The sequence below is a fragment of the Lissotriton helveticus genome, chromosome 2_1 (assembly GCF_964261635.1).
Source record: "Lissotriton helveticus chromosome 2_1, aLisHel1.1, whole genome shotgun sequence".
Classification (NCBI taxonomy): Eukaryota; Metazoa; Chordata; class Amphibia; order Caudata; family Salamandridae; genus Lissotriton; species Lissotriton helveticus.
Genome location: NC_136059.1, coordinates 232,754,514 through 232,826,602, shown reverse-complemented (window position 1 = coordinate 232,826,602; position 72,089 = coordinate 232,754,514). Strand labels below are relative to the sequence as shown.

Genomic DNA, 72,089 nt, shown 5'->3' with positions numbered 1-72,089 from the left:
GTGGTGTGTTGTTTTAAAAGCACCATCCTTCATCTGAATATTATGATTCTTAAGAGTTACTAGATTGTGAGCTGTTGCAAATATTAATATTTTTTGAGATTGTAGATTAGGAAAGGTTAATGGGGTGGGTTGGGTGCAAGGTTTCTTGTATGAAAGTTTCTTTAGGATGAGGTAGTAGTAGTATGTCGGAGTAACTTTTATGTTGAGCAGAAAAGGATTTATGCACCTGTCATTTACGATGTATCATTCTTTTTAAATTTGAAAGAATTGGTCAGTTTCCAACAACATTTGAAGGAATATTTGTAGGCAACTCTCTTTTTATTGAACCAGAGCTCACACTAGAGGTGCTTGTTAATATTTTCAGCTATTGAGCTGTGTCTCTTACCACTACATCTATTGCAGAGGCAGATTTATTATGCTCTGTATATTTTTGAATTTGTTCACCAACTGTAATTGCTCTGCCTAAGCACGTTTTGTGGTAATTATCTCCAGTGAGTCCTTGGTTCCGTATTCCTTCCCTTACCAACAATTTACCCATTGTACTTTAACAACATGTTTCCATGTTTGATTGAACTTGTGTGGCCAATAACATATTCTCCATTTCCTTCTTCATGTGATAAATTACTGAAAAAATAAAAACAGTTTTTTATATATTGTTTGTTAAATTAAATTTGTAGGTTGTATTTTCTACTTGTACCTTGTGAAAAGTCATACAGTATGTGGCTTTATTGTTTTTAAAGCTTTCCATGTTTGGAAATTGATTTTTTTTATTCTAAACAGAAACATATGCATTAATGTTTTTTTACTTTTCAAATATAACTTTATATATAGCTTTTAATATTATTTGATTTTTACCTTTTATTGCTGTTGGTGTTTAGTGTGATGTCTCTTCTGAAGGCTGTTAAATGTAGTTTTTTAACTTAAAATAAAAAAAAATATTCGATGTTCTTTTGAGGTTTGCTGCATCTTGTTTCTATCGGCTATGGAAATAAATATTTTTTGGGGGGAAAGGACATACAAAATGTTAGTTGATTTTTCATTATTTTTGCTCTCTTTTGGCACTTTTTTTTAGCTGAGTATATGTTGGTCTTTTTGTTGACAGTGTCTTTATCTGGTTATTACGGTGAATGTTTTCAGTATGATAATTTTTAAAATAGGAAAAAAGGTTAACATTTTTTAAGAAATATATTTAACTTAATGCAAAGTAGAGGGAATATGAATTGCACTTCTTACCGAAATGCATGGCCAATTTGTTCTAAATCTAAAGACAAATCATTTAAATAGTGTTTAGTTGTTTTTACAAACATAAGTGCCTTCAACATAGTCACATATGAGACATTTTGATACAAGAAATGTCCCCTTTCAAAATATTTAAAATGTGAAGCTGTTAATTTTTAAAAACTGTCTTTAATATTTGTTGAATTAAAACTGTAATCCCCGTTAAAAAAATGTGTTATTTAAATATGTTTTGCCTTAATATATTGACCCAAAATTTTAATAACCATAATTAAAAAAAAATATTTGTTACTTAAACACTTACTGTGTACTAATTATAATTTGTGTTTTCAATGTTAGTGTCCTCACCTTCATTAGCAGGTGCATGGCACAGTTCATGTGAACTCTTAGAAAGTCATCTGGTCTGCTCAGTAGAGCGCATGACTGAGCACAAAATGGTGGACAGGCCAGCTCATTATATTACTATTTTGAAGGTTAAGCCTTATGTGAATAATAAAATATCTTTTAGAATTTATATTTTGAAAACCTATATTAAAGAAAAACCATTTACTATTGTAAAGAGAGAACTGTGTCCTTTTGAGCCAGGTAAACTCGAAAAGTACACCACCAATCGCAACACACAATACAGCGTTGGAAAGGGGGGGCCCTGTAGATGGACATAGGCTATAAAAAAAATAAAAATAAACAATAAAAAAAAGTAGTCCCCGAGAAGTAGCGTCGGCCGTGTGCGCTAACAACGTGGACGTGCGTGCTGACATCATCTAGCGCGGGGAGGAGCGGCGGACAGCAGCGGTGAAGTCGGGCTGAGATACATGAAGCGCGGGGAGGAGCGGAACGTGTGCGGCTGAGAAAAGCGATGGGAGGAGGCGGAACGAGGAGCGGTGAAGTTGGGCTGATGGGAGGAGGCGGAACGAGGAGCGGTGAAGTCGGGCTGATGGGAGGAGGCGGAACGAGTAACGGTGAAGTCGGGCTGATGTGAGGAGGCGGAACGAGTTGCGGTGAAGTCGGGCTGAGGTAGGTGAAGCGCAGGAGCGTTGGGAGGAGGCGGAACGTGTGCGGCTGAGGGAAGGGCGGGGAGGAGTGGAAATGTCGTGGCGGGCGGGGGCCGGGCGGGAGTGCACGCAAGCCTGAAATGCTGCCCCTAGCCCCCTTCTGCCCCGGGCAACGCTGGGGCGGGCTGGTAGTTAAATATATAGTGGAAAAAAAGATTTGTTGATCAAATGGAAACGCAGAATAAAGGTTTGTGGGATAAAATCCGCAGAATAAGTGCAGATGGAATAAAATGTTGTGGACTAAGGTCTGACATTGGGCTCTTGTTTCGAAAACTCAGAGCCACAACTTCTAATCAGCCAGATAAGGTTAGGTAACATTGCTTTGTCATACAGAAGACTGGAGGTCGTTTGCGAGAAACTATGGCCATGTCTCCCGTACTGCTGTGTGCATTGTACAGAGAGCTATATATTGTATATGTTGCTTAACAGACAAACCACTGGAGCTGCATCAACACATCATCTTCATGTGATCATCACAGTCGCTCCTAGTTTATCAGTCTCGATGCCCCTTTCTCAGGTTTGTGGATTTCCAAGAGATAAATCATTACAATAAATCAGAATACCATACCTCCAGCAAGAGAATGACAAGCTCCTGGAACAAAAATTGTGATGTAAAATGTTTAGCTGAAAATAGTAGGGTTCATAGTTTATAGATCTCACCGACTCCAGGATCGCTAGCTGGAAGCAGTCACCTCACAAAATGCATAGCTTAATCAAACACCACACCACTGCATACTGCTTCCCTAAATTGATTTTAAGATCCATTGTATAAAATGCCACTGAGGGGTCATGCAAGATTACTGTGAAAAAAACCCCAATGTTAAAGACCTGACATCGGTTATTCATGAGTTTCAATTCAATTGTATTTCTGTACCTTATATTCTTTATCTTATCCTGTCTGAGTGTGTCTTAGATGTGGGTGCCAAACATGTTGCTTTTAGGGAAATATTGTAGTTGCTTTAGCACCATTGCTCAAGCTTACTGTGTCAGGGTAGCTCAAGCTGTCTTGTGTGTTATAAGTTAAACTGTTTATAAGTTATTCTGTGAATTGAGTGTTATTTTTATATCAACAGAAATAAATAGTAAAATATCAACTTATATTGTTCTCTTTAGTATGATAACTTTAAGGTAGCGTAACAAGAATATCAAATGTTATCAGGGACATCATAATACATCCGTTCTTTTTTCTTTTTAAAACCATGTATATTTAGAACATGAATTCAATTGATTCAATTGAGCTGAACCAACACTACTTCTCCCAGAAGACATTGGGTTATTTATTTAATGCTCAGGGCTGGAATATTGTGTCCCTGGTGACATAGATACCTTAGCTTAACTATTTTAGCAACAGACCACATGGATAATAATTCATTTAATGTTTGAAAATAAGTTTGAAGTTTTGAGCACAGAGAACCGAATGGCTGCCAGTCAGTTACACTTCTGAATGCATTACATAAGCCCAGCGATAGGTTTGTCTTCCACTGATTGGCAATTAGACAAACTGGGCAAAACAAATGCACGCAGAAATGGTACAACACACAGGTGGAGATGGAAAAGTGTGTGGTAGGTGCATCACTATATTTCATGAATAAACAATGGTGTTGAGAAGGAAACAAGGACAGCTGCAAAGGAAAATTAGCAGAGCACTGATTCACACTGATGTTTCCTGTTATTGTATGCTAGGTGTAAAAAAAGGGTACAACTTTCACTCAGCACGGTGCTACCATTCAATATAAAGACAGCAAGAAGTCAGCTATCCATTCAATTTCAAATTCCCTTTACATTACTGCTAAACATATAAAAATAGCACTTATTTAACATTTAATTATAAAATGCTTATTAGTCTACTTTTTAAATTCATTATACAATATTTTATAGTTACCTAATACATATGCACTCTGCTTGTATATTTCTAACATAAATGTATATTTATTTATAGTTTAAACTATTTGAAATAATTTGATTATCCTATCCTGTATCCTGGTGGTTTCCTGTTTAAAGAGTGGCAGTAGACCCAGGAGACATAGTGGAGCTCAGCAGTTCTCGGTGCTCAGCATTTGGCAGTCTGAGGAGACTTACAGAGGATGCCTTGGGCCACACTTTACCCACTTGGTGGTCCAGCCACCCAGGTGTCTCCTGGGGTGCCCCGTAGGTGGCTACAATGGCTGCTGCTGCTGTGACCATTCGAGGACTCAGAAACTTGGAGGCTTATTTACAAGCCTCTTGAGCCACCGTCACGTCACTTTTTCCCACATTAAAGGTGACGCACCAGCAGCGCAAGGGGCTTGTAAATAAGCCCCTTGGAGTCTTAGCCAAATGAGGAAGAGGCGTGGCAGCATGGTGGTGAGGAAGCAGTGCCACCGATGCTTGGAGCCTAACATTCTCTGCCCTATTCTAGCAGCACTGCCTCAGTTTGGCTCCTCAGAGGTCTTATCAAACCAACGGCCTGCTGACTGCTGTTCCAGGCTGGGAGTTGTGGGTTTTGGACACGAGCAAGTGGTGAGTTGTCCATATAAGGGATGCTGTAGCCTAGAACATCTAGTTTTTTTATGAACCATGTTTCTGTGATAAAGCGGGTGTCAAGCTTTCGATAGGTGATGAGGAGGTCTAAGATGTCTGGTACATACAGCACTTAGAGTGAGTGTTGGAGAGTGTGAATTAGAATGTATGTTGTAAATTTGGAAGGATATTTAAATGGTTGGATCGTTCTAGGAATGCTATGTGAGTCTCTGGGTCAGATATATCCGGGTATGATTGTGGGGATTGACACTATGGGGTCCTGGTGATGTACATGAATTTCTATTATCTGGTGCCCTTTGCTGGGGACACCTAGGTGATGGACGGAGCTGATTGAAGTAGGGAGAAGGCAGGAAGTCATGTCACTTCCTGTGCAAATGGATGATGGACAATCCAGTGATCTTACTTACTATGTAGATAGCTTATGGGGAATGCAGTGGTGCCACTTCCTGTACAGGAGGATGATGGAAAATGAAGTTAACTTGGTTGGCTTCTTCCTTTCAAGATGGTTTTGGTGGAAAATAAGTGATGTTACTTCCAATGCAAATGGATGGTGTAAAATCCAGTGTTGTCACTTCCTGTGCAGCTTCACTGGTGAGACGTGTGGAGTTGCACCACAAAATATTAGTGGTTTAGGACTTGAAATACAGTGTCTGAGGTGGAGGCCTCTTAGGCTACCCTGGCTGAATTAGTGACATCAGCAGGAGACATGAGGATACGTTATGTTTAAGAGATTGAATTCATATTAGGTAAAGACTAAATCTGATTGATGCACAACTTTAAGTGCCCTGACGAAGTTCGCATGTTTTGAACGAAACGCGTTGACTATTTTTTTCATATCATCAAAGAGAATTGAAAATAAAGTTGTATTTGATTATATGGAACTTGGATGCGACTTTTATTTAAATGGACTCTAACCTTGAGTTGTGTTGTATATTTATACTTACTTCAATGTGGCTACTTGATGTCTGTAGTCCTTTCTTAGTGTTCTTATCTTACCAGTCTCCCATACTACCTAAGAGTGTTCTATCTGTGATGTGAAGATTCCAGCCTTGGCAGTTGATGGTCTGGTCAGCTGTGAGGTTTACTTCTCTGCTATCTAACTTAATAAATATATCTTAATAACCTGAAGACGTGTCCTGCTGCCTACCTAACCTACCTACAACATTTTGGCGACGAGGATGGGATAGTGAACAAAGGTTCAAAGTGGTGACAAAGGTCCCAGTGAGAGAAAAGAAAAGTGAACAAAGGTTCAACGTGGGGACAAAGGTCCCAGAGAGCATTAAAAAAAAAGTGAACAAAGGTTCCATAAGGAGTCAAGGGTCTCAGGAAAAAAAAGTGAACAGAGGTTCTAACCTATCTAGAAACTGACAATGGATGTTCCAGAATTACTACCAGTAGTGGACAAAGAGTGTCACAGGACAAAATTTAAAAGTAACTTTGAGGGCCGAAGCACATCCAGAGGTCCTCAACCCGAGGAAATGAACCAAAACCAAGACACCAGGTCCAGAATTTTATTTTGGACCGCAAGACTGCAAGAGAACTGGCTCTAAATTTATCTTGGCGAGCATTCATCCAGAACTGTTCTATCTTCTTCAATTAGCGAGAAGCCGCGATGGACAAACACTGATTGATGAAAGTGAACTCTCTATTTCCGTTTTTGGTGGACACAATGACGGATTGTAGAGAGTGGACTGGCTCTTCATGTTTTGTCAATCAATAGGGGAGAAGGTGGTGATCATGATCTTCATCATTCTCATCTTGTTCCTGATTCTCTGATGCTCTTCCGTCGTGTTCTGGAAGTTCATGAGGTCGTTGACCTCCTACGTGTTATATGTTTTCTTCTTCGTGTTTCTCCATGCTTTATATCTTACTATGTGTTTGAGTCTTTCATTTGGGTTTTATCTGTTATGAGAGAAGATGTGTTGTATATTTATACTTACTTCAATGTGGCTACTTGATGTCTGTAGTCCTTTCTTAGTGTTCTTATCTTACCAGTCTCCCATACTACCTAAGAGTGTTCTATCTGTGATGTGAAGATTACAACCTTGGCAGTTGATGGTCTGGTCAGCTGTGAGGTTGACTGCTCTGCTGTCTAACTCAATAAATATATCTTAATAACCTGAAGACGTGTCCTGCTGCCTACCTAACCTACCTCCAACAAGGCGCATCACCACTGTGTGTTGGAATATTTCCAGGAAAGTGTCAGAATAAATTTAGAGATCGTGGTTCAGCACGGAAAGAATTCCATTGTACAGTTGCTCATTTGTGATATTTTTTATGCAGTGGCTTTGCTCTGAGACTTTTTCACAGGTGAATAGAGAATAGTGACAGCCAACATGTGTTTTGCCTCCTTTACATGGCCATCCTACCTGGGGCTTCCTCAGGGTGTGGTTATTTAGGATCAGGACAGGATGTTGTCCCGTTTGGTCCAGTTGTCGTTTCATACTTCCAATAAATCAAGGGTGGAAAGCCAGGGATATGTCCGTCATTGCAGTTTGAATATTGGCCGACTGTCTGGTCATATCTTTGAAGTGGCAGGTGCTTGGTTAGTTGCATGCACTAAAATACCAAACTCTGAAAAATTGGAACAAGGGGGAGGTGTAATGCCAGGAGTGGCTCGCTGCTCTGTTGTGTGTATGGTACTTTCTGTGTAGATGAATGATGGCAAATATAGCGCTTACAATTCTTTTAAAATGGATGACAGAAAATGAAGTCCTCTTGATTGGGTTCTTCTTCTTTAAAAGACAGTTTTGGTGAGAAACCAGTTATACCACTTACCATGCAGATAGATGATGGGAAATCTTTGCGTTTATAGCACTTATTCTGTCCCTAATCAATGTGGCTGTCTGAGTAAGTCCTGATTATGAGCTGGGGGTTTAATTGGGATTCCTGTTCAAACAAAAGTTTGCAAAGGTATATGAACTCTGCGCAATGTAACAATTATTGAACAGCCACTGTTTTGTTCCTGACAGACTGTAAATGTACCAAAGGAGCAAGCCTGGAGAATGGCCCTTTAATGTTGATTCAACTTGTTGCCTCATTTCCAAGTGACAAACTTAGATTAAGAGTTGTTTACCACATACATTGAATATCTAACTCCCATCTGGCCCACTTGTCATCATTGTCTAAGAGTTACAATTTGAAAGGGGCTGTTCACTGACACTGCCGTTCTCAAGGCAATTCAAACACCAGAATTAGCAATAAATAAAATTGTTCATTTTTGCATCATTCATTTTTTTCTCCAGTCAGTTGATTTAAAGCAACTATTTCTTCATTGATTTTCTAAAGCTTTTTTTATGAATATTCATCTTAATTTGAACTTTTCTAACTTTGTCTATGTAAAATATTGTCTTACTCCTGAGTGACCTGATGGGGCTAATCTGCCTGGCCGGAGATTTCTAGTGCTTAAACTGGAGGGGTTTAAGTTCAGCTGATTATTAAACAGATTGCCCAGGTATGAGAAATTGGCAACCTTGTCTACCTTCTTACCCTGGACACAAAGGGGCCTATTTAAAAGCCCCTTGCACTGCCATATTAAAAGTGACGCACTGGCGACACAATGGGCTTGTAAATAAGCCCCTAAAAGTTTTAGATTTACTGGTTTTAGGACCACAAACCATTATGTATGATCTGAGAAAATGTACTTTTAAGGCGAGAGAGGTCAGAAAATCAGTCAAAGCATCAAGAGATCTCTGCAAACTCATGGCTGCCTTTGCTAATAAAACTGTATCATCTGCTTAAGATAAAAGAGTAACGAGAGTGTTGCCTACTTTGGGGAAATCAAGTTCCCTATTTAATAAGAAAGCTTCCAGCCCATTTGTGTAAATTAAGAATTAAAAAAATGGGATAAAACACATCCTTGTCTAACTCCTTCCGTTGAAATGATTGGTTGAGTTTTCTCCCCTTTACTGCCATAACTTATGTTGACTGTTGGGCTGGAATGAAGCCGATGGAGTAGGGTTACTAAGGCTTTTTCAACACCCATGCCTTCCAACATGGCCCATAGTTTATCTCGGTTGACAGTATTGAAGGTGCTAGTTAAGTCCATGAAGGCCACATGAATAGAGCTCTTCATGGACCTAACATGCTTATTAATGATTAAGGATAGGTTAAGGAAGTGTTCATTTGTACCCCTCCCCCTACTAAAACCATATTGTGTATTGGCTATAATCTGCTTAGTGGTTGCCCATTCTTCCAGGCGTGCAAAAAGGACCCTGTCCAAAACTGTTACTTTGTGTCAATGAGATGGGCCTGCAGCATGCTGGGTCACTTCTGTCACCATTTTTGAAGACCAGGACCACAATTGCTTCCTTCCATGATGCTGGCAATGGGTCAGTAATGGCTGCTTAAAAACATTTGTTAGCAATAGTGCCCACAGCTTAAGATTAATTTTAAAAGGGCCAAGGGGCACCCCCATCTGGGCCTGGGGCTTTCATGCATATGTCCTGTGTTAAGGCCACCTCCACCTCCTCAATTGTGAATGATAAACTAAGTTGTGGCTAAGGTTAGATCAATTGGTATTACCCCTGTTTCCTCCTCTAGCACCTTGTGTAAGGGATTAAAAATACATGAAAAATGTGCTTCCTATGACTCACCTAGGATCAAAAAGTCCATCTGCCTCACTTTTTCAGTAAACGATGGGTGATTTATGATTTCCCAGAATTTTTGGGAATCTTTGAGAGAGGCTGCTTTTTTTCACGTCCTCCCATGCCCTCCTCCTCAAGCTCTTCTTTCTATCTTCAATCACCATTTTACATTTGTTCCTCATGATTTTATTAAGCTCTCTATCAATGGGGATAGAGCGTACAGCATCATTTAATTCCTTATGAGCTTTGGAGCATTCAGAATTGAACCATCGCCCCTCTGGCAGTTGCTGTTGGGTAGCCTTCCTGGTCAACCTCTGGGTTACATCACAACACAGTAGCTTGAATGCCCGAACCAGTTCTACTGAGGATGAATCAGGCTGCAAGCATACATCTATTAAGTTATAGTTGCTTATAATAATTGTTAGTTGACAGAGGTAGGTACCTTTGTCAAAATTTGGACCATTGCTCCTGTCAGGGTAAAGTGGATACACACTGTAGATAAGCCCTGCTCACCCCCTTAGTAGCTCGGCACAAGCAGACAGGCTTATCCTAAAGCCAATGTGTAAACGTATTTGTACCATCATTCACAGTAACACAGTGAAAACACCACAAAAGGACACCACATCAGTTTAGAAAAATTAAATATCTTTATCTAAACTACACAAGAACAAAACTAAAAAAATCTAACAAACACAGTTCAAAATATGACTTTAAAAAGGTTTCAAGAACTTGTACCATAGAAAACTATGGATGGATGACTTTTAACCAAAGTACCTGCAGATGCGTCAAAATTCCAAAGTCAACCAGCAACAGAGTCGGAAACCAAAGAGATGGGACACTCCTGAGACCTTGGGGAGGTGATGCGACAGCCCTGCTACACACAGAGGGTGAGTGGCATCGAATCCGGTCTTTTATGGGGAGTGATGCGTCTAGTCTTTGCGACGGCTCCGGTTCTCAGGTGATGTGTCAGGAAAGCGTGTCGCACAGGTACGATGCATGGAAATCTGTGATGTGTAGGCAATCGATGCAGCGGTGTCGAGCGGCACTGCGTAGGTCCTCTTCAGCTGCGATTCCTCGATACATTGATCTTAACTGTTCTTCACATTCCTTCTTTCTTCCAGCTCCCAAACAGCAGCAACAACCTCCAGAGGCTCAAAACTGGCATAGGCACCTCTTGGCCCTCGGAGATCTCCTTCAAGCAGTGGACATAGCACACAACAAAGTCATTCTCCTTTCCTTGGCAGAAGCACCAACTGCAGGCCAACCCCAGACACACAGCAAGGGCAGTACTTCTCCTCGGTCTCTGAAGCTCTTCTCCTCTGCCATGGTTCCTCTTGAATTCCAGAAATGATCTAAAGTCTGGGGGTTGGGTCTGATACTTATATCCCAAAATGTCTTTGTTCTCTTTATGCAAGGGGCTCTGAGCGCAGTTCAAACCAATACTGGAGGCACTCTGCATGTGCACAACAACATCCATTGTCAGTGTGAGCCTTAGCTCCAGACATACCACAGGGGAGCAGAGCCAGCATTGTGGAAGGCAGGCACAGCCTTATTCGGGTACAGGTGCTACTCCTCCCACCACTCCAAAGGCAGACCAGGTCTATTCAGCCTTGTGCTGACTCATCCAGACTCCTGGAGCCACTGCACCTCCCCAGCCCCTTGTACTCCAAAGTAAGACAGTCAATCCACAAACAGGCAGAGGCACACATGATGGTTGAACATAAAACAGCCACTTTCTAAAAGTGGTATTTTCAAACACACAATTTAAAAACCATCTTTACTAAAAGATGTGTTAAATTCTGAGTTTAGGGATACCACACTTCAATTTTCAATCTTATCTCTATGGGAAGATATGCTTGTAAAATGTCACAAAGCATTCCCCATTCTGTCCAATGGGGCAAAATAGCCTTTCAATTGTGAAAAATTAAAATAGGGAGTATTTCACTATCAGGACATGTTATACACACCAGTATGTGTCCTACCTTTCACATACACTGCACCCTGCCCCGAGGGGTACCTTGGGCCAACCATAGGGGTGCTTTATATGTAAGAAAAGAGAAAGTTAGGGCTGGGCAAGTGGGTGCACTTGCCAAGTCCACATGGCAGTTACCAAACTGAGCGAAGGCACCGCAGTGGCAGGCCTGCTACATCTTTTCAGGCCTACTCATGTGGGTGGCACAATCAGTGCTGCAAGCCCACGAGTAGGATTTGATTTACCAGCCCTGGCACAATCAGTGCACTCTACTAGGGACCTACTGGTAAATCAAATATGTCAATCATGGATAACCAATCACAATAACAATTTACACAGAGAGCATATGCACTTTAACACTGATCAGCAGTGGTAAAGTGCCCAGAGTCCTATAGCCAACAACAACAGGTAAAGACAAAATAGGAGGAAGAAGCAAAAAGTTTGGGAATAATCCTGCAAAAAGGGCCATTTCCAGCAATAATATTTTTCTCAAATTTTAACAGTTTGACCTGTCCCCAATTCAGTCCAATTCCTTTGTTAGGGTGTAAAATGGATAGGGCGTTCATCTCTATGCCCCATTTTTGGTTACAAGTAAAACGTGGCAATAAGGGGATGATGCTTGCTTGCACAATTTGGTTTTTTGAGTTTAAAACGTTTATTGAGTAGATTAAAACAATGTAAAACATGAGTACAATAGCAAAGAAGAAAACAGCAAAAAATAGATAAAAAATGATCGGAAACATTGCAAATGGAAAAGTAAACCCCAATAAGGGGTAAAAAAAAATACCAATGAGAAATGCTTTTATAACTTTTCAATTTTTTGAGGGGGAAAAAGAAAAACAAAAAGAAAAGAGGGAAAAAGGGGGAGGGGAAGAGAGAAAGGGAAAGAGAAGGGAGAGAGGGGCATAAGGGAAAACAACATCTCATAGCAACATTAGGCGAGAACAGTAGCAAAAAAATAACAACAGTAGATGATCATGAGGAGTGTCTAGACAAAAATTCTGTTAAAGGGGACCATATTAAATCACGTTTTATCATTAGAGGAACTGACGAAGCACATGCACGGTCCAATCTATGATGGTGACAGAGTAGATTCCACCAAGCATTATAAGCAACTTTAGTAGTATCTTTCCAAAATTCAAAAGCTTTATTCAACAGCATTGTCATAAAAGCATTGACGCCCTAACCTATACATCAGTAAATACTATTCTAGAATACAATCACATTTTTTAAAACACACATTAAATTCAAAACGCTGACGAATCATGACTAAAAGGAACGCATTTACTGCTAAAAACTCAAGTTCACTACACATGATTAATTATAGTCTACATAAAATCACGTTACATTTCCTCTAACTCCACTGGCTAAAGTGCGAGTGCGAATGATCCATGCCCATCCCAGGTATTTTGCTACTGCAATTGCTAAAGGAGGGGAGCTGTTTGATTCCAAAATTCTAAGTGCTTCCTGGAACCTACGTGTCCCTAAATTCTGACACGCTGGTTTTAACCACCTCCTTCTTGGAGAAGCATAAAGAGGACAGACAAACAGAAAGTGCGAGATGTCCTCAACCAAGTCTTTGCAATGGTTGCATATATTAACATTGCTAGGCGACCACTTTTGTATGAAAGCGTTAAGGGGCAAACTACCAGCTCTAAATTGGAAGTACAACTTTCTATCCATAGGTTTTGTAATAAAATCCCAGTATGGTTCACAAAATGGAGTAAATTTGATTTCCAAATACCGGGATGTTAACATGGAATGTGGGTTAGAGGTCAAGACAGATTGCAAAGTCATATCCAGTACATTTTTTTCACAATCTCCTTTGATGGGAAGGCAGTTGGGTCAGTGTTAGTCCATAAATGGTCTAGATGGAGTTTTGTTAATAGGTTCCGGATCTCATTGAGCCATGTTATTGTATGGAACCGGTCCTTCTTAATAATGTCCATGAGGGCGGAGGCATAATGACCTAGCTCCGGCGTTGACATTATTCGTCTCCAGAATAGTAATGGGCGCAGTCGAGCCAGGTCCTCAATCTTTTTCCTCCCCAGGTCATACAACAGGGGGATTGTTGGTGTGCTCTGTGGAACGCCAACCAGACGTCGCAAAAACTTGTTCTCAGCAGTAGACAAAGTGTTCAAGTTGGCAAAACCCCACAACTCTGAGCCATACAAACAGGCACTTAGCACCTTCATACTATAAATCTCTAACACAGGATGGATAGGTTTGGTTAATGAAGATTTATGTTTAAGTGCTAGGGTCCCTGCTAGTTGATGGAACTTTAAAACTGCTAGGTCAATATGGGACTTCCATTTCATATTGCCCTGTAGGGAGATACCAAGATAAGTAAAAGCCTCCACCTGTTCTAAGGCAGCCCCATTAAAAGTTATTGTGCCCCTAAATGGCTTTGCTGGATTCATACTCATAAACTTAGTCTTTGAAGTGTTTAACTCCAAGCCCCGGATCTGACAGAAATCCCCGAAAGCATTAATTGCCTTCTGGAGGCCACTAGGAGTTCGTGATACCAGCAACGTGTCATCAGCAAACATTAATACTGGTACACGAACCCCGTCCAGTATTGGGGCATCAGTAGGGTATTTCTTCAGGTAGTCCAATATGCCATTGATATATAATGAAAATAAGGTGGGAGCCAGGACGCATCCCTGTCTAACCCCACGCTCTACAGGGAAAGAATCAGTTACCTCGCCCTGGGCCCCCCAACTGATCCTAGCGTAGTTATTTTCATGCATGCGGACTAACAATGTCAATAGTTCGGGGCTGATACCAATTTCCGCGAGGACACTCCACAATTTTTGTCGCGGGACTAAGTCGAATGCTGACTTTAGGTCAACAAATACGGCATACAATGGACCATTGATCAAGGTCACGTTTCTCCAGTATAAAGTTAGAAAATAAAAGACCTGATCAATAGAACTTGTTAGGGGGCGGAAACCGGCTTGGAAGGGGGAGAGAACATCCTTCTCATCTATCCAAGCTTGTAGTTTGTTTTGTATCAGTCGACCCATCAATTTTTGTGCAGAATCGATAAGACTGATAGGTCTGTAGTTGCTTGGTAGTGTCTTATCACCTTTTTAGGTCTCGGAACTGCGAACTGATCGCGAAGCGATCTGTCGTTCCGAGACTGTATTGTAATCATTCTCGGTTTCAAGGAGTCAAGGGAGACAGGAGACAAGTGAGGTGCACGCGCAACCTTGGAACTGGGATCAGGTCACGCGCGCTTCCTGTCTCCCATGGCTCCTTGGAAGCAGACTCACACGCACACACACGCACACACATACAGCCCCCCCCCGCCGTGCATACACACACATACAGACTCCCCCCCCGCCGCGCATACACACACAGAACCCCCCCTTACACACACACATCTCCTACCTCGTCTCGGCGTGTCATCGCGCTCCCTTGCCCCCGCTCCTCTGGTGCGCGCGCACCACTGGTTTCGATTCCCGCGTAGGCCGGTTTTGATTCCGTAGCTTTCGATCCCGTTCAGGTTTGCCCCCGATGGTCTTTTGTTAAATAATGTTTTTATTAGCCCAGACGTTGCACTTTGAGGTCCGAGCACCTCTCTGGAGGATGAACTTTTTATTAGACACGTTTTAATTTATTGACTTACTGGTTCTTATGTAAGTCAACAATTTGCAAATTCTTTTTGTACGGTCAGTCCTTATGTTTGAAACTGGGTCCTATGTAAAGCGCTCTGACACCTTCGGGTAAAGTTCGCGCTATATAAAATCGCATAAATAAATAAATAACGTTAGCCTTTACGTGGGGTATATAATGGCATTCTCTTGAGCCCGTCCGGCCTCTACTGGGCCTGGTTTGTTGGGGAATGATGAGGGGTAGGGGCTCGTTAACGTCTAGCTTTATTTCAGGCAGACAGAGGAGGACGTCGTGGCACATCAGGACAGGTTAAGGTGGTGCATTATACTAAGCGTTGGACTTTGAGACTGGGGACCCGGGTTCGATCCTTGGGGTCAACATTCCCCGATTGAAGCAGTTAAATGTTAATTCAAGTTTAACAAGCACTGGAATGCTAGCAAGTCTACTGTGGGGAGGAGCGCTGGAGTGAGTCGCCTGCTATTTTAATATTATGCGCGGTGGCTATTAATTGTGTAGTTACACGCTCGGGCCACCAAATTAGTAGGTGGTGGGCTCTTCCCACTGATTAATGCAGGTCATATAGCGCGAACTTTACCCGTGGTGCCAGAGTGCTTTACATGTGATCCAGTTGTGAACATAGGGAGTTAGGCTAACATGCGTTGCATGCGAGATACGAACAGAATTTATTGATTATGTCCATGATGTTAGAGCATTACCTTACCTTAGGAATTAGACAGGTTGTCAGATGTCATGCTCAATTTAAGATAACACGTTGGGAACGGAGCTGATACATGAGAGCTAGTGCGGGTGTACTTGCTGGAGCGTTATGTTTAAATCGGGGGAATACAGCGCGAATATCACCCAGGTGTGCGAGCGATTCACAAGAGAGAAGCGCATTTTATGTAAGCCATGTACTGTGTCCCTCCCGCCGTTGCCGTGAGCTGTGCCTATGTTATTTATTTGTGAGTTAGTGGCGTGAACATTATCAAAGGTGTCAGAGCGCTTTAAAAAGAATTCCAGGGGTCTCCACCTCTCTTGTGTTTGGAATAAAGGCTTCAGCTCCTCCCTCTCCGCCATTGTGTTGTGCTTCTTGGCCCGTCCCTGGACCCCGCCCCTCGTTCTCTCCCCCTCCTTGCTTCGGACGGAGGGTTCACTAACTCGACCCCTCTTGTTGGTGCTGTGTTCGGGGCCCACGTCACGGTATGTACAGCATGATCGTTCTGGATGTCTCCTCCTTTCACTCAGAGGGGGCTGGGCTGTGTTGCATGAGTGTATGGAGACCGCAGACTGTGCTGCCAACACCATCCGATCCTTGAGGCTCAGGCAACTATGGCCCCATCCGCCTCCTGACTCCGAGGGCTGCGTTTCTGTGGCGGGTGTCCTCCTGTCGCTGCCAGCACTCAGTAAGCGTGGGCATCACCTACAGGGGGAGAAGGGACGCCAGAGAGGGCTACCACTCCCTGCAGCACACACACCCTCCAGCACTCACTAAACCCCTCACTGGAACACACTCCCACTCCAGAACTCACTACTGCCCTCACTGCAAGCACACTCGCCCTCCAGCACTCCCCTCTGCACTGGTGCACTCGCGCCAGCCTTCACTGTCCCTTTCCCACCCTCACGGCACCATCCGAGACGCTGCCTGCTTCTCACACTCACGCGCACTAAACACGCCTTCATCCGCATTAAAACTTTTAAACTCTGCAATTAAAATAACTACGTACCCCCACCCTCTCCGACCCTCGGTGCATCAAGCCAGCCCTCAGTGAACCCTTCCCCCTGCCCTCACTACCCGTAACCGTATCTCTCTCACTTCGGCATTTGTTGGGGACGTTGCGGGTGACCGGGGTGAGCTTCCTGCTCCATTTTACCCAATGAGGCCTCTACCGCCCCCTCTGCCTGGTGAAAGAGCTGCCTCCACCCCTGCCCTGGTGCACGTGTGCAGAGTAGTGAGTTGTGAGTGCAGAGTAGTGAGTAGTGAGTGCAGAGTAGTGAGTAGTGAGTGCAGAGTAGTGAGTAGTGATTGCAGAGTAGTGAGTGCAGAGTAGTGAGTAGTGAGTAGTGAGTGCAGAGTAGTGAGTGCAGAGTAGTGAGTGCAGAGTAGTGAGTAGTGAGTGCAGAGTAGTGAGTAGTGAGTGCAGAGTAGTGAGTGCAGAGTAGTGAGTGCAGAGTAGTGAGTAGTGAGTGCAGATTAGTGAGTAGTGAGTGCAGAGTAGTGAGTAGTGAGTGCAGAGTACTGAGTAGTGAGTGCAGAGTAGTGAGTAGTGAGTGCAGAGTAGTGAGTAGTAAGTAGTGAGTGCAGAGTAGTAATTCTATTACACACCACATGCATACACTCCATAACACATGGCTAAAAGACATTGCCATTTACAATGCCGTTAGCTCGAACTCAAATAAATCCGAGACCTATTGCATTTCCAATGCTTGTTTGAAGACTGGGATGATCTCCGCACCCTTCCATGAATTGGGTATGGAAGCTCCATGAGCGATGGAATTTGCTAGCCAGACAAAATATTGGCACCATGAAGCCCGGTCGCTTAAAAATACATCGGCCGGAATTCCGTCCATTCCTGGCGCTCTCCCCACAGACACCCCATCCAACGCTATGTTTCCATCACCCAGGGTAAACACTTCGCCTTTGAAGGGGACCATCGGGGGAGGTAGGTAATGGCCTGGGTCCAGATTACATGCATATTGTGGCTTAAAGAAGTCTATCCATAAGTTCTTTGCAACGTTGTTTTGTGGACGCTCTGCTACCCCCCCCGTCCCATTTTACGATTGCCCAAAACTCTTTTTGCTTCATAGCTGCACATGCTCATTTGAGGTCAAGCCAGTGATTTTCATCCCAGAGCTTTTTCGCTTTGGTTTGTGCTTTTCTGTAGACATCCCTGGCCTTCCTCACTCCTTCACTGTTTTGACTCCTTAACTCAAGACTAAGTTTCTGACGTGCTCCTCTGCATGTTTGATCATACCACCCCTGTTTAGTGGGTGATTTTACCACCTTTTTTTGGCCTACTGGTTTTAGAAAGAAGCCCTGAATTTTAGAAAGAAACTCAGTGTGTGCCTCCTCCATAAATCTGGAGAAGTTGGGTTCGGTACAATGTTCTTTCATAATGTTAATCTCAAAGACAACTAACTTCCTTAGATCTTCTAACATCTCTGGCTTCTCTATCAGTCTGCCCCACCTTACATGGCGTTGGTTATTTGTGGAGATAATATCCAAAGTCACTGTGCCCCTTCCCGGGCTTGAAGCTGGCACCTCCTGGTTAAATTGTATGCTCAAGCATAGTGGGTTATGGTCACTCTGTAATCTAGATGCGATGCTCATATCTACCAGCCTGTGCCAATCCCTCACATCCACTAGGATATAATCTATTTGGCTTTTTGCCCTTCCATTATCAAATGTATGGACACCCCGTCGGTCAGACAGGGTGCGCCCATTCGCTGCTCTTAAGCCCCTTGCTAAGCACAAGCTCTTGATTTGAATTGCTACCTCAGACCATCTCTTGACAAATGGCAGGTCCAACTGGGGGATTCCCCATTTATTATCCTCTTCAAAGGACATTTCACCATCCTCCGAGCCCAAAGGTTCGAATGTCGTATTCATGTCTCCACCCACCAAGATAGAAAATGAGATGGAAGGAGGTCAAGATCATTATCAAGTGCTGTTATTACCTCTGAGGTTTTTCCCCCTGCAACTCCCCTAGCATATATGTTATAAATGGCCATCTCTTGGCCATTGGCAGGTGATCGTAATTGACAATATGTCACTATTATTGAGCGATCTTTCCTGGATATTACAATGCGAAGATTGGCGCACCCAGATAATCAATCCCCCTGATGGCCGCCCTTTGGGGTTCTTTTTTGCTGGGACATAAAAATTTAGGAAACCATGCCAATAGACTGGGTTCACTGCCCAGGTTTCCTGAAACATAATTATGTCGTGGTGCTCTATGAATTCACACCATTCTGGGGAAATCATTTTGTTAGAAATACCAGCAAGGTTCCATGATAGGAGGTTTAGACTTCTATTGTCTGGTATAGCTATATCCTGAGACGGCACTACATTTTGCCTATTGGATACTAGGCCAAAATTAGATAATAAACTGCGTGTCCTGATGCTACTGGGATTATTAGAAGTAGATTCGAGGATCCCATCAACGTTTTCCGGAACTCGATGCACAGAATGTACATCCGCGTGACGTTTCTCTTTGCTACCAAGCAAGACAGGCTCATTGGCCCTTTTCTCGACACTACTTGACCTAGTATTTGTGAGGCTGACTGAATTGTAATGAGCTGCAGCTTCTGTCCCATGAAGTCAGTCGCACTCATTGAGATCTGATAGAGCTGAGAATCTATTTTCAAGGGACACACCCCAACTATTTTTTGGACCTATCGTATTTCCCTTTTTTGCCACAGTGTTCCATTTGGTTCTTAGGATTGTAGGATTCAAGATGTTACCTCGTCTGGCATAGAAAAAATCTAATGTTAAAGGGATGATCTCAGCGGTTCGGCGTTGGGGAGGATATATATTCGACAGAATGTTTGGCAGAACTTCGGGATCTGTAAAGTGCAACACCACGCAATCCCCCCTGAATTTTTTATGGCCACCCCCAATCCATTCCACTTGCCTTGCCTTCACTATCTCTTCTGCCAACTGATGCATACCCCCGGGTGAGAATGCCATGTTTTTAGATAGCCAGTGCAGGGCCTTACTCATTAGGGAGGGTGTATTTTCTATTTGCCCAGGTTTCAAATGGGGGACATTGGCCAAGACCAACACTAAGGGGGAAGCCTCCACAATTAGCTCTACTGGGCCCTTCTCTGCCCTGAAATCTCCTTTCTTGTCCCTTGGGCCTGGTCCTGGGGGTACCCTATTATCTAAATCCTGACCCCCCCCCAAATGAGTAGTCATGGTTGGGAGGGGAGATACATTCTCAGTTGACCCCGGACAGGAAACTGTTGGGACCTTTTCGGTCTCTACTCTAGATGCTACTTGAGTAGGGGTATTTGCCACCTATTCTAATGTCTTCTGTAAGAGCCCCCCTAATCTATGCACCTCCTCTGTAAGATGGTAAATTTTTGCCAGGAGAGGTTTTGTAATGGTCTTAATCTTAGTATCTAGGATATTTACTAATTTCTTGAGCTGGTCATCATCCAGGAGTATTTTCCCCCATTTAGACCCCTTTCATCTTCTACATCCCTATTGGGGGGTGGGGTATCTAGTCTTTTCTTGCTTGAGCGTAACCCACCACGTTTGGGGAGGCCCTTGTCCCCCCCTCTAGCGCCTCTAGGAGCTGGGACCGGCACCGGGGGCTCATCCTCTAATAACACTAACTCTTCTTCATGTGTATTCTCTGTGTCCGACTCTGCTAAGGCCACTGTTAACTGTGTTAATGTATTATTATCGTGCTGATCCTGCAAGAAAACCTCATTGCTATCATCTGGCTCGGGTGTTTCAACAGGCATATTTTCTACCATAGACAATGAAGGGGATGAGCTCAAGCCCAGTGAAGATCTTCTATCATTGTTAATTTTGGCAACCACCTGAACTAGATAGTTGTCCAGGGTGTTTACTGCTAGGGGGGTTTTTGACTTTGACATGCTACACAAACACAGTAGGTGACCTTTTCCCCAAGAGACACACTAGATAGTAAGCAAAAGAGAATATGGGACAATGTGCCGCGCTAATGTTAGAGAGCAATACTCCAAGGGTTCCACAATAATAACTAATAACAACAACGACAACTCACGGCTAGTATTTTGGGCAGCGTTCTTGGCCCAGTCCAGTCTCTGCCGGTCTCGGACTGTCGCAGACTGTCCCGCCCTTGTCCCGGGCTTCTCCCGGGCTTCTCCCGCGTGCTCCCGCGCACCGGGGTACAGCAGATCCTAATAACGGAAGGAGGTGGTTGGGGGGCGGGGCAAACAGGGAGAGCGTCCAGGTGCAGGTGATGAGCATGCAGGGACTCCTGGGAAATGTAGTCCCTGTCCTGGCGCTCGCAGCCCTGCTGCTCTACTCTATGCCCTTAGTCGCCTGGTGATGTAGCCTCGGTCCAATGATCAATGCCCCAGCAAGAAGAGCGATGCGGGACCCGCGCAGCGGGTACTGCGAGGTTCTGAGGTTCTGAGGTTGTGGAAACGGAAAAGCAGCAGCCAAATGGAACTCTCCACAGCGTCTTTCAGCACAAACGGTAAGGCATCTCCCAATTAGCAGTGATAATTTGAAGAGAAATAGCAATAGAAAGGTCGATGAATTTGCGTGTGTGCTGCGGAACATTCCAAACTGGGGCTAAGCCACCCAAGAAAAAAGTAACAATATCGAAAGAAACACCAGTGGAAAAAACTTTGTTAAGTGTGGACCAAACCCTGGACCATAGTAATTTAACTCTAGGGCAGAGAAAAAAACATGTGAAACAAGTCACTAGTAGAACAAGAACAAGACCAGCACTTTCTGGAGTCAATTAATTGAAATGTATACAGGTCATTGGGGGTGTAATAGAGTCGATTGTAAAAAAAGTAAAAGGTCTGCATGGTGCTAGCAGAGCGAGATACAGAGTGGATTTTAGACCAAATAGAGTCCCAGGTGAGCGGGGAAAAGGTGTGGCCGGGGTCTGATTTCCACCTAAGTTCAAGGTTGGTTTTGGGCCTATCTGTGGGAAAGGGAGATAGTAACTTGTAGATAGCTGAGGCTTTAAAGGGGATATGGAAGATTGGTGGAGAGGTAATTAAAGGGGGAGAAGGGAAGGAAGGGACATCCTGAAAAATGAGAGAGGATAATGTAGGGAGAAGTGTGTGAAAGAACGAGAAATATTTAGTGGAAATACCAAAGGAGTCCTGAAGTTCCTGAAAGGTTAGTAAAGAGCCATTAGAAAGGAGATGCCTATAAGTAAGAATTCCTTTATCGATCCATTCCTTCCAGAAAAATGCCCGATTGCGGAGTTTGAGAGATTTGTTATACCAGAGTGGAGTGTTGAAATGAAGGTCAGAAGACGAAGAGAAAGAATGGAAAAGAGCATGTGTCAAAGCTTTAGAGTGTTTAAAGATAGGAGAGAGAGACTTCTGAGGTGGCTGGGTAAGGTTGGTAGCAGTCAAAAACGAGAAGGGTAGAAGTTGAGCCAATTCCAAAGGGCTCCAAGCTGTGGTAGGTTGGGAAGAAGAGTCCTGGAGAAAGGGCCAAATCTGTTTGAGGGAAAAGGCAGAGTGAAAGCGGGAGATATTGGGGAAGTTAACACCACCAAGATGTTTAGGTTGTTGGAGGCGAAGTAGAGATACCCTGGCTTTACGTTTGTTCCAGAGGAATTTAGAGAAGAGGCCATTCATAGATTTAAAGAATAAATGGGGGAGGGAGACAGGAAGCATGGAAAGGCAGAAGTTAACAATAGGAAGGAGCATCATTTTGATGATGGAAAGACGACCCCACCAGGAAAGGAAAAGAGGGGACCAATGGTCTATGAGTGAGGAGAGTTTCTTAAGGATGTCAGAATGATTAATTTTAATAGTTTCTCTAATGGTGCTAGCGTATAAGACACCAAGACATTTAATATAGCCGGGATTCCACTCAAAGCCTGAGCCATGAAACATGTGAGGAAGACAGTATTTGTTGAGAGGAAGGACCTCTGACTTATCGATATTCAACTTATAACCGGAGACAGAAGAGTAATCCCGTAGTAAAGAAAAAAAAGCAGGAAGGGCAACAGCAGGATTTGAGATATAAAGCAAAATAGCATCTGCGTACGCCGTGAATTTGATTTCTACATCCTTATAAATAAAACCGGAATAGGCGGGGGATTGTCCAATTTTCTCCAAAAAAGGTTCCAATGCCAAAATAAAAAGGAGAGGGGATAGCGGACAACCTTGCCTGGTGCCTCTGTGAAGGGGAAAATAAGGAGATTGAGAACCGTTAACCCAAATGGAAGTAGTGGGACCAGAATAGAGTAATTTAATATATTTGAGGATAGTGGGGCTAAAACCGTGCCAGCGGAGTGCACCAAACATAAAATCCCAATTAACACGATCGAAAGCTTTCTCAGCGTCTAGGGTAATAGCCGCTATTGGAGTATCCATTTTGGCAGAAAGGTGAATAATATTGAGAAGGGTCCTCGAGTTATCAGTGATAGGCCTACCTTTGTCAAAACCGGACTGATAAATATTGACTAAGTCAGGAACAATGGAGTTGATGCGTAGAGCTAATAGTTTGGCATATATCTTACAATCGGTGTTGATGAGGGAGATGGGCCTATAGTTTTTACACAGGGAAGGATCTTTATCTTTTTTGGGGAGAAGGACAAGCATTGCTTGTGTAAAAGAGCCTTTAGATTCACCGGTAGTAAGAAAATGATTAATTAATTTGAGCAAATAAGGAACCAAAACGGTTTTGAAGTAGAGAAAGAACCGTACCGTAAAGACATCTGGGCCAGGCGTCTTATCTTTAGGGGGAAGAGAAAGAGCCGCAAGAATTTTTGTTTCTGAGATCGGGGCATCGAGGGAAGAGAAATCTACAAGAGGGGCAGAAGGTTTGGGGATAGAGTGAAAGAAAGAATCAATTTGTGAAGCAGAAGGATTGGACTCAGGCGTGTAGAGGGTAGAATATTATTGGACAAAACAGTCAAGAATTTTGGCGTCTGAGGAATAAAGGGAGCCTTGCGAATCCTTGATCGTAACAATTTTAGATTTATTTATTTTGATTTTGAGATAATTCGCTAAAGCCCTACCAGCCTTATTACGACCACCATAGATTTTAGCGTTAAGTTGAGAAGCTGATTAGAGGCGGAATCCCAAGAATGTTTGTTGAATTCAATTTTCGCTTTAATAAGGGAGGATAGAGAATCAGGAGAGTTGGTGGTAAAATAAAGATGTTCAAGCTCTTTAATGCAGTTAAGAAAAGAGGATGCTTGATCACGCGCCTTCTTCTTTTTGCGAGCAACAAAATCAATAATACAACCATGAGCAGCAGCCTTGAAGGCATCCCAAATAAAGTGGATATCAGAGGAGGTGTTCAAGTTGTTAGTAAAGAAATCATCCATAAAGTGTGTGAAATGATCAGTGAAGGAGGGAGTCAGTAAAAGTTAATTGTTAAAGCGCCATCTGCGGGTCTGGGGAGTAGGGGAGGGATAGTCCATATCCAGGACAATAGGGGCATGAACGGAGATCAGGATGGAGCCTATTTCAGAGTTAGTCATGAATTGGAAAGCATGGTGGGAAAGAAAAATATAATAAATACGGGAATGGGAGGCATGCACAGGAGAAAAAAAAGAAAATTCCAGAGAGTCGGGGTGAGAGATTCTCCAGGAATCTATTAAGCCTCTAGAAGAGATGGATCTATGGAAGGATTTTTGCATCTTGTTAGGAACATAACGTGCTTGGGATTTACGATCTAGGAAAGGGTCCATCAATTGATTACAATCCCCCCCTACAATCAAATCTTCAAAGGCAATGGAGGAAAGAAGGGAAGAAAAAACATTCCAGAAAGACTTGTCAACACCATTGGGACCATAAACATTACAAAGGGAAAGATGAACATCATTAAGAGTGCAATCCAAGAGCAACCACCTACCATTAGAATCAGCAGTTTCTTTGTGTATTTGAACAGATAGACATTTATGAAATAAAATAACAACACCATTTTTACGATTTTCAGCCGGAGAACAGAAAACGTCCCCAACCCATTGTCTGCGTAACTTAGACAACTCTTCTGCAGTAAGATGTGTCTCCTGCAAAAAGGCAATTTGGCATTGTAAACGAGCAAGGTGAGACACAATACGTTGTTTCTTAATAGGGTTGCGGAGACCCTTAACATTCCAACAAATGAGTCTGAAACCTTTCATAGGAAGAGAGTAGAGAAGAAGAGAAAAAAAAATACAGCAGCTATGAAGAGATAGAGGAGAGAAGATAAATGAAGGCATCTAGTAACAAGCCCAGTGAAATAAAAAGAGAGAAGAAATAAACAGCTAGGGGAATGAATGAGAGAGAGTAGTGAGAAACAATGCATTACTGCCACTTTAAGTTGCAGAGGGAGAGAGAAATTGGAAGAAGAGAGAAGAGAAAAGGAGCCAAAACCATCGTACAAAATGAAAAAGGAATAATGACAGGGAAAGGATGAAGGAAACGGGAAAGCATGAGAAAAACCAAAAAGGAAAAGAAAAGGAAATGAGAGGGTAGTGAGAAAAAAGGAAGTGGGAGCTGAACGCTACCCGAAAAAAGACAGTAGAAAAAAGGATGGCAAAGGAAACCAAAACGGTTCCAGCCATACAGAACAATTAACGGAGAAAGAAGACAATAAAGTGAGAGCGGGAGCAACAAGAAAAGACAACCACACAGAAGGGTAAATGTCAGAAAACCCGGTCCGAGAAACATGAAAGAAGAGAGACAAGTATAAGAACAGGGAATAAAGGAAATAGAACCCAAGACCGAGCACGACAATATAAACAAATGGAGGAGACTTACCGAACAGTTAAGCAAGGACAACAGCGAACTGGAATAATGGAGACAAAGATAGCACAGTACGATGGAGGGGCATACAACCAAAACATAGGGCAACAAACCTAGAAAACAGCGGAGACAAAAACCAATTAGATCATATGAAAGAAAACAAATAAACAGCACAAGTATGGACAATAAGCGAAGTACAGAGAGGAAGACATGAGGAAATTAAGAGTCGCTCTGTTCCATGGAGTCTTCTCTGTGGGAGTGGACGAATCTGCGGAGATCTGCCAGATCCTCGAAGCTATAAGACCTTTCTTTGTCTGTGACCTTGAAGAAACAGGGATGAAAAAGTCTGTATCTAGCGTTCATGGAGCGTAGTGTAGGCCGCATATCCAGAAATTCCTTTCGACGCGTCGCAGTCTGTTTGGAGACATCCTGAGAGAAAAAAAGTTTATGGCCTGACCAGGGTAGTTGCTTGTGTTGTTTGGCTGAATGTAAAACAGACATGAGGTCAGAATACAGAAGAAAATAAGCAATGATGCCTCTGGGTTTTGAAGAAGAAGAGGAATTTTTTGGGCCAAGACGATGCGCCCTTTGAATATTCAGGTCCACATTTTTAGGCAACCCGACTATTGGTAGGACTTGTGACTTTAAAAAGAGGATGATGTCGGATCCCTCCGAATTCTCCGGAACGCCGTAAATACGCAGGTTATTGCGTCTATTCCTATTTTCCAAGTCCTCTGTCGTTTTCTTGAGTACTTGAACTTCCTTGGTGAGGCTATCCACCATGGCGACAACATCTTGAGCGTCGCTGATTTTTTGTTCAACGTCCGTGACTCTTTGATCTAGGCTGGACCACTTGTCGTCTAACCTCTGCAGGGTAGCAGTAGTATTCGCAATAAAGGGACGAATTAGGCAAAGTTCCTCCATGAGGTCCTCCAGGGTAACTGGAGACCGAGATTTAGAAGGAGATGGAGGATCCGTCTTGAGACGCTTGCCTGTTGATACAGGATCCTTGCATGAGGAAGAAGCTGCGGTGGAGGCTTTAGCGCCGTGCGCCTGCTGCATGGTGACGGAGTCAGGAAAGCAGCGTGAGTTAAAGAGCAAGGCAGCTTACCAGGCAGTGGGGGTGAATGAAAGCAAGGCGAACTGCAGAAGTGGAGACAGAAACACCCCCAGTAGAGAACAATGCGCCTCTATGGCAGAGAGTAGCGTGCAAAAGTGAAGTAGTGACGCACCAAGCAGGCAAGCTCTAAGGTAGATGTGAGAGGCAGGAAACAACGCCAAAAATAGTACAAGAATACCTCAAGGTGCCTCAAGGTAAATCAAATGTCACCTGGAACAGTAAAGTAGGACATAAGTCCATCAAGAAGTCATATGCAGCAGAAAAAGCAGTGGAAGGATGTTTGAGGGAAAAACGAAAAAATAAAAAAACAAAATGGCGGCCGGATCTGAGGCAGCGACATCTATGCGAAATTCGGCCCCAAAGGATGCATTGTCGCATTCAGGAACATACCCATGTGCTGGGGGGCAGTTCCGACATCAAAATCCGCCGTTTCTGACCAGAAACGCTGTCGGGAAGCGGGACCTCCGTGAATGAAGCGCCGCCAAAATCACGGAGCTCAGGGAGGGGCGGCCATCTTGTCCGCCGCGTCGCGCACTCTGCACAATTTGGTTTGACCTTGAAATCCTGGAGAAGAGTGGTAAAATTCTTAGTCAGTAATATGAAGTCAATAGAGCTAGCCCTACCACCCCGGTAAATGTTGGGTACTGTGCGAGAGAAACTTAAATCATTTGCATCAAGAATGGAGTTTAAAGCTTCGCCCTGAGGAGAGTGAATGAGATGAGTCAGGGGTCGACCCTCGTTATTCTCTAGCTCACACACCCAATGAGATCAGACTCCCCCCACTTCCTCTTCGTCCCCACTAACATCATCTGCGGAGTACCTCAGGGATCCTCACTAAGCCTGACACTCTTCAACATCTACATGGCCCCCATCGCCGCCATCGTCAGACAGCACGGGCTCAGCATCGTATCCTACGCCGACGACACATAATTCATCGTCTCCCTCCGCAAGAACCTGGAATTCACCAGACTCGTCTTCCAGGCAGGAATGAGAAATGCCAGGATGAAGGACAGCTGCCTAAAGCTCAACTCTGTGAAGACCGTGGTCCTTATCCTCAAACCCTGCACCTCCGTCTGGTACAACACATGGTGGCCCTCCGCCCTTGGGAGCCCACCCACCCCGACAGACAATACCTGGAACCTCAGCATAATCCTCGACTCCTCCCTCTCCATGAAGCGCCAGATAAACGCAGTCGCATCCACCAGCTTCATCTGTCTCCGCATCCTCCGCAAGACCTTCAAATGGATCCCACCCAACTGCAGAAAGACCGTCAACCACGCACTCATAAGCAGCAGACTAGACTACGGCAATACCCTCTATGCCTGAATCAACAAAACTCTTCTACACAAACTCCAAACCATCCAGAAAGCCGCAGCCAGGCTCATCCTGGGGACACCACGCCAAGAACATATGACCCAACACCTTCGAAGCCTCCACTGGCTCCCCGTCGAGAAGAGGATCATCTTCAAACTCTTCACCCACGCATACAAATTGCTCAACAACATCACACCCAAATACCTCAACGACTGAGTCCATTTCCACGTACCCAAGAGGAACCTTCGATCCACTGACCTCGCCCTGGCAGAGGTCCCCCGCATTCGCAGAAACAAAACCGGTGGTAGAGCTTTGTCATACATCGCAGCCAAATCCTGGAACGAGCTCCCTGTCAACATCAGAGGCTTCCCAACCCTCCATTCATTCAGGAAGGACCTCAAGACCTGGCTCTTTAACTGACCCCCCCCCCCAGAGCCTTGAGACCCTCACAGGTGAGAGCTGAACTTACAGATTGTACAATTAAAATACCCAACCCATAAAATACATAGTGGTTGCCACTTCAAACTGGTTTGGCTAATTTCCATTTGCAGAGCCTCTATTACTTTTTGGTCTCCTTTGTTAAAAATGTTATGGTACCAATTTAGCCAGACCTGAGATCACTATCAATTGGTACCAAGGGGATACACTTACACATTTAACTACTGTAGGTCTATATTTTACAACAATTAGCACCACAATGCCACCCTTAGCTCTCCCCGATGGGGATGGAGTTGCAGGAACAAAGAAAGAGCAGTTACCAGCAATAAAATGTATGAGTGGCAGTGTGAAGGTCCAATGCATGCCCCATGTCTATAAGTTGTACGTCATACCCACTTTAAACATCTGATGTTGTTACAAAACACCCTTTGAATAAACATATATTCCTACATCGCACCAGAACTACCACATTTGAGCAAAATATCTATAGGATGGAGACGTTGAAGATAAATGCCTTTCGCAATAAGATGTTAGGATATGACTTTCACTGGCCTGTTGCACTGCTCGTGTATCTTCACATACCTGGTATTTGAATGATTGACTCTGACCTTACATGTAACTTTCTATGGCCCAACTCTTTGGCCTCTGTTGTATTTAGCTGGGTCCCAGCCTCACTGACCTGGCATATAAATGGCTCTGCACCAGCATCTTTGAAGTTGCCTATGACATGCTGTGATTTAAGCCAATGTGATTTTCCCCAAAACAGCAAGCACGGGTTGTGGCTGGCTCTGCACCAGTCCCGGGCCTTTCCACATAACCGGCTTTGCTGAAACCCCCTGGCATAGAATGCAAATGGTTCTACCTCAGACCTACTGACCATTCTGTTAATTTGTTTTGTTGCAACCTACTCTACAGCTGTGTCACATAATCTGCCTTAACCATACAGGCATGCTCTGAGTTGGCTGTTCCACAGCCTGTCGGCTGAGGCATTTGATTGCCTTTTGATTCGCTTTCACCCACCCACTAAGCCACCATGTGACTGTCTTTGTCAGTGTCTCACTGAACTGCCATGTCATTGGTTCTACTCCATCCCAACCAATAAGGCATCTGAATGGCTCTTCTCATTCCAGACTGATTTGGATGGGCAATCTTGGGTGGAAGCAACGTTTTCTATGGACACGGCATTCAGATAATCAGGATTAGATTGCTGAATCTTCTTTTAAGGAAGTTTTCTTTAGTGTTGTTTGCATTACCATGAGCAACTGCTTAGCTGTACAGTTATCTGTGCATTTTTTTTCTAGTGCAATCTGTTATTTCTTCACTAGCTCGCACTAAGAAGTGGAATCACAAGATGATAAATATAAACTGTGGTTTATTTCATCATTTTCCATTTTCTCTTGAGCTAAACCTCTCACTTGATAGAATGTATATTTTGGTGTAAGTATGTTCTGTAGGTCTGTTTTGTAGGTATGTTGTGTTGCAAATCATGTAAACAATTACTTAGGACCTCATTTTGAGATGCCGAAGCAGCATCTCTTTGTGTACACGACTCCGGGCAACCCCAGGTTACCCCATGTTTCCGGAGCTGGGAAACCTGGGTCCAGAAACACCAGATACAGTTTCCAGTCAAACCATGAAGGATGCTGGTCAGGAGCTGTAGGCAGAGGCTCTTGCCTACCCCTTAACCATATGATTTTATTTAACATTCCAAAAGCCCACGGCTCAATGTCACTAACGGTAAAACAAGTTAGTTACAGTTATGAAACTATTTCTTTAAAACAATTAAATTAGCTATTCATAAGGTAAAAGATACTGCTATAAAAAGTAATTTCCCATTTTTCTGAATGTTTCTGAAAAATGCCCAGGTGGATGGAGGAAGGGACCACTTTCAGAGGACCATAAGACCACTTTTAGACAGAAGAGAAGCGACAGAGTTAATAAAGTAGCGGAGGACAGAATGTTTCATTCTGCACACGGAACTGGCAACATTTTGGTCACTCCTCGTTACTCTATATTGCGGATTTCCAGCCAAATTCTTCCAATCGTTACATGGTGGAAATTATGTCCCGGGAGGCTCCAGAAAAGGAGAGTAAGATATGCAGTCCCCTAGCACGAGTTTCTAACATAGGCGGCCTCGGTCAGAGGGCTGCAGCTCGAGTGGATTTGTACACTTGAGTGGTAGTAAAATCAATTTGAATGGCAACACACTCTTGCGCAATGCATGCTGTCTTTCGTGCTGATTTTTCAATACTGCTCATGTTACTGGCACTAAATTACAGCGTGAGCTACAGGGAGTGGTAGAACTCGCAAAGTTTCACTCTGTGGAATTTCCGCTGAATTACATGAAAACTCTGCAAGAGTCTGCAAAGTTCTGCAAATGGACAGAACTGGTACGTTGTGCTATTCTCACTGATTTTAAGCATCAGGAGCTTGTTTCGTGCTGCAAAATAAGCACAAATACCACCATGCAGAGCACCAATGGGTGCGGCTTCTTTGCTGCCACTCGAGTCGATTTTCTATTCAAATGGCAGCTTTTATTCCGCGAATGGTTGCGACCACCTGCCACTGTCCACACTGAGAAAATCTTGCTAGGAGATGCCAATTCTCGATCGCACTCGCTAACTTACCGTTGGCAAGCCATGAGAGAAAAAACTCCACCACGCGACGAATGACATGTTACAAGCATCACGCGGGGTGGGCAAAACATTTGTTAACTCTGCTGGCAGAGTGGTATTTGTCTCCCACCACAAATAAAATAAATTCTTGCTACCATAATCAGTCACTGCCAGAACTGTCAGTCCTCTAAATCCTAGTATGCTGTCAGTAATCATACTGAATAAAGGAGAGCTGCATATGATGGGCTCCACTAAACCACAAATCCTAGCTCTTGGTTGTAATTCCCTTCTCAGTAATGTCATAAAGAAGATTACATTTTTAAATCTTTCTGACGGGCAGCAGCCCCAAAGAAGCAGTGATAAAATCTTCAGCCTGGTTTGAAATTGATAACTTGTTTTACAGTAAATAATAGATTATCGTATACCCGCCTATGATACTTTATTCACCAAGCTTGGAAGGTGGGTTTGGAACCTTCAGGTGACTGCATATTGAGCAGGTGCTCAATCAACTTAAAGATCCATCCAGCCAGCTGAAGTTTGGAATGTAGCAGGACAGAAACCTGCTAATATGTGGGCAAATTCATTGTTAGGATGCTCTTACCCACATACTGCTTCCACTGGAAAGTGAAGGAACAGCACATACTTTTTCAGGTTCAATACAAGAAAGTGTTATTGCACACCAGGAGAGCCTAATTTTGCAATCTAGAAACTGTAAGAAATGCTGCAGGGTATCAATGAGTCAAGGGGAAAGTACTCATTTGCAAACTGCAGCAGGTACAGTGGCACAGGAGCAGAGGGGTGTGAGAGGCCTTCTTTAGCCCAAATTTGTTATTATTGTTTTAAAACATATAATAGCAAAGCTATAGAAAGGGGGTGGTCTCCATGTAATACGTCAAAACTCAGGGGAGCATATCTTTTTCTGTTTACCTGCAGGACTCACTATTTGTGGTATCCAGACTGGTCTACATTATATCCTCAAAGAGTAAAGGGTAGGTGAGGACAAAACATTGAATGCTCTACATAAGAGCGATTTTTGTGTGCTGCGATTTTATGGTGATGGGGTTACCAAACCTAATGTCACCACTCTGGACCCAGCTGCATACACATAAGTTGGTGTCTGTGGTTATCTAAGAATATTTGTTTATAGAAGTAACTTAACCAAACATGTGTGGTCCAAAAACAAACAGCATGGAATTACATTTGTTCTATTACAGTGTTCAGGCAGCAAGAGCATAGACTACAGGTATCGTGGATACAATTGTTAAACCTTAAGCAGGCAAGAATAAAATAATGGTACCACAACACAGCTTTAATTGTTTGACCCTTGAGTTGATATGACAGATACTATTAGGCTCAAATTTTCTAGGTAGGGGAAATTCACTGAAAAATGTCCATCTTGGATTTGTGTCGTGGTTGAGGGAAAACATGATAATAAAGCCTGCCACCATGTGTGGGTCTGTGCCCTTTTTTATCTACATTAGGAACCCGACAGTCTGGTTCTGGTCATGTAAATGGTAATTACACCTGACAAGCTAAACTTACAGTTAATACGTTTGGTTTTCTTACGTAAACAAATTTAATAGGGCTTGCCACTTCTTGTCCAACAATGTGGCTGGCTTCAGCCCAGATCTCTTGGCCTTGCATGCAGGCGCGGTGGGTCCATTGAGGCGTTGGGGTGTAGCCCCCCCCCCCCCGCCTGCAGCTCCCTTGGCGTCTCTGAACTCAAGTAAACTGAATCAGTTTACTTAAGTTCAAAGACACCGAGGGAGAACTGACAATCATGTCAGTCAGCATGACGTCGGATCGCCCACCCCCTTCAGAGTCTGAAGGGGGTGAGCTGTCTGGCGTCATGTTGACTGACATGATTGTCAGACCAGGTGCAACAGGCAGCAGCAAAAGTGCGCATGAGTGGGGACGGAGAGCAAATTTTTTGCCCGTGCCCAATCATGCACACTTGTATTTGCACTTGTTTGCACATGCTCATTAGGAGCCCTTCAGTCTCCTAATGGGCAGGCTGCGGGCGAAGATTAACTGTGCTCTAAGCCAATCCTGGCAATGCTGGCAGCGCCAGGATTGGCTGAGAAGGGCTGCCAGTCCACTCTGGTGCCATTCGTGAAGGCGCCAAGGGAGAAGAGGTGGCACGGACTGGCTGTGAGGTAAGTTTTCGGTTTTATATGTAATTCCCTGGATTTCCATGTAAATTGAAACAGTTTATTCCAGTTTAATCGAGTTTGCACCAAAACCCCCTAGGTTATTCCACCAAGTAAAAAAGAGCCCTGTGCCCCTACAACGGTGGACCTCAACAGGAAGAAGAGCGGCGAAGAATCTTTACGCCCTATTCATTCAACCAACAGGAGAATATGTCCAGGTTGGCTCACCAACACTTGAAAGTACAAATTAAAGGATAGAGACCTTTCAATTTTTCTAACCTGACCAAAGATTGGCAATCACTTTTTTCGACACCCTTGAGTTTACAGTGATTATTAGGATGGAGTCCTGATGAAGGCTATGCCGAAACGCACGTAGTGTGCAAACAATCGTCAGTTTCTGCACAGCAAGTCCTCATAGTCTGAAATGTTAACTGACCCTTTCATTTATATATAAAAAAAATGATCTAAATTGAAATAACTGAAATGCATTATGAATGTTAGTCCAACATCTACATTGTCCCTAGCTTGTATTGAAAAAATGTTTATAATCACTGAAATACTGCTATGATGATTTTAGTGTAAAGGTTATATGTATTTATTTACACATGTACCTTTATGTATCTCTACCAAATGAACCTTTTATACTTTGAGATATAAATATATAAAAAAAAGTACAAAAAATATATATGAAGTAAAAAATACTGATGAAAATCAGGTACATGAAAAAATAGTGTCATCGTTATTGTTCTTGCATTGGAATTGGTTTGCCTACCCAGGTGTGTCTTTTCAAGTTCTTGTTTATTCCCCATCAGGGTTTGTGCATATTGTATACGGGGGCCCCAGTTCTTTTCCAGATACTGGCTCTGCTGCAGCCTGACTGCCATTAAATGTGACTGACTCTATCACAGTCCTACTGACTTATCGTCAACTGCCTTTCTCCAGTCATGCTGAACTGGCATGGTACAGACCCATCCCCAACCTCACATGCCTGCCCTTCAACTTATTTTTCTGAAACACCTGACCCTACCCCATTCCTACTGTGATTGCATGTGACTGGCTATGCTATAGCCACTCAGACTGTGCGTATGCTTATTTCTGTCTGCCTTTCCTGTCTGACGTCTGACTGGCTGTGCTACAGTACCACTGGCATGGGTCACAACTGACTCTGCCTCAGCCCGGGTGCCTCCAGTAGACCTACTTCTGCCCCAGCCTTGCTGATTTACTACTGTCTCTGACCCAATACCACTGACCTTCCTAACAACTCGCTGCATCAAAGCCAAGCAGACCTGGCATGTGATTGGCTGTGCGCTAGATCCAAAAGCCTGAAACGCTATTAGATCTTCCCGAGTTCCTTTGAACTAATAAGAGACTGGCTCCACCACAGTCTGGCATGCCTGGATGCGATTGGCTCTAATTCAGTCCCGTCGGATACTCATAAAACTGTTTCTGCCTCTGCCCCACTGTCTCGGCTGGCTGACTCTGACCATTACCACTGGCAAGGCAAGCGATTTGCTTTGGCCAAGCCATGATGTCCAAGAATGTGATGGACTTTGCCCAGATCTTTGCCCTGAATGTGACAACCTTACCCCAGGCCCATTGGCCTGCCACCCACCGGTCTCTGTTCTAGCCCTGCCACCCTGAGGTTGATTTGCTCAGCCCTATGACCACTAGCCAGCCATTCAACGGACTCTGCCCCGGCCACTTAGGCAAACCCTTCCCCGAAATAACAATGATAAGTTTTCCACTCTGTCCATGCCCTCGGCTATGATACTTGTATTGTTTACTACTGTCGGTGTTTAAGAAACTGATCTGTAAGTCACATCTGTATGCGGCCTCGAGCAGCTGAACCCTGGCATTTGCTGCGTATTAAAAAAGTGTCATAAATGCATGGACACTAACCCCATAAAGCTATCAATTGAGAGGCTCTAAAATCTCCACAATGCGTGCCAAATATTTGGTTCTCCCACTAATGTAACAAACCACGGGTTCTGCCTCAACCTCAAGAAGAAAATCACATTTTTCAGGCTGTGCGTTTCCATAAAGAACTATTACCCTCCCACCTTGGAGCAGTTATCACTTCCTCGGCTAGACTTCCAGCTCCTGACAGACTCACTCCCCCATAGAGATTTTTCGAGCCTGCAACCCATCTCCCTTCCTCCACTTTCCCCCCCGCGCCCCTGATGTCTTCCTATATACTCTGAGGAAGAGGCGCTGGGCGGATTCCGCTATTTTTTAATCCGAGAGGAGAGGTGAGCTAATTTCCTGCAGCAGAGCAGTTAAAATAATGGACGCGCTGGCTGCGGGCTCCCGGGAGGGAGGAAGGTGCTGATTCGAGGCTGTAGCGTCAGCGTTGCGTCAGCCCCGCTCCCCGGCACGTCTGCAGGCGGGGCGCTGGGGCGGCCGAGCAGCCACAACAGGGAGGAGGCAGCTGCGCGCACACGCAGCGCTGGAGACGCTGCGCCTGACTCACGAGGCGTTGCTGGCTGCCGGGACTCCCCTGTCTGCTGCTGCTGTTCCCTGGATCCGGTGGAAAATCACCAGCCCGCACATCTGCCTCAGCGGCCGGAGACGGGAAGGCGTGGGTCGCCGCGGAGCAGGGACAGAGCTTTTCAGGACCGCGGACAGCGCGCAGCAAGATGGCTCCGATTTCCCTCAGCAGAGACGGATTTGGTAAGCAAGGGTCCCTCCGGCAAACTTGCCGGGCGTTTTTAAGTCATAAGGGCTGGTTTATTTATTCATTTTTTAAATGGTATAATATATTTTATATATTCTTCCTGGTGAAAAAATATTTGTAATAAAAAATGTTTCCCGGGCGTACATTTGGCATATCCGGTGCTATCTTATCTCCAAGGTGTGCTGATGGCAGAATACCTCTTCGAGCGCGCATGCCTTCCATAGGAAGGGTTGGTTTACCGCTCTTCACAAGACCCTACCTATCTTTTCACATGTAAAAAAAAACATTGGAATGTAGTTTTGCATTTAATACCACTTTAATTACGATGTTTTCGTTGCTCATCAACTGTTTCTTGGCATGTGTTTTAAGAAGCAAGAGAACCAGTAAAAGACGACATTTTTGCATTCACCAATCTTGAATGGGGAAATGTTTTCAGTATCTAATAATCCAAACTATCAGCGTTCTCTGCGTCAGGAAGGACAGCCACAAAGTTGGTATTTCATGGTTTTTGAGGTAAGGATTGTATTACCAGGGTTCTACAGTGATACCCAGCCTTCCCGTGACGTGGCACGTTTCTGAAATGGCACTGTCGTCTGTAAGAGAAGTTTTGTATCCCCCACAATTAAACGCCGAGACTCTATGCGGTCAATTTGTCTTAGATGTTTGAAATATTCAGCTTTTCAAGTCAATATCATGGAATAAAAGAGATATAACCTTCCTACTATACACCCAGCACGAGTGAAGGTCGGTGTTGAATATCGCTTACAGTAAATTACATTTGGAAACATGTACACACGTACGGGCAATGTTTGACTTCGCCTTATGGAAAAATTAATTGATTTTCAAGACGTTTGTAATTCCACGTGGGCTGGTGACGGTCTGTATTTTCCAAGAGAGTGTTCCTTCTGAACTGACATAAACACGAGTGGGTGTTAGCCCAGGGGCTGTGAGTAGTGTAGCTCTGTGTGAAGTCATTGGAGTAGGGGTATCTTCCTCCACGTCTCAAGTGTGCGGACGCACGAGGTGGCGATGAAGTGAATGTGTCCGGATCTCACACTGGGTGCCTAGAAGCTTCTTCGATGGGCGCGAGTAGTGACCGCTGGCCGTCCATCGTCACAGGGTGTGACATACACTCATTTCAAAAGGGCTGCATACAATGTGAGCCCTTTTTATTACACTGATACACTCCATCCTTCAGGTGCAGTTTGTCCTATTAAAGCGATGAGGCAGAAATTGATTACTCACAACTTAATGATATTTATTGATCGAAGTAGAATAAACGCCGAAGACGTGGGTCTGAATTATCTGTCTGTACAGGCATCCTGCTTCGCCCTCGCTCTCTCATACATGTGGACACACATGTCCAAGTCTACACGTATGCACAAGGGTGAAGACACGTCCAAGCAGAGAGCATTGAGGATGGAAGGATGGATTAAAAGAGAGATGAGTATTATAGATGAATGGGTGTCTGTATCTATGGATACCACAGAGAGATGGACAGAGAGCAAGATACCGTAACTGTCGAGAGACAGAGAGAAGGCGGCCCAGGCTCAGGTAGAGGGTTCAGGGGGAAATCAGACATGATTAAAAAAAACATGTCAGACAGACGGACAGACGGGGCGAGAGAGAGGGAGAGGCCGAGCAGAGAGAAAGAGAGAGGGACAGAGAGAGCGAGACAGACAGACAGAGAGAAAGAGATCGTATGGGGTGTGGACAGATAAAAAGTTGCCCTTATCTGATGCACTGGAGGGACGGGTCTTGATGGTTATTTGTTTACCAGTACGAGGCACCAGTACTTCAAGTATGGCTCAGGCTGACATCTTAACACATTTTAGGGAATTCTGCATAAAATATTTGCAAATACAATTGAGGAAAGTGTACAAGACAGATGTGGCTCAGAGTGAGATAATATTGGGCAATAAAACCACCTTGAGTTATGTCGCATGAAGACTGCAGACGCGTAGTATAAGGTACTCAGTAACAACACTTGCCTCTTTTTAATATTGCTATTATTATTATTGGCAATGTTGTTTACACTGACACGCCGACTTCTTGACTTCCAAGTGAAACGCTTCACGTGGATAGCGAGGTAACAGAGACGGAGAACGGGCGGGCAGGGGTGTGTGAATTGTGATCAATGGAAAGAGAAAGACAAATAATAGGATGTGCACATGCAGAGAGATAATTGGAAAGATGTACACGTGAATGGATGTTATCACACAGGGCACCGTGTGAAGCGGAAAACTTCCAGGGCTTCCGTTTTTAGCGTCCAAGAAAACGGATGCAATGGAAAATGATTTGATTTGCCCAGGTTCACACAAATTGATGAAATACGGATTAGCGCTTATATCTCCTCGTTATGAAATCTACTAATTAATCCCCAGACTCCATATTTTGCCCACGATTGATAGACAGATGGGTACATGGATAGATAAGTAGACAGAGAGGCAGGGAGACAACAGAGTAACAAGAGTGCCGGCTGCACGGGCACAACAAGGAATATAATAATGTGCAGATACACTGCGTAGGGCCTGATTACAACGAGTAGGAGGGAGCGAGATTCCTGCGTAGAATTCTGCTCTGCCCAAGCAGTACCCCGGGTTTTGGTGCCCCGAGTTCCGAGATGCAGGAACAGCGGACCCGGTAATACCAGCCGCAAACTTCATCTGGGGCACTCACGTGAGGCTCCCGCTGCAAAGCAGACAGGCCCGTGTCCCTGTCCCCGCCAGGCATCTTTCCACGCCAAGGGGAGAGCATTCAGTGCCCCCTCTGCCTGAACACCCCCTCCATCACCCCCTACCCTTCCAACCCTCTCACTCCACCCCAACCACCAAGGAAGCCCCTGCTGCGGTAAAAAATGCAAGAGTTAAACACCTCCGAACAAGGAATAGCGAGCAGAATTTCACATGACAATTCCGTGTTTGCACAGTTATTCCCCATTCTGTGGGGCCTGCCTCATTATATTTTGAAATCCATGCCTAGATCCCGGTCAGTAAGGGTAGATCTTGCTGCCAAGATTCTTCTGCATGTAATTCATACCAAATAGCATAGTTTCATATTGTATAGCACTCTAAATCATAGGGGTTAGCATGGACCAAAAACATGAAAGTGATGTATACCTGCAGTGCAATGATGAAAGGTTGAGCCGACCCTGCTAGGATTCAGACCTGAGAACAGAAGGCGTAACTCGGTCAACATGTTAACTAAATACACTGGTGGATGTAAAGAGACACGCATATGCGATTGACAAACATATAGCTGCTAAGCAAACAGATACGTATTTCTTTTTTTAACCCTTACCACACTGACTTCACACATTATTTGACAACGTTTCCATAGTGATAACTTGTACAAATCAGGAACCTCGCCAGTGTCTTACTGTCGATTTGCCTGGGAGAGGTATGGCTAGAAAGAAAAGAGACCGATAGGTAGTTCGAGCGCTGAAAATGCTAGCTGGATTGACGGACGGACGGACAGACAGACAGGTAGATAGATTCTGAGAAAGCGTCGATGTGTCCGAGAGATAGAACGAGGGCGCGCGCGACGAGAGAGAGGTTAATGCACTGGTAATAGTCCTCATTCAAAGAGCTACGATACCTACTGGTCTACCTCGCGCTGTATAAATAAATTGGCAGAATTATATTGAATAAAAAGTATATGTGAAATGATGGATGCATCGCCAGATAAAAGGAGGATGGATGGTCGGAGCAAAATAATAACTGTTTGTAGAGGAAGAAAGTTGGAGCGATTTAGGGATAGATGTACAAGGACTGATATACACTGTGTGATTTAAACAAAGTGTGTATGTATGCGTGTTTGTGAGAGAACAGAGTGGTTTGTTTGGGTGGATGTTGAGTTGAAGGATCGGTGGACGGATAATGCAGAATGACATACAGATACATGTGTAGATAGCCAAATAAGTCATTAGATTTTCAAAAAGTAAGAATGTTTTTGTAAGAGAAATATGGATGGATGGACGAATGAATGGACAGACGGATTGGTGGATGGCCAGCTGGATGTATGGGTGAATGCCTAGACGGATGGGTGGCTGGATGGACAGACAGGCAGACAGATAAGCAAATAGACTGATGGAAGGATGGATAGATAGTTGAGCGGGTGCTTGGATGGATGGGCTGTTAGATGAGTAGTTGGGTGGGATGGAATGGAAGGATGAATGGATGGATGGACAGACAGATGGTGTCACGTATGGAAGTTGGATGTATGAATGGACAGATTGATGGACAGACAGCTGGATGTGTGGGTGAATGCCTAGACGATGGGGGGATGGATGGACAGACAAGCTGACAGATTAGCAAATAGACTGATGGAAGGAAGGATGGATGGATGGATAGTTGAAAGGGTGCATGGATCGATATGTTGTTGGATGAGTATTTGGGTTTGATGAAAAGATGGAAAGGGTGGATGAAGAGATAGATGGACAGACAGATGGTGACTCAGATGGAAGCTGGATGTATGGATGGATGGATGGATTGATGGACGGACAGCTGTATATGTGGTTGAATGACGAGACAGGTGGGTGAATGGATGTACAGACAGGCTGACAGATAAGCAAAAAGACTGATGGAAGGATGTATTGATGGATAGTTGAATGGTTGCATGAATGGATGGACTAACAGAGATGGATAAATGGATTGATGGGTTGTGGGATGAGTATTTGGGTGGGATGGATTGGATGGATGGATGGACGAACAGACAGATGGTCTGACGGATGGAAGTTGGATGTATGGATGGATTCCTGGGCAAATGGGTGGCTGAAATAAGACTGCATGGATGGATAGGTAAATGGATGCATGAATGTATGGATTAACAGACATGGATGGATAGGTTGTTGACATGGATGTATGGACAGATGGTCTGTTGGGTGGATATTGGATGTATGGATGGAATCCTGGATGGATGGATGCATGAATGGAAGTATGAATGGATGGGTAGACAGAAAAGCAGACAGATAAGTGAATGGATGGCTGAATGGACGAAGGATGGGCCGTTGTCTTGTAGCAGTTGTAAGTGTAAGGATTATTTCTGCAAATTGTAATCTGGAAAATAGATATCTGGGTAGACATTGATACAAATGTAAGAGATCAAAGGTAAGGACCGTAAAACTACAACTACTACAGTTACTATGCAGGAAGGCTTTTCATCAGTGTTGTAATGACGGTGCACTATAGTAATGTGCTAGCAGACCATGCTAGCCAAAGATCTCATAACACATGCACAGATGTGGACTATCCATAACATGCCTCTACCGCCCCCTGGTGCCATTGACCCAACCCTACCTTTCTCTCTAGAGATGATGTCTCCATTATTTATGGTTTATAACAGAAGTGAGTGCCGTTTATTTACATGTAGGTAAATATCTATTTGAAGGTATCCATTCTCAAGCTATGAAATTCTTTTAAATTAGGATTTGTCAGATAACCTTTACGTGAAGTGCTCGACAAACGTCATAGATGAAATGTTTTCTAGAAACACTACAATGTGTAATTCCTAAATTGACCACGGTACAGTTTACTTTGAAAAGTCCCTCTTGAAGCCAATCTGTATTAATTTTACATGCTGAATAGTCTATTTCGTTGAATGTGTTCACCATGATTCATGGCTCCAGGCCGTGTGTGTCCTGCCTGAGCAGTGCTGTCCAACCTGAAGCAGTTTCACAACTTGTGCTGCACACTGTTCATGCATAAAAGAGGCTGCACATGTACATGTTCCATGCCTTGGCCCTCAACAAGTGGTTTGTACTCTGTATGTTGCAAAAGACAAAAAGGACACTCTCGGCAAAGGCAAAGTAGCTCACAAATGTTTTTATGACCAAATGCAGCAGCGGCAGGTGCAGGTACGAGCTTTAGGGCGGGGTGGGGAGGGAGTTGACAGATGACAACAAGTGAAAATTAAATAAAAAACAAGAAAACCACTTACCTTGCGCTCGCTGCATCACAGACTCAGCGAGTGTTTTTCTTTTTTTAAATTTTATTCTCTCTCGTTGTCATATTTTGACTCCCCCCTTACCCCGCACCACCACCCTTACCTGCACCGGCCGCAGCTGACCAAATGTACATTTCTTATGCCTACCATGGCCGTTTAAACACGTTTTAGGTGCAGAAATCTCTGCATTGAGTGTGGAGGTCTCTGCGGACCTAAGCCAACTCTAGGGGTGGGGAAGTGGGCATCCTAAGGGTGGTTTGCCTTTGAAGTTTGGGAACCACCCATGAACATGCGTTTTTCTGAGGTCATCCAACTCTTATTCATTTAATTTCCCCCCTGGAAAGGGTCGGAATTTTATTCAGCGGCAGCACCTCCGCTAAGGTGGAGGGGCGACACTCCACTGCTCTTTGAGCCCTGGAAAAATAAAAATAAAATAACACAGTATTATTATAATTTTATTTTTCCAAGGCATTTTTATGGGGCGGGCTGGGCTGTTGTCACAGCCAGCGGGGGGAGGAGTGGTTGGGGCACATAACCGCTCATGGCGGTTTAGCCCGCCGTCTTGGGCTGGCCAAACAGTCATGCGTACTTAGCATGTTCTCCACCAGGCTGTATTGCACAGACTGAGTGGAGAGCATGCACAGGCTTCCACTCCCTCTCTGAGCACCGAACCACGGTGCTCCTACCAATCACAATGCTGCTGTCATGCTGGTGACAGCAGCATCATGATTGGCTTATGGGAACCTGTGTGCTTCCTGCTTCTGGGAGGAACAGAAGAGGACAGAGGAGGGGCGGTGGCTGGCAGCCAGGTTAGTGACATTTTTTTCTCTATCCCTTCCCTCCCCAACCACCCTTACTAATCTGTGGCACCCGCAAGGATGGCGTATCTCCCCTTTATGGGGGGAAGGGATGCGGCTCACCTTCAGCTTTGCTGGGAGTGCAGCGGGTGAACTGTCTCCAAGGAGAAATGTATTTGCCGCATGGAGAAAAAACAAATTAAAAATGTGCAATTGCACTAGAGATCCTATCCTCCTCTCTGGAGTTTTATGCTGCGAATGTCATAAGACCTTGATCGCAGGTCCCATGACCTTATGTACTCCTGGAAACTTGTACCTGGCACAACTTTCCAGGTGTGTGAGTTTCATAAAGTTGGAAAATTTCATCCAGGCACAGGTGATGATTTTCAATCCCCCAGCAGTAATTTTCCAACTTTGTGCATTGGAATGCTCATTAGATGGTATATTTACAAAAAAATTGCGTGGGTAAGGACATTTTAGTAAAATTAACCTATAAATGTCTTAGTCAAGTTGCTTTTAAAATCATTGCAGTCTAGGGCAATTTAAAGTTGTGTGTTAAAGTGAAGTCCTCTGATTTGTAGAGAAGGTTCAAACTTCTGAGTGGAATCCACCATTGGTATCGTCTCCACTAAAGATGTAGAATATTTGCAATATAGACTCCGACTTTCATCCTTCCAAGGTAAATTGAGTACCATAATTTAGCCAATAGTAACTTCTCCCATTTATTATTCATTTAAACTGCAGACTTATAGTGCTAAACACTATGGAAACACATGACTATTTTTTAAATTATTAATATTTTTAATTATATTATTGCCTTTTTGGTCGTTGTTTGGCATTTAAGAATCCACCACTGGCCATTAATTTGATAATGTGGATACCATGGCAGACCGGAGTCTGCATAAGGAATGGTTGGTGGATTTTTCTCTGGGTTTACCAATTCCATCAGAAATCAGATGCTTTTCCATTACTGCCCAACTCTAATCCAGGTCCCTCAATTGGAGAACACATGTGGGACCTTACCAGTCCATGCTACAACATTTTTGCAGGAAAGACGAGTTTAAATATATTGACAATGATAGTTATTTGTACCCCTTGTGTACATATGCTATTTTCCTTCCATTCCTATTTAGTAGAATCAGGCTGTTTTTCTACAAATATGCTTAAGTCAAATCGGTCAGCATAACTTGCAGTATCTTCAGCCTACATTGCAACATACCTGGCAGTGTATTTCTTAAAGAGACCTATAGGTGGTGTTGGTGTTTAGAATATTAGCCAAAGAAAGCATGCTCTACCTTAGCATATGCATAACAGCCTGAACTTTAATGACTGCCATGAATTCTTTGTGTATCTTACTCAACATTTACATAGTCCATGTTTCATATATATATATATTTATCTTTTTTTTACTTTGGCAGAGGAAATTCCCACCATTGTGGGCATCTTCAGTGCATTTGGACTAGTCTTCACTGTCTCCCTCTTTGCCTGGATCTGCTGTCAGCGCAAGTCATCAAAATCAAACAAGACTCCTCCCTATAAGTTTGTGCACGTGCTGAAGGGAGTTGACATATATCCAGAAAACCTAAGTAACAAGAAAAAATTCGGCGCTGATGAAAAAACAGAGCTAAAATCCTCTATCCTGTCAAAGAGTTCTCTCCACCTTGATCTTGAAAATAGAGATCTTAATGGCAACATTCCTAAGATAGGCACGAAAGTGAGAAGCTCACCAGATCTTGAGGACTTTTCGCAGAAGACTTTCTCCGAGAACGAGAAAGGATCTATTTCACCGGAAAGCCTGAAGTCCACCACATCGCTGTCTTCTGTTGAGAAAGATAATTCATTAGGGACCCTTTTCTTCTCGTTAGAATACAACTTTGAGAAGAAAGCATTTGTGGTTAACATAAAGGAGGCTAGGGGGTTACCAGCGATGGATGAGCAATCCATGACCTCGGACCCTTATATTAAGCTGACAATCCTACCAGAAAAGAAGCACAAAGTAAAAACCAGAGTACTGCGCAAGACCTTAGATCCGGCTTTCGATGAAACGTTCACTTTTTATGGGATCCCTTACACTCAAGTACAAGACTTAGTGCTTCACTTCATGATCCTCAGTTTTGACAGATTTTCAAGAGATGATGTCATTGGAGAAGTCCACATACCTCTTTCGGGAGTTGAATTGTCTGATGGCCGTGTTCTTATGAATAGGGAAATAAACAAAAGGAACGTGAGGGTAAATAATACATTATTTATTTTCATTGTAAACAAATTCATTGTATTATTATGTTTGCACGTCTAACTTCATGTCTCTATTCTTCTTGTACATCTCTTTTTCATTATTCTTTTTTCCAATCTTTCTTCATAAATTTGTGCCAATTTATATTTTTGCCAATTTTAATTTTACTACCAAACTTCTTCTCTTCTCCTGTATTTTTGCCAGTTCTGTTTCTTTTTCATATGCCATATCCTACACTACTAACCTTTCGCTCATTATCTTTTCTTTATTACCTTTCCATTTATTGTACTCACTTTCCTTGTCATTTTCTTCTTGTCATCAATTCTTTTACAGCCTCTTCCCTTAATCCTTCTCCTTCTTTGTGTCCCTTTCTACATTTTCTACTTCTCTTCCTATTTCTCCCCTTCCCCTTCCACCTCCATCTCAACCTCCTCCTCTACCTCAACTACCTTCTTCTTTGTTTTTCGTTCCCTTTCTCCTTTTTTTAGTGTCTCTTCATACTTTTCTTTCTCCTCCTCCTCCTCTCCACCCTACTCCTCTTTGGCATTAGCTTGTTTCTCTATCTCCTTTTCATTCTCATCCTACTTCACCTTCTCTTCTGTCTTTTTTTCAATTTCTATGTCCTTCATCTCCTTTGTCTACTTTTTCATACTTCTCTTCCTTCTGTTGATCACCTTCCTCATCATCCTTATACTCAGTCTGGGCTCAGTTTACGACATTTTTGTGAGCTTTGATGCCTTAATGTAACTTTGACTTGCACATAGTTTTGAAGCTGTAAAATATATTTACTCATGGAGAAAAAGCTTTGCTAGTCAGACACATTAAACTATACTAGTAAGTCACAACTCAGTGTGAAGAAAAACAATCACAATATGTCCACTGTGATTACATTTTTCCAGTGGATATCCTTGTCCCCATTTTCTTAAGGTTAATTTTACACACAAGGAGCATCTTGAAATACTAAATATTGTAGAACGTAGAGCTATTTACACGAAGGCCAAAGGGCCGAATTTCACCACCTAACTATTTAAACTTGTGTACTAACATAATTCATACAATTATAGATTCCAAATGTATTCTTACAAACCATACATTATTAAGCCATAACTGTACTATTTCCAGTTGATACACTGAAATACCAAAGATTTTTCTAAAAGCATGTATTGGCAATGTGGCAAATTTAATAAGAGGACAAGAGAAACATTCATCATTTACACATGTAACATAGAGCTCGGGATTGTATTTCATTATATGTCTTATAAATAAACAAATATTTTATTGTATAAACTGTCATTTTCTTTCACAAAAGCATTATTCATTTCTAAAGTTCACAAGAAATGTTTAAATTCATTTCACCATTGCCATTCAGAAATGACAAGTAAGAAATCTCAACCCGTAAACCATACAAGAAAAGTACTTTTCATAGTTTGAGTGATACATTAATAATTTGAATTGAGTTGAATAAGGGATGCCTTTGAAACAGAAATACTATTCCGTATTCTGTATATTATATTCCTTAAAACGTAAATTATATACATATGTTTCTGAGATTATACATATTGAATTAATTGGTTTAAGCCTCTGTGCACTATTGGCAGTTTTTAAATGAGTAAGCCTTTAGCACTGCTTTCTTAGCCCAAACTTCACACAGGCACTTCCCAGTTTACCCCTGCACATAACCTGGTAGGTATACTTCATTGGCAATGCAGTGACAACTTCTAATAATGATTTGTACAAATGTTATACACATCATTGATGGCCAGTTTAAATATTTACTCTATGTTCTCATGAATATTTATAACATGATTGTACTATTGATACTTATCCATATGCTTATTCAATTAGAAGTCATCAGGACGTGGGGAGCTGCTGATTTCTCTGTGTTACCAGTCAACCACTAATACTTTAACAGTGGTTGTGTTAAAGGCCCGGCACCTGCCCAAAACCGACATCTCAGGCCTCTCTGGTAAGTCCCTCTAAATTTACCTTTTTTATTTGTAATACTTCATGATTGCCTGCACTGAAATGAATACACAGGAGTAAAATAAATAGGGAAAATGGTATGGACGGCCGTGGGAGGACAATGGATTCATTACAGAGACACATGGGAAGAGACAGTCAGACTCATCAAGATTAATGATTTCATCAGGATATTCCTCCAGGCAAGGCAGAGATACACGGCTTAAAGAAACATTTGTCTTGTTCTGCACAACAAATGAAACCTTTTCAGTGGTACATTGAATGCTAATGCTCACACTTCTACCTCTAGATGTTTAGAAACTTAGGGCCAGATGTAGGTAGGCTTTTACCGGTCGGTACCAGTAATAGCCTTTTCCTATGTAGGTGGTATATTTACCGATTCAGTAAATAACGAATCGGTATTTACCGATTCGGTATTTACCAAATCATCACTTACCGATTTGGTATTTGCCGAATTGGTAAATGAGATGTAGGAAGCACTTTAAAGAGTGCTTTTGTGCTTTAAGGATTCGTTATTTACCACCAACTATTGGTTGGTGGTAAATAAGGAATTCCTGTGTAAATGCAAATGTGTGCATTTACACCTGTGCCATGTGACAGACATACATGCCCTAATGGCATGTATGTATGCCACATGTGCACACCAGCACTATTCAGGGGTGCAACAGGGTGTCTAAGTAACAACCTGTCACCGTTGACTATTTCCCTATTTTACCGAATCGGTATTTACCGATTCGGTAATTGACATTCATTCCTATGGGCCGCCCATAGGAATGAATGGCAATTACCGAATCAGTAAATACCGATTCGGTAATTACCGAATCTTAACAATTCGGTAATTTTTACCGAATAATTACCTACATAGGATTTACTGATTCTAAAATACCGAATCGGTAAAATTCGGTATTTTAGAATCGGTAAAACCTATTTACCTACATCTAGCCCCAAAGGTGATGAATGGCTTTGCAAGAGAATGCACTGTAAATTAGGAATTTAAAGCAAAGTTAGATATATGTTACAGACTAAAAAAAACGATATCCAATAACTCACTAGCCAATGTCAGAAAGTGATTTCTTTTGGTTTGTTCAATATTTCTACAAAAGTAAGTGCATAAATGTCCCACTGGAAGAGTACTGCCTTCCATGTTAAAAGAACCCTGCCTGACTGGCAGTGATCTCTGAGATGAATGTGCATCTGCTGATCCATTGCATGCCCTTTCATCACAGCGGATGCCAAGTGGGCCACTGTGTTGTTGAGACCCGCTCAACACTTATTTTAGCTTTCTAGGAAGAAACCTTCAAGTCAGGAATATCTTTCTGAGACAGATAAGACTCCAACGTCTTTGCCTTACCTGATCAAAACGGAGACAAGGGCACAGGTCACTCTGTAAATGGATATGGACAGCAAAAGAGAGAATACAGGACAGACAAGACAGCAATCAGACAAGGAGAAAAACAAATTAAGGAAGTAAGAACAGGGCTTCAGAAATCAAGAAAAGGAATACAGGAGTCAAGGGCAGGTTATACCAAACAGGCACTGGAACAAATAATGGTACAGGAAACTAGACCTTGGATTCAGAGCAAGGAACTTGAGAATGTACCCAACATGTACTGGATAAGTACTGCCTGCCGCATTGGTACAGGGAAACTGGAACTAGGATTCAGAGCAATTAATTCAAGCATGTACCTAACAGGCACCCAAACAAGTTTTGCCCTGCTAGGAAATGGAATAAATACAGGAATTCGGAACAAGGACAGAACAGAAATTTCCCTGACAGGCACATAGACCTGAATTTATATCTTGTGAAAGTAGGGTGGGCGGCTGGGCACATTCAACATGGTGTGGTAGCGAAAACTGTGCTGATTCTAGACATGTGCAGATATGTTATTCAATAGCTTGAAGAGGAGGGTACAACTGGTATGTTTTGCGGTTTGTGAGTTTACTTGGTTATGATAGATGTTCAACATATAAACGATTATTTCAGCTAACAACATACTGGCTCTATGCCAACATAAATTGACTATAACATGTACAACTGTATCTACATGCATTCTAGAAAGTTGATACGTAACTTGCATTGGATTGCTGAGGTTTCAGATGTAATGGGAACTGTTGCAATGTAATAATTGTCATGCACATAATACTAATTATAACAACACTAATAATAATAAAAACCAATTTAATTTAAAAAAAGCACAGAACAGATATTTAGAACAAGTAAATGAAGAAGCCCATCTGGGAACACACAAAAACAGGATATCTGGTTACAGAGGAAAGGCAGAAAGAAAGGTAAGACTGAGAAACAAGGGAAGCACATGCACACAACGCTGCTCAGGGCAGCCACTGGAAAGCAGGAGACTGCAAAAATCAGTAGCAGGAATCAAGAACCCATCTCAAGGTTTCAAGGATTCAATAGGTCAGGCAACTTGGGAAGAAAGCAGAAGCTCCCAGCAACAGTATTTGAAGCACAAGTTCTGAATGCAAAAGCCAGACTTAAATCTGTCATTCCAGCTTACAGCCACACAGGATGATTTGAATTCAAATAGGGTTGAACAGACTGCAGTAGAGTGCAGGTGAGAGCAGTCAAAGTCCCTACTCCAACTCTCTGCCTGAAGGAGTTCTCAGACGTTCCGGTAAGCAACCAGAAGGCAGAACGAAAATCCTAAGTGGAAAATGGACTGGACCAACTTTCATAATATTACCAGAATTCATGCAAGGGAGCACATGCTGGAAGATGTGAGACAGAGTTCCAAGTATAATATATTCACCAAAAGTCCCCTCTCCAGCTCTCATGGCTAGGTGAGGCATACAAGTACCATAATACATGAGTAGTAGAAAAGTAAACCTTGAAATGGAATCTAGGGTGGATACAAGAGGGGTTGAAAACTGAAATTCAGCTCTGGTTCTAAACTAGTATTATTGACAGAGGCAGGCTTACAGAAGATCTCACATAGCACCACCCATTGGCAGAATCGCAGGATCCTGGAGATCGCCACTTTTTTGAGTGACAGGTAACTGAAAAGTGCTGATTTAGAAAAAGGACAGAAAAACAGTTTATGGCAGATGGTGGTGTGTTGGGTGTTTGTGAAGGCAGTAGATCATTATTTAAAATGCATTTGAAATGTCAATGAGATGAGGATGAACAATAGGTGATTGTAATGGACAGCTGTGATGAAGTTAGAAACTTGTGAGTGCTGCGTAAGGAGATTGAATTCTACAGCAGCCAGATGGAGGGGGATAGAGCAGGTTACTAGAGGAGCAAGGCAATATAAGATGGTTGAATGCAAACAGTGCTATTATTATAAAGATTTAAGGGAGAAGAGATGCTGACTGGCATTTGGATAGAGAGAGGACAAGCCAAACAATTACTTTCATGAAACAATACCAACTTTTCCTATAACCTCTACCTGGCTTAGAATTAACAAGCAGCGAGTTGCTGGAACACATATTAGACTCCTATGTTGACATTAAGATGCTCCTGCACTTAACACTTGTGCTGATGATTTCTATATCACAATTTAAGTTGCCTACACATTGCTGCTTCATTACTATTCTCATTTTGAATGCTGTCTCTCTTGTATGATGCCAGTATCATCATTACATTTCAGCTCACCATCCACAAACCATTCTTTCAAACTCATGCAAAGCCACCTGATATATCCAAGTTTTTGACCAATGGCAAGTAGTCCATCCTATCACACAATATAAATCTGTACTACATACGTCTCCGCACTTTACACACACCACATCACTGCTTTCCAAGCTAGGTACATACAGCACAAATACTCAAAATATCATCCAGATTAACTTTGAGGAGAGTTAGTGAATCTAATCAAGCCATTCATTGGGTAAACACACTACATTGAGTACATATTTAAATAAAAGTGTTAAATTCAAGGCTTTAAAAGCATACGAAAGACACTTGCTTATTTAATATGCTATCAAAGATACAGAAAAGCATGGAAACTAATTATATATCAAGTACAGAGAGGGGTGCAGACCCATTCACCCTCGGCAATTCTAAAATATCCAAAACATTGTAGTAGGAGTTTGATGATAGGTTTAATTTTAAGATATGCATGTTCAATATTGCCCTCCCATATTACATATTACCATCATTCTATTTAGGTGGTAAATACCCTAAACAAAGAATAGCCTATGAATCCTAAATTTTTTACGTAGCATAAAATAATCCTATTATTTTGTTATCTGAAGTGAGTAAGATCAAATATATCCCTGATCGAGTGGTCTATTCTGCATATTAAACTAGTTCTCGAATAAGCACATATTTAAAAAAAAAAAAATAACCTGTTAAAGCTGCTGTAGTCAATATAACTCTACCCGTAACTAGAGGAAGGCAAAGGCAATGTTGTATTGTTTTTGTTTTGTTTCTTTTTTGTCTCTTTTAAAAAAAACTTTTTTTTTATCCTCATTCGCCTCTAACCTCAGCTAACATGAAATCCATAGGTTGCCACTGTTACCTCAAAATGAGAGGTAGGCCCTGAGGTAATCGTTTCCGCCCTTCATCTCACGCCTACCAGTAGACTACCCACTTCCTTCCAGTTGCTGCCCTCCCGTTGTTACGAGGGAGGGTGGTTGCACTCTCTTCAGGATTAAACCGAGACTGGTGTGGAAGGCCATCCTCAGTCTAGGCACAGTCTGAGAGTTCCCATGAGGCTTAATCATAGGACAAAAACAAGTGAAAAAGAAAAGAAAAAACCCTCAGACTGAGGTCCAATTTAGCAACCTGTTCCAAATGGTTCCCTTCTTAGAGTTTTTCAATCGAGCCAAATCAGCTTTAGAGATTTTATATAAAGAAGATAGCCTCTCCGAATGTGTGGGAGGTGTTGACTTGACCCATCTCTTAAAAATTTCCCGTCCAGCTAAAAGAATAGCAAAAAATAGAAAATCTCTATCTGGGCCTGTGATATCACCCCATATGCCGAAAATGATGAGTTTAAGGGAAATTTGTATTGTATGGCTCAAAATTGATGTTAAAGAGTCTCCAACTCCTCTCCAGAATTTCGCAAGAGATGGGCAGGCCCAAAACATATGTACATCCACGACATTCTCCAGATTAAATTTTTTACACCTTGCCGGTGGGCCGTTAGACATTTTAGAGAGCCTCACCGGGGAGAAGTAAGCCCTATGTGTTTTAAAATAGTGGTTCCTCCTCAACCAAGCTGGTTTCACTACTGAGAAGAGGATATTATAAGAGGTCTTCCACAAATCCTCCCAGTCAGTTTACGGTATGGCTTCCCCCCTTAACTGCTCGGCTAGCTTGAACTCGCCGTCAATAGCCTCTTTGATAGCCCAATAGAAAAAAGAAATTTCTTCCTTACAGGTTTATTAACCAAATGATCTACCAGGGGGTTCCCTCGGCCTAACGGGATCTTCAAATTCTGAGACCAACTAAGTAACTGCAGATACTTGAACCTTGACATGCCTCCCTCCAGTTTATCGTTTAACGTGGCCCACTGCAAGAGAGATACATCAACCGCGAGATCCCCCCCATACTGCTGCCCCCGCTGTTTTCAAACGGACTGCCAACTGATCTTTTAGGCAGCTGGGAGTTCATGGGCTGTCCCACATGGGGGCAAAGCCTTGAGTAGTATTCAAGACCTATTAGTTTTTTGATCCTAGCCTAATTTTGAGCCGCGCCACTTAGGACTTTCAGTCTGACCTTCTTAAAACATTTTTTGTCCCCATACTTAAATAAAAAGCCTTCTCGAGGAAGCCCCAGTTGTTCCAACATGGCTAAAAACATTTGACCTCTCCCTGAAGAGTCTGGGCATTTTAACAAAATTCTGGAATACGATAGCTGAAAAGCCCAAGCATAATATTGGATATCAGAAAGTGCCAGACCACCTTTCTCCCTTCTGCATCTTAACTTCTTCCATGATATTCTAGCGGCTTTTGATGCCCAAACAAAGGAGTTAATGGATTTCTGAAATTTGTCAATTAATGCTTTCTCGAAGTTTAAAGGAATGGTATTAAACAGAAACATTACCTTTGGCAAGATAGACATTTTTATGAGATTTACTCTGCCCAAGATAGACAATGAAAGATGTATCCAAGATTTCATAAGTGCTTGAGATTCCTTCAAAATATAAATAAGATTGACTTTTGCTATTTTGTCTATCTCTGGAACAATTTTTACACCTAAGTAGCGCAACTCTTTTTTGGTTTGGTATCAGCACATTGGCAGGTTCCATGTCATTAACTCGGTCTTTGTCCTCATTAACCTCATAGCCAGAGACCCGGCCAAACTCCCTAGCTAATTCAATCACCCAGGGAAAAGAGGGTTCCAAATCTGACTCCAAAATAAGAATATCATCGGCATACAGGGCTACCTTCCTCCCCCATGAGCCGCTCTTAAATGGTGTAATAGCAGGCTCCTCCCTTAGGTACTGAGCAAACAGCTCTATATAAAGGTCAAAAAGGAGAGGGGAGAGGTGGCAGACCTGCCTGGTTCCCCTTTCAATTTTGAATGGTCTGATCGTTCTACCATTTGCCACCAACCTGGCAGGTGGCCTTCTGTATATAAGGCGGATGGTGCGGCAACATTTTTTCAATTTTTCCAAAACAGACCCAAGATATTTCCAATCCACCCTATCTAAAGCTTTGGTTGCGTCCAATGTCATCGCTGCCAGGGGGAGAGAAAAAGTGGATGCAAGATCTATCGCACCAATAAACTCGTGGGTGAGATCGAAGAGATTCCTACCCTTAACAAAGCCCTTCTAGTCAGTATGCAAAAGCACACCTGCTATGCCCCCTGGCCTATCTGCCAATATTTTAGAGAAAACCTTGTAATCGGAATTTAACATGGATATTGGCCTGTATAAACTACATTTTGTAAGGGGTTTACCTGGTTTAAGGATTAGGATAATATTTGCTTCCCCCAGGTAGCAGGAGGCTGAGCTGCATCTATCAAAATTTTGTTGAACACCTCAACAAAAACAGGGATAACTATCTCACTCAATTCCTTGTATAATTCCGCAGGGAGACCATCCGGCCCTGCAGCTTTGCCCTTTTTACAATCCAAAAGAGCCTTCCTGACTTCTTGATGCGATATTCCTCCCTCCAGGGTTTCCAGATGTATTATATCCAATGAAGGTCGTTAAATCGAATTTAACCAGCCTTGAATAGATGTTATATCAGAGTCACTTTCATCTTTATATAGTTCTTTAAAATAAGCGTGGAAGATCTCTCCCATCTCCTCCTCCCCGCTTATTAATGCATTCGAGCCTTCATCCCCTATTTGTTTAATTTAATTCCTGACTCTGTCTATTTTGGCTTTCCAAGCTAATAGCCTACCAGCCCCTTCTCCATATTCAAAGTGAGCAAGCTTGCTCACCTCCCACCTGTTAGAAATTCTTGTTTGAATGGTACTTTCCACCCGGGCTTTTAACACCTCTCATTTTGCCATTATTGTCTCTTGGAGAGCTTGCTCTTGGTCGGTTACCCAATTAATCCTTTCCTCCAGCACCTTCATTTGGGGCTCCACAGATGCAATCTCCTGCCTGTATTGTCTGTTTTTATGGACAGTTTTATTTGTACTCAGGCCTCTCAAAAAATATTTCAGGGCTTCCCATACCACCAATATATCTGTTGATACTATATTGATATCCAAAAATGCTTTCACCTCCTGGATCAAATATCCAGTAACAGCGGTATCTAGGAGGAGTGTGAAGGCCGTCACCGACTGGATGAAAGAAAGCCGGCTCAAACTGAACACGGACAAGACGGAGATCCTCATCCTCGGGCCCAACCCCTCACCCTGGGATGACTTCTGGTGTCCCGCATCACTGGGCTCCCCCCCTACACCTACAAACCATGCACGCAACCTTGGAGTCATCCTTGACTCAAAACTCAGCATGACCAACCAAGTCAACGCAGTATCCTCCACCTGCATCCACACCCTCCGCATGCTCCTCAAGATCTACAGATGGATCCCGACACACATGCGAAAAACCGTCACCCACGCCCTCGTCAGCAGCAGACTCGACTACAGCAATGTCCTCTACGCCGGAGCCCCATACAAACTCATCAACAGACTTCAAAGAATCCAGAACGCCTCCGCACGCCTGATCCTCGATGTACCGTGCCAAGACCACATCACCCCCCACCTCAGAAACCTGCACTGGCTCCCCATCGACAGAAGAATCAGATTCAAACTTCTGACCCACGCACACAAGGCACTCCACAACACCGGCCCGGCCTACCTCAACGACAGACTCTCACGCTACGCACCCAACAGAAAACTCCGTTCCGCCGACCTGTCACTGGCCGCCATCCCACGCATCTGCAGAACCACCTACGGGGGTAGGTCCTTCTCCCACCTCGCCGCTAAGACCTGGAACTCCCTCCCTCTCCTACTACGACAGACTGAAGACCCGCTGTCGTTCAGGAGACTACTCAAGACCTGGCTTTTCGACCACTAGCTGCTGCGACCCCCCTCCCCCAGCGCCTTGTGACCCTCACGGGTATGTAGTGCGCTCTATAAATTCGCTGATTGATTGATTGATCGCGGTCAAACGTCCACACCCTCTGTTGTTCTCTGCCAGCTAAATTCAAGTTAATCCAGACTGCTGCATGGTCCGACAAATGACAAGTTAGATGCCCGATATTCTTTGTGCGGTCCCTTGGATCAAGATATAATCAATTTGTGATTTGTGTCTATATTTTTTGTTATAGAAGGATAAGCCCAACTGTGTTCCCGATCTCTCTCTCCATATATCACAAATATAATATTGCTTCATCATCGTTTTTGAAAAGCCCTTGATTTAGAGGAGGTTGTGGCTCTACTTTTTGATGATTTATCCAATCTCGGATTAAAAACTATATTAAAATCCCCTGCTAGGATGGTCGAGTCAGGGAACTCCAAGACATTCAAAAAGATGGTTTTTAACGTTGATGGATCATCCTGATTAGGACCATAATATCCAACAGTTGTAATAGGGACATTTTCTACCAAGATCTTTGCTATCACCCACCTGCCACTTAAATCAGTTCTCACCTCTTGTAGGGACGCATTTGCTTGCTTTTTTATTAAAATAGCCACACCCCTGATATTAGCTGTGTGACATGAGCAGGCATAGTGTTCCACCCACCTGAGCTTTCCACAAATATCGCTCATTCTTTTTTTACCAGGTGGGTTTCTTGTAGAATAATTATCTGTGCAGGTGAATCTTTTAAATACTGTAGAATTCTCTCCCTCCTACTTTTAACTCGCAGGCCATTCACATTCCAGGACAGGCACTGCAGTGTTTTCATGGCGGATAAGGATTGAGACAGCAACACTGGGTGGCAATGTTGTATTATAGGTAATGCAGTGTGAGAAATGGTTGAGTCTCATCTATTTAATATTAAATTGATTTCCCATGTGTTTGTCCTAAACACGCAGTGGTTAGCAAGGTCAGCTTTGACACAGCTGATGTTGATATGGTAGCCTAACACAATTGGTGCTTAGGTCATGTCAACAGGTCATAGTTAAAATAAAACTAAAGTCAACAAGCCTCTTTTACTGCATAGAGTATTCCTAGAAATGTGAGCAATTTGTTTTCTGACCTATCATAACTAACTGCATTTGCAAAGCAGGACAAATAAGTTGTCAACTTAGTCTGATTTCCAGTAATTTCTGTTGAATGATCATGTGCTGTGGAATAGTAGATTCAGTGTTTTGAAATAGTTTTCCATATGGCACAGACTGATTCTTATTGTATATGTTTTCCATTTTAGAGTGAAGGGTAGCTCTGATTTTCCTTAGTCAATTAATTTGATTATAATGTAGGGTTTTATACTGCACTTCAGCTGTTTCTACACTGACAAGTCAGGGTTCCTAAAGCAGGTGGATTCTCCAAATTTTTGTTAATATGTATATGGTATGTGACAACCACAAATGATTTCCATCACAGAATAAACTTGCACAATAAATCATCTAATTAAGTGAGTGAAGCTATGCAACATTCTGCTCTGAAATTTAGTGACTTTTTTAAATTTATGCAGTCCCCTGCCACAAACGCACTTACATATCTCTAAAATGCAGTCATATTTTTTCATTGGCTACAAAAAAACAATAGAGGTGATAATTGATATTTCAACCACAGACGTTTATTATAGAATCATTAAGACAGAATCAAAGTCCTTTCCCAATAGAACGAGGTTTCAACATATATAATATGCCACTGTTTTAAGCTGTGTTCATTTGTGGTTGAGTGGCATGTATAAATAAAATAAGAAACTTGTTCGGTCCCAAAATCCTCATTACTGTATTATACTAACACTCCCAGATTTCATGTAGTAGGAAAGAGTGCCTGCCCTTACTTGTGAGAAATGTATTGTTTCTAATATATGGTTAAGTAGACCATTTCAACATTTATTTTCATGCCCTGCAGATGACTGCAGATGCTAGAAGTGGACATTAGACTTAGTGAGACATCTATGAAGTTAAACAGTATTTACCTCTTGAGTGTAGATGTATAACCTGTGTAGGACTTACTTCTTCTGCTAGAGCGTCTGTAAGGCTTTTTCCTAGGTTTGGTCAGTTTTTCAACATAAGATACTCTATAATCCCTTTTTTGCCTTTATAAATCTGTTAGTGGAGATGCTTTAAGATTCATTCATTCATCCATCCTCCCATTCACTCATTCATTCATTCATCAATTCACAAAACGTCTATGGCCTAACCGAATCATAAGAAAGCAACATGTCTCTTACACAAGAATAATCCAGTTTGGGGGAGAGGATGTGACCTACTGGCTAGGGCGGTCAACCTAGAAGCTGGAGAACTGGGTTCCAGTCTCCTTAGGGACACTCAACATCCTGCTATTTTGAGCAAATCACTTAATCTCACCATGTTTAACAAACTAAAAAAAATGAATGTGTCTGTCTGTAACGCAACTGGTGCTCATGTAAAGTGCTTTGATACCTTTGGGTCTAGTTTACGCTATAAAAAAAAACTCAAGACATAACTTTGTAGTTCTCCTAGATATCTGTAAAATAGCATATATCCCAATTCTAGCAACAATAAAAAGATGCATGTACTCCCTGGTGAAGTAGAACTTGATGGGGGAGCACCTATATGGCATCAGAGCAGCATCATAAGTTTCTGCACCATATAATTAATGACTTGAACTACTCAATGAGAAAATGTGTTCTTAAATAAGCATTGATATGTATATGAGCTACATAAAAAAGCAGGAAATAGACAAACAGTAAACTACAAAATATTGGTACTGGACAGCAAAGTTTGCCTCTCCACTCGTAGGCACCAGTAGACAAATCATCCTAGTGCTAGTTATTTCATCCACCAGAAAACCTTCAATCACATCCATGCTCATTGGAAAATATTTTTTTATGTGGCAAAATGTTCGTGCAGTAGTTTTTGAAAATGCTTTATACAAAAAAATACGTATTTTACCAGCATAGACTTAGTTTCAGATTGAGAAAACAAGTATTACATAAGAATATTTAAAACCATAAATTGGTTTCTACATATGCTATTGATTGATGATTGTTTGCACTCTAATATTAACAATAATCCATTATTTGAAATCGTATAAAATTTAACTGGAAAAAACCTTAACACTCAACTATTAAAATAATATTAGCCACACAAAGAAAGGGTTTTGCTGCCTTTGTTTTCTGACACTCAGTATTAAGCATTGTAATACCTAACTCAGCTTTGGTGATACTGATTGACATTTGAATAGAAGAGGAGTACCTTCCATTACTTACATGTGTGATCTGCAGGCTATGCAAATCTAACCTCAGCCAGTGTTCATGTGGGGTCCTTAATTCAATACATTTTTCCAAATATATTTAAATATTGAAATTAACAAAACACTCCTCTTTACCTTGAGGGTTCTAAAGTAATCCACCACAACATGGATATTCTTTATTATAAAATTGTAGCATGGTAATCATGGGGCGTATTCATAAAATAATTTTTCAGTTCCCCAGTTAGAACTCCAGAAATTCAATTCCAGGTACTCATAAATGTCTTTGGTAATGGTACTGTATCTATGAATTATATGGTGCTACAAGATCTTACAGTGTTCTAGAATCCTTCACTTTATTGTTCTAAGACTGTCAAAAACTAGCTTCATTTGTACATCATTCTATCCATTTTTCCTCATTGTAAACGTAAACATTTTTATACTGGATAAGAAAGGAAGGACTCAATCTCTTTAATTGCAATGAGAATATTATTAGCAAAAATATCATCTGACTGAACTATGTTGACCTACATATTGTTTACAAAAATATAATTCCATTGGGTTTAAATTACCTCCAAAGGACTGTTGTTTTTAAAAACAGTTTTTAGTCGACAACATTTCTATTGGACGATATTTTGATTACAGTATTCTTTTCTTAACATCTAATTGTTAGACCTCATTGTGTGTCTTTGAGTGGGTTCAAAATGAATGTCCTAAATTACCTTATTGTGTAAAGTAGAGTCATCTTTGGAAAGGTTGGTGATTGTTAATGAGTACATCATCAACAGTGCTCATTTTAGAAACAACTAAGTAGAACTTTTCAGTGGTCCAGTATGACTCTACTACTGCCATGTTTTAGGTAAATTGATGAGGCAGTCAGTGCAGTTTTTAAAAAATGTTTTGCATTTGTCTTATAACTTGATTTTAACTTGCTGAGAATTCCTTTGCACAACACCAGGAATCAAATTTACAACAATACACCTCAAACCATGTGAATCTGCCTTAAGAAGGTGCATACATGACACAGGCAGTCTGTATTTATTCAACTTCAGACTATTCCATCATATTTATATCAAGCAATTTTATGACAGCACTAACTAAAATCGTTGAATATTTAAAGGGGATGAATTAAACTGTAACATTGGTACATAATATTACAGATTCTCCTGTGTGTAAGCATTTTGAGGTCAATACAATGAGCTTTATTGAGGTTGGTGAACTTAAACATTATGTTAGCTTCAAAGAGGCTCTTCTGGGGTCACAAAACACTTTCAGAGTATTCCGATGTACTATGCTTTAATACAATTTCTTGATTACTCCTTTGTTTCACAAACAGTAATAAAGTCAGAATCAGAGGATATTTTTATGTATTAATTATCCTACTGATAAGCTGTTTTAAGACATTAATAAAAACAGAGCAATGTGTGAACTAATGACAAGCTATTACTTTGTAGCTCCGAAGGGGTGGGCTAGGTTCACTCAAACATGGCTTATTGCCTGAGAAACATGAGTTCTAAGCTTCCTGTGGCCTATATATTCATTAGGTGTAACACTTTATATTGAATACAAGATTGATCTAAGTGCCGGTTGGATTAATGTTGATAAGTAATATTTACCCCCATTGACAGCGGCTCCAAACAAATTTTCTTTTGTATTTATATTTGTTTTAAATTGTTTTGAATCGCCATGCAAAAGTTGAAAGTTGGCAGTATTCCAGCAAACACGAAATGTAAAAAAAAAATGTAAAAAAGAACTACCTCAGCCTTTGATAACAATACAAGGCATGATGATTTATTTCTCTTCAGTAATTGTAAATGCCGAGTCAGCGATGAGATTGTTGGAATATGATATTTATCATGTATGACTAGAATTTGTTTAGTGATTTGACAAACTCCTGAATTCAAGAATAATTATTCTTTAAATAGGAAACTATGTTCCTTTGGCTGTGTCAGATGAATAAGAACACCACCTAAATATGGCCGCTATTTGCAAATACATGTTTATGTTAAGTCCTATGTTTTTGCCTATACTGTGGGTGTGTTACTAAACTTTGAATGAACTTTATTTAATGCAGCAAAATTTGCTGTAAGTTTACCCATGAGCAAGACGAGCTTATCGTCGAAACGCGTTGGGTGTTTTGTTACTACTCGATACATCATGCTGAAACTTTACTGAATAAACCTTCGTTTCTGCAAATACTAATTTGACGTGGCAAACCCTTTATTGGAGTGGAGTGCATCGGCACAAACTGTTTTGTGCTTTGGGAAACTGATGATTTAACGACAGGGCGACCTCCGACCCTGAGGTGCACCGCTGTTATGGAGTCCCGGCAACCTCAGAGGAGGTGTGGAATGTTTGTTTTAATATGTATGTAACTTTGCCAAAGGAATTACTTTATTCTATGATTAATAGCTTCTAAAAAAGGTATTTTTCTAAATATATGAAGAAACCATGTTTTGGCCATCACTGTACCTCTAGTAAATGTTTAAGTGGAGTGGACTATTGGAGAGGGAATATAATGACCCCAAAACTTAGTTAGATGAGAGTCATACGGTTAAAAACTAGAGCTTAAGTGATTCATTAAACATATAAAGTTTGGAAAGTTATAAAAGGTAATGGGCAGTTGTGGAGAAGAATAAATATTGTATTAGAATGGTTGGTAACCTTGTGTCTTCTGTTGACCTCACTGAAAACGTACTGTAATCCGGACACCCCTCTAAGTCATTATTGGAAGCTCAGGATCCCTAGGCAATCTCTAAGATTTGTACTACAAAAATAAGAATACACCAAACAAATACTCAAATATTGAAGTATTCTGTTGAATTCACTATCAAACATAGACAAAGTTTTCACTTTTTCAATTTTGGTTTACTTGGTTATACTTAATCATTTTAAAGTATTACTTTTAATAGTATTGTATGACCTCATTTCTTTATTTTTTCTCCTCTATTGACACCCTCTGACTCATTACTGGAATCTGGAAACCTCCAGTAAGTCATTATTGGAAGCTCAGGACCCCCGGTGTAGGCAATCTCTAAGATTTGTACTTCAAAACAATATACAAAAATGCAAAAATAAGTATACACCAAACAACAACTCAAATATTGAAATATTTTGTTTAATTTACAGCCAAATGTAGAAAAAGCTTTTACATTTTCAATTTTGGTTTACATGGTTATACTTTAATAATTCAAATGGATCAGTGTTAATATTATTTAATTTTGTAGCACACTTGTGAACCCCCTGAGCAGTCCTTGTGGACACCCAGGGGTTCTCATACCACAGGTTAAGAACCAGTGGTGTATGATATAATTCCTGTAGTGGGCTGAACCAGAAGAAGTACAAGAATTCAAGGTTAAGCATCAGTAGATTCTGTCGGTGTTTGAACAAAATATCGGAAACAAAAATGTCCTTGGACAGAATATTGTGTCAAAAATACTGAGGACAAGAATATTGTGAAGGTAATTTTCTATGGGTAAGTAAAGTTTTACTATTTATACAACTCCACATATGTACATTGTTATATATTTTCAAGGTACGTAGATCTGGAGTTAAGAAAATGAAATTTATACTTACCTATTTGGACTTACCTTTTCGATATTCTTGCCCTAAATACTATTTCACACGATATTCTGTCCACACCATATTTATGTTTTTGATATTCTGTCACTGATTTGGTTCTCTCTGTAAATGAAGAACATTTGGTATGACAAGAGCCTATATAGCTTTCAGTGAACGCCAACCTATCAAAAACACTGTAAAGACACATCGCAAAAGAAGAGCATATTTTCTATTATGCTGTTAGTGAATTTGCCAATTATGAGGCTATTTCCATCCATCTTCACTTTGCTAACAACTCAACTCTGACCCCTTAAATTTATACCTTATTTTGTCACATTTGGCTCACTGATCTTAAAAGGCGAATTCAAGTCATGTATGAGACAGGAAAATAATAATGTCTAGATTATGATTCAGGATTCAATATTCAGATTCATGTTCTATACTGGCATTTGGTTGTGAAACTAAATGTTACTATTTTAATATATAAATATTATTGGAAAGAAAAATAAACATGATATAGTAGTGTAGCAATGTGTGATGCCATTTAGCGTGTTTTTATTTATCTACTAGCTATTTAAAATGTAATACCAGTAAACGTAATAGATAGTGACACAACCAATAACACCATTTTAGAGGTATAGTACTAATCACCCCCAAATTTTAGTCATATAAAGAAAAAATATGAGTAACTGGACTTAAAAATTGTGACATAAACTGAATGTTTTGCAAAGCTCCAAAATGTCTACAGATAACAGATACCAAGCCTTGCCCCGATATCTTTGGAACCTTTGCTAAAACAACTACAATAATTTTAATCAAAGCAACTTTGAACAGCACAGATTTTCATATATGAATTGCCTCGAGCTCTCCAAATGCAATGGTATAATTGTGTCGAAATGTTATTCAATATTCAACTGCATAGGCCAGTAAACACCACTCAGAATCACACATAAAATCACCTTATAAAACGTTCTTTACAAAGTACTGGTTGTCACCTAAGCCCAAATTCTAGACATGGCCGTTTCCTACATCTAAGAATCTTCATTGGCAGAGTCTTTACTGCTTCATGGTTTCTCCCATTCTAGCACACAGGGGGGGGGGGGGTTCTGCATTGGTAGGGGTGCAAGCATGCATGTCTATATATCATCTACACATGATCTATGTATGATCTTTTGTATCATCTTAGTGAAGATACAGTCATAATTGTAACAACTGGGATATTGTCAGAGACTATCATTGATATGTTTCCATGCCAGTAACAAATAATACGTGGTGATATACCTTACTATGAAATTCATCATTGTATCTCACATTGCGTTGCCATAGCTGCTCTAAATAGGCAAGACTGCTGTGCAGGAATTAAATGGGCTATTGATTAGAAAACAGGAAGGGGATCATGAGTTCACAGGAGGTCAAAGTTGTGTCTAACAGAAGCAACTGAATTATGTATTTGTTTATAAATATTCAAATAGGAACAGACACACATTTCCATCCTGATTATACAACCAGGGCTCACTGCTCTTTACCTGAAACTAACATGTCACATAAAATGTTCTATAGGAAGCATACCATTCAGTGGCATTTTGTAATAGTTGCAGAAATCAGCGGAGAACCAAAATGCATGGCACAACCCCAGATGCAGTGTACTATCTCTCTCGACTCACTATTGCACATGCTTGCTGCAAAGATTAGTACAAGGAAATAGAAATAATTGTCTATTAAAGATTGGAAAGTTAGAGTTGCAAAGGTGATGTCTTAATTTGAAGAAAAGTAATTGATTGTTTGACCAAAATACATTTGCAATTCTTAATGTCTTATAAGAAGAATCTTCACCAAAATACTAAAATAAGGTTCAGCATTTGCAAAACTAATTTGTTTATTCATCTCTCCTTGCAGATCCATATGTGAAGGTAAACCTCTACTATGCCAAGAAAAGAATTTCCAAAAAGAAGACTCATGTCAAGAAATGCACCCCAAATGCAGTGTTCAATGAATTGTTTGTCTTTGACATTCCATGTGAAGGTCTGGAAGACATCAGTGTTGAGTTTTTAGTTTTGGATTCCGAAAGGGGCTCTAGAAACGAGACTGTTGGCCGATTAGTGTTGGGAGCTACTGCAGAAGGAACAAGTGGAGAGCACTGGAAAGAAATATGCGAGCATCCAAGGCGACAAATCGCAAAGTGGCACATGTTGTGTGATGGTTAGTAGAGCAGAAATGGCTTGGACCTTAACCAGTGTTTCCATAGGCAAGGATCAATTTATTTTTTCTTTGCAATGTGTGTTTAAAAGCTTGTAACAAACAATGTTTCTTTAAGACTGAATTGAATTATCAAAATGGAAGATCACAGTTTATGTGCACTGTGAAATACCAACAACAAACATGACTTTGTAGAGAAGTTGTAAAGAAGTGCAACAGATATGTCATGAATGATTGATATTCTTTTACAGTTTACATAGTCAGAAAGCTACATTTGTACGTAAACTTCAGCAACGACAGTATGCAGAATCTTTTATGAAGACATCACTAATGTTGAGAGTATTAACATTATATATGTACTAGTGGAGTTTTGGCCATTTAATGGATGCTGTGGCTTCACACTGTACCAGAAATCTTCTCTTGTGAGAATCCAACCACTTTTCATGAGCTAGGGACAGAAAATACACAAATCCAAAGACTATTGCAAGAAGTTTTTCGTCTATATCATCTGACATATGTATAAGTGTTCTACTTGTGATTCTCTGAATGAATAGCTTGAAGATATCGTTTTGCTACAGCAAACAAATATCATATTGATTTGTGAAGAGAGTTAAAACAAGGGCTTGAATAGAAGTAGTGTGTAGCCTCGAAGAACTATGAGAATGTTTTTGAAGAAAGTCTGCCTTTAAGTTTTAAAGGTAATACATTTATGAGCAAACTGCTGAGAAATGTGTTATATCAATATTGTACCAGCACAACACTGTATTTATAATCCAATGCATAATTCTCAAGCCAGAAAAATATAGAATTTACTTTGAAAATCAATGATTTACATCTGGTTAGAATGAAAGAAGGCTCAGCTCAGAAGTGTGCTGTCTAATAGTTAATCCTCCGCACCTTATCATCACATCACTTTGCTCCTTTCAACACTTGAAAGTGGCATACCATTTAGGTAAATTCCCAGACAAGTGAATCAGACATTTTCTCAAAAACAAATAAAGTGTTATAGTTGAAATTGAAAATAGAAACTCTTTTGGTGAGCACAATTTTTATATTTTGCTGCCAAGCTCTATACCAGGGAAAGATATGCATGCAAAAGCAATTTTATAAATGTCTTCGAAATCAACAGTACTAGCTGTGCATATTGACAGTAGTGCCGATACCTTCTACCCACTAGCATTATGACATTTACAAAATTGTTTGCCATGCAAACTATTCCTTGATCCTGCCACTAACCTCTGTTGTGGAATGAATTGTATGTCATGACACCTTAGGGAGAGTTGCTGTAATTTTCAGTTTCAGTTATTTTTAATGATTAGTTCAAACATTCGTTACTGGTTTGAAATGATTCTAGAACTTGAGAATTAAATGCAAAATTACCATACAATTACCCTATAGTATTTGTCCCTGTGTGCTTAAAGTGGGCATACTTGTCTTCTACATTTCAAACTGTGTTATCCTACACACCTTTTCTCACTACATGCTTTCATAGCAGCTGTTTGTAATTTACAAGTAAATGTACTCATCCAAATGTTTGGCCTTAATGATATCTGCTATTAAATGAGAACATCAGTGCACAATACTATTCTGTCTTTGTGCTAATGTAGTAGGTTACTAAATATGCCACATGCAAATTCATGGAAAACATGAAAAACAAGGACATGGCATGCCACATAATATGTAAGCTTTTAATGAAATGACTACCAAAACTGATTCATTCACATCACACAGATAGAAATGAGTGAAATTAAAACAATATGTTGTGGAAGGATATGAAGCACAGAGGACATAGAAAATCCTTAACTCAACAGTGTGAGATACTTTTATTTTTTTTAAAGTTCACTTGCTTGATTTGCTTTTAAATGGAGACTTTGATTCCATACGTCTTTTTTCAAAGTGTTAATCTAAGTATGGTAAGGACTTTTTAAGAACTATCTATTCGAAAGTGTAAAATACATGTTATGTAATTGAACAATGAATTGTTCACTGGTACACTGTACACACATTGGGAGAAACCCTTCAGTGAATATGGTCTTACATTCCATGATAATTAAATATGTTACATGTATGTAATGGAACATGTCAGTAAACATATACTGTTGGTCTGGACCCCCAAGAAAATACCCCTTTGCTTTGAAATGTTTAGTATTTTCTACTGTACCTTGTTTGGACTTTGTACAGCATTTCCTTACAAAGTGAGCTTTGAAACTGTTTATATGTATTTGACAGTGTATTTGATATCATACCATAAAAATGTGCTTACCAGCATTCACAGTACGTCTGAGGCTGAAACCCTGCAAAAGTACTAAATAGTGTGCTCTGAAAGGACTTATTGAAAGTGGTTGCTTTTGACTCACAAACGGGTAATTTGTTCAGCATAGAAAGAGTCATCAATTGCACATAAAGTTGTATTTTGATGATAATTTCACCCATGCCAAACACCATGTTTTAAAAAAAAACAATCTGTTTTCATGAATATTATATCAAACTATCACCATGCAAACCAAGGTATCCTTTGTGACCCAAATCGAAATGCAACAACCGACAAAATGTGGTAGAGTATAATGCTTTGAAAGGTGCGGGCATCTTAGTAGGTCATTTGCGCATGTTTGTGATATACTAAGTACAGGATCTTGCAGGACAACTCTGGAACTCTGTGTGAGCTCTTCATACAATTAGGCAGACATTTACTTCAAATGTTGCAACAAGCCAATATGATTCCTCAACATTAGTGAAATGTTACTGGGCTTGAAAAACACTATTCAAGATGGTCTTTTATTGCGAAAATGTCCACAACACTTCCCTGTTAAGCCTCCTCAACCTAGACAGATATGTGGGTCTACTCAGACAGCATTAGGTAGTGTTGTTTCACTGCAGAAATGGTATGGCTGTAGAACTCGAAAGAAGAACACTAGTGCTAGGCATTGTATTCCTGAATGTATGAAAAGCAATCATTCCCTGCCCTTTATTAATATACAAATCTTTTGCATTGAGTTGTATCAATCAAAATAAGGTTTATTCCAAACCACAAAATGAATCATAAAAGCTGCAAAATACATCACTACAATGGTTTAAGAAAGACCTAAAAGACAAGTAAAAAACATTTATACAAAATTCATCCTTTTTTAAAAATGAAAGCTTAAAATATTAAAAGTTTAACATAGTATCACATAATATGATTACAATTTACAACTGTTTCCTACGACTTATAACAGTCAACAAAAAATGCAACATTACAAAGCACTTGAACATTTCTGGTAGCATTTGCAAGTATGTATACGCCAGACAACAGTATCTGAAGCCCAGCTTTAACATCAAGGGTTTTATACATTTTCGTCTCAAAGATGAGATTTTATAAAAGAATACGGTGTGCATAGTATTCCGAGGTGAAATATCATCACACTTACAGTTCCCCAGATTTGGCTGACCAATTATTAACAATGGGAAAACTGATTAAATGATGAAAAATATCATTGAGTAGTAGCTGATCTTGCCACACAGATGATCATGTGCCTTGAAATAGTCATAAGAGGAACAGGTGCAAACAGTAACTTGATTTACAAAACAATGGCATAGATCTTGGATGCGTAGGTGAAAGCCTAGGTATTATTGTTCTTTACACCTGTTAAACATTCTCTTAAAAGACAAGGTAGACATTAAAGAAAATTCAAACTTGCATAGCTTTGTAAACACCTGTTATTCTACATGTGCATTTTCTCAAATTTGCAAATATATGTTTGTAGGGGTAGGAAAACATAACTTTATTTATTTATGGAAATAATTTCCAAAAAATATATTTCCTTGCCCTACCTTCTTGCCCCATGGAAAAGATTATAATGGTATACTGCACCATTTAGGCCTGATTCATTTAGGTGTAAATTAGAAAGTACAGATACATGCCAGAAATGCAGTGCAAATGTGCTATGTAGGTGCACTTGTCGACTGATCTAGAATGGGTTCAGTTGGATGGAAGAGAGTAGGCTAATCTGTTCTAGAACAATGCGATGAACTTGCTCAGTCTTTGTGACTTGAGGCTTGAGTGGGCACTGCCCAGTGGAAAAAAAAATTATATTGGAGATTAACTACAATTATATTTGTTTGTCAAAGTGAAATTGATCTCAAATATTGTGCTCTTTGTACTTCTTCCTCCTCAATGGAAGGTGATTCACAAATAAAGATTAAGCTATGCGTCACATTTCATAAGCCTTACATTCTCTCACTGTACCTTTACAGAAGCTTTTGACCACACAAAATACCCAAAACCAATTTATCTTTCAGAGACAGATATGGGAATCAAAGAAAGGCTATCTTTAATATGTTCTGATGAACTGGATGAGCTGTAGGATTTGTGAATTTCTTAATTGTTCGCAATTAAATATGAACCATCCCAAAGAGTATATGTGCAATCCACTTTTTGGTGTTGAAGACCACTGTCATGATAAAGGGTTAAAATAAAGGGCACCTAATTGGAGTGTTATGATGTTCTATCTACACACAGTGACATTTTTTATTTGACTATGCTGTAAATGTTGCCATTTAGTATGTGAGGAAACCAATAGGGTTGCTATTAGAGATATATGATAAAATATGCAAGAAAATAAAATATACTGAAAGCATTCTGAGACTTTCAGTTTGTCACTTTCTTATTAATTTCTGAGAACGTAGTTATTGCCACTCTGATCAAAATAATGTTGGTTTTATGAAAAGGTGTATGTTCTACCAGTAATGTAGGCTGCGTGGATATATCCCGAGTCACATTCCCTTACTAGAATTACATTTTTGTTTTCTTTGAAGCTCTTCTGCCATTAACTGTTTTGTAGCAGACAAACGTTTATTAACATAATATGTCTTCATTTAGGATGTCATATTTTGTCAATATTTGTATTGTATTTTGAAAAGAGTTGAACACTGTATGAAAAGGGATGTTAAAAGCTTCATTTACGAATCCATGTTACGGCTGTGTATTCTGAACAGAATAGATTTTTGCTCTGGATGTAGTTGATGCAGTATCTTGAAATGTATCAATTTATAAAACCCCTGAATGTATAAATAGCTAAAGACATGACAACATACTTCTACCATACAATTTGAAATGAGAAATAATATATAAGAGCATTTTGTTTCAATCTTCTTATGGCTTTGATTGTCTAGAACTTCAACATTTGTAAAATACTGTTTAATTTATAGATCAACCCATTTCTGTCATTAACAAATACCTTACTAACTTGAGAAGCCTTGTTTAGGAAATTTGCACAGTCATCCCAGATTTTTCACATTTTTCTGGACCTTAATTTTGCTGGCTTTAGAACTCTGCGCACTTTACCCTGATAACCCAGAATAAATTGCCTTCACTCCCCCTCTAAATATGGTTAAATTGGGTTATTCCTAGTTGGTACATTTAACTTGCCTATAACTCTGTAGTGTATGTTGTAGAAAGTGCACCCAAGATCTGGAAGTTAAATGCTACTTGTGGACTGCAACACCTATTTTACCATCCACCACTGGGACAGTCCAAACATGGCTGCATGCCTATGCTGTACAATCCTACTGTTGAAGTTGTAAAAAATGCAGTGCAACCGTCAAAATAATCCTTTTCATCAGGTAAAACCTGCCTTCTAGAAACCTGGTAGTTCACAAGACCGGGTGCATGGTGGTTAAAAGTGGGACAAGTAGAACATTAATATTACCATGTTCCTACAGTGTTAAGGCCCCAAAAGTAATTTTTCACTGTGGCAGGCCTAGCTTCATTATGTAGAATACCGAAGTGCTGATTAAAACTTTAATACTCATGAGAGGGACCAGCAAGAAAAATTATAAAACAACTATTTTTAGTAGTTATTAAACATTCATTGGTGAAGATTAATTTTTAATAAAAAATAAGGAAAGGTAACTTTTTAAAAGTATCTTTCTCCCTGTGTTAAGTTCCAGCTTTAAATCTCTAAAACTCCCAGCCTGTGCTCAAGCCAGCAAGAGGAGTAACATTAATATCAGGAGTACACAATAGCCTGAGTTGAATTGGCAGAAAAGACTTCTCTGAGCTCAATAGAAAAGAATATGGATGGTTGGTGCTATGAGCATTCTGTTGACAGCACCGTGGTAGGGCTGTTGAGTCATATGTAACACTTTGGCACACTAGAATTAAAGATAACAGGATGCTAGGACGATATTTATGTATCTCCTGTCTCTTTGCTAATGAACCGTGCTTTTGTGATAGCAGATGTCTGTCTCTGGATCGATTATGGATACTGATTGTGATTAGAGCTGGGTTTTATCATTAGATTTGAGAGGATACTGGTGATTACCACAGTGCCCTCCCCTGCATAGCACAGTCCTCAGAGGCTAGGTTTGTTGTGTCCAAAGACTTTTGTCATTATTAAAATGCCCTGGCATATGGTAATTTGGACCTGTTTGCAGTAAGGCAACCCTGAACTACTGAAAAAGTGGGTAGGATTGCCCCTGCAAACTTTTACCCTATTGGTTAAGAAGTTCTGTGGAGTCATCCTCCAACTAACTAATACCAAGCATAAATGTATACCCAAAGGAACCCTGTCAGAACTCTCTAAGGACCTGTGGAATAACAGAAGAGGACTGGGTCTGCTTTCTTTGACCTTAGAGGAACCCCGAAGGACTGGACCTGTTCCCTCTTGTACCCAGGACAAAGAGGTGGACTTCAAGAGTCAGTACCTGCCTCCAAGGTGGTTCCAGCTTCAAAGGATTTTTTCCTAAAATGTCCAGCTGACTGATACACTGAGAGTGTCCTACCCTGAGGTCCTAGGGGCCATAGAAGTGAACTCTGGTGACTGCTTAAGACTCAGAAGAAATGTCAATGTTTTTTGCTCTCGCTTATTATATCCCGCAGCGTAAAATAGGCGAGATTATAGTAAGGGGAATAGAAAAGTCTACCTAGCCTGCGGATCGCATACTGTTCATGTGAGCAATGCGCGTGCACAGAGCCAGCCACTTCACACACCACCATTTGTCTGTGCCTCGGTATCAGACTTCAAAAGCTGCCACTCCCCCGCCCCCCGCGTGCACATCGCACACCACCATTTGTCTGAGCCTTGGCATCAGACTTCAAAGGAATGTGCTCCCACTCCCCCGCCACAGCAATGCCGAGAGCTTGGTTTTTTTGCATCCATTTCGCGGGGAAGCCGTGTCTTGTTCGGCGTTCTCTGGACCTTTCTCGTTTTTTTTTCTGGGCAAAAGTGAAAGCCTACCGTGCTTGTTTACAGTAGCCTTGATCCTCAAATGCTGTTGCTGTGTTGCCATCTCTCTAGGGACACTCAGCTTGAAGACACTCGACTTGCTAGCTGCAATGCTACATCCGCTATGCTTTGCCTCTAGACACGTTGATCCCTCGCAGACTGTGCTGACTCTGCCCCTCCTGATTCTGAAACTGACCAACGCAGTCACCACGCAGTCTCTTCTCTCTGTATTATGATGTCTGCCCTGCCACCATTTACTTCGGACCCTCACCCTCGCACATCCTTACCCTCACACACAAGTCAAGTCAAGTCAAAATTTAGATTTATTCGGTTAAAATTTAAAACCTTCAAAGCACAGGACAAAATTTCATGGTGTCAATAACACATTACAAATAAGCAAACCATTCGGATAATTCATAAACCAAATATATCATATTCCTCCATCGCGAAAAGCACTTGGCGTTCAAATAAATAAATTAAAAAAGTTTGTCACACAATAATTTTTCCAATAAAAAGATCAATATTTCATGAACTAGATTGTCACACCACAGGTTTTCTGGTTCACAAACCGTCATCGCTCAAAGTTATAGCGACAGTCATCGCTATAACTTTGCTTTGTTCCTTCGCCTGACGGCCCCAGAGATATAACTAGCTACCCCAGAACACACAGCTGAGGACCCAAGCATTTGCAAGTAGACTACAGCCGGCCTAACTTGCTCAAAGTTACAGCC

General features: G+C 41.5%; 1 protein-coding gene across 1 annotated transcript; it reads left to right on the top strand.

The window, feature by feature from the left end:
- Nucleotides 1-35,558: 35,558 nt before the first annotated feature.
- On the top strand, nucleotides 35,559-68,770 carry SYT4 (synaptotagmin 4). The gene is made up of 4 exons (XM_078674735.1): nucleotides 35,559-35,719; nucleotides 43,882-44,693; nucleotides 46,542-46,662; nucleotides 63,854-68,770. The coding sequence occupies exons 1-4, from the start codon at nucleotides 35,686-35,688 to the stop codon at nucleotides 64,159-64,161; spliced, it is 1,275 nt and encodes a 424-aa protein (XP_078530861.1). The 5' UTR covers nucleotides 35,559-35,685; the 3' UTR covers nucleotides 64,162-68,770.
- Nucleotides 68,771-72,089: the final 3,319 nt, after the last annotated feature.

Excerpts from the sequence above, each read along its gene's own strand:
- SYT4 (XM_078674735.1), top strand. The coding sequence starts at position 35,686 with ATGGCTCCGATTTCCCTCAGCAGAGACGGATTTG. Across the intron at positions 35,720-43,881 it reads CCTCAGCAGAGACGGATTTG|AGGAAATTCCCACCATTGTG; the intron begins GTAAGCAAGGGT and ends TTACTTTGGCAG. Across the intron at positions 44,694-46,541 it reads TAAACAAAAGGAACGTGAGG|AAGTCATCAGGACGTGGGGA; the intron begins GTAAATAATACA and ends TTATTCAATTAG.